At 34.0% G+C, this 71850-nt stretch overlaps 6 protein-coding genes and 5 non-coding genes across 12 annotated transcripts; 3 read left to right on the top strand and 8 right to left on the bottom strand.

Annotated features, from left to right (window-relative positions):
- Nucleotides 1-23372: 23372 nt before the first annotated feature.
- On the bottom strand, nucleotides 23373-26345 carry LOC148578329 (uncharacterized). Its single transcript, XM_088503009.1, has 6 exons — nucleotides 25973-26345; nucleotides 25620-25855; nucleotides 24945-25160; nucleotides 24749-24841; nucleotides 24530-24631; nucleotides 23373-23750 (listed from the first exon to the last, which is right to left on the bottom strand). Exons 1-6 carry the CDS (start codon nucleotides 26343-26345, stop codon nucleotides 23373-23375), a joined length of 1398 nt encoding a protein of 465 aa, XP_088359135.1.
- Nucleotides 26346-29100: 2755 nt separating this feature from the next.
- Nucleotides 29101-30750, bottom strand: LOC148578328 (uncharacterized). Its single transcript, XM_088500420.1, has 4 exons — nucleotides 30541-30750; nucleotides 30351-30452; nucleotides 30133-30226; nucleotides 29101-29354 (listed from the first exon to the last, which is right to left on the bottom strand). Exons 1-4 carry the CDS (start codon nucleotides 30697-30699, stop codon nucleotides 29101-29103), a joined length of 609 nt encoding a protein of 202 aa, XP_088356546.1. The 5' UTR covers nucleotides 30700-30750.
- A 228-nt stretch (nucleotides 30751-30978) lies between these two features.
- LOC107611469 (uncharacterized) lies at nucleotides 30979-34514 on the bottom strand. Its single transcript, XM_016313389.2, has 4 exons — nucleotides 32311-34514; nucleotides 31917-32228; nucleotides 31722-31827; nucleotides 30979-31653 (listed from the first exon to the last, which is right to left on the bottom strand). Exons 1-4 carry the CDS (start codon nucleotides 34512-34514, stop codon nucleotides 30979-30981), a joined length of 3297 nt encoding a protein of 1098 aa, XP_016168875.2.
- A 6158-nt stretch (nucleotides 34515-40672) lies between these two features.
- Nucleotides 40673-42322, top strand: LOC107610490 (uncharacterized). The gene is made up of 2 exons (XM_016312542.1): nucleotides 40673-40934; nucleotides 40980-42322. Exons 1-2 carry the CDS (start codon nucleotides 40673-40675, stop codon nucleotides 42320-42322), a joined length of 1605 nt encoding a protein of 534 aa, XP_016168028.1.
- Nucleotides 42323-50719: 8397 nt separating this feature from the next.
- Nucleotides 50720-50793, bottom strand: TRNAI-AAU (transfer RNA isoleucine (anticodon AAU)). The gene has a single exon. It is a non-coding gene; the product is annotated as a tRNA-Ile (tRNA).
- Nucleotides 50794-52091: 1298 nt separating this feature from the next.
- LOC148578327 (small nucleolar RNA snoR122) lies at nucleotides 52092-52171 on the bottom strand. Its single transcript, XR_015904392.1, has one exon. It is a non-coding gene; the product is annotated as a small nucleolar RNA snoR122 (small nucleolar RNA).
- Nucleotides 52172-52493: 322 nt separating this feature from the next.
- On the bottom strand, nucleotides 52494-52580 carry LOC148578326 (small nucleolar RNA R44/J54/Z268 family). The gene has a single exon (XR_015904388.1). It is a non-coding gene; the product is annotated as a small nucleolar RNA R44/J54/Z268 family (small nucleolar RNA).
- Nucleotides 52581-52840: 260 nt separating this feature from the next.
- Nucleotides 52841-52913, bottom strand: LOC148578325 (small nucleolar RNA Z267). Its single transcript, XR_015904375.1, has one exon. It is a non-coding gene; the product is annotated as a small nucleolar RNA Z267 (small nucleolar RNA).
- A 9251-nt stretch (nucleotides 52914-62164) lies between these two features.
- TRNAA-AGC (transfer RNA alanine (anticodon AGC)) lies at nucleotides 62165-62237 on the top strand. The gene has a single exon. It is a non-coding gene; the product is annotated as a tRNA-Ala (tRNA).
- Nucleotides 62238-63500: 1263 nt separating this feature from the next.
- Nucleotides 63501-65965, top strand: LOC107633040 (expansin-A15). The gene is made up of 3 exons (XM_016336677.3): nucleotides 63501-63713; nucleotides 64848-65160; nucleotides 65302-65965. Exons 1-3 carry the CDS (start codon nucleotides 63575-63577, stop codon nucleotides 65606-65608), a joined length of 759 nt encoding a protein of 252 aa, XP_016192163.1. The 5' UTR covers nucleotides 63501-63574; the 3' UTR covers nucleotides 65609-65965.
- A 483-nt stretch (nucleotides 65966-66448) lies between these two features.
- Nucleotides 66449-71482, bottom strand: LOC107633054 (agamous-like MADS-box protein AGL65). Of its 2 annotated transcripts, none has more exons than XM_088501712.1 (12): nucleotides 70998-71482; nucleotides 70684-70869; nucleotides 69339-69398; nucleotides 69226-69244; nucleotides 69030-69094; nucleotides 68934-68949; nucleotides 68780-68841; nucleotides 68076-68172; nucleotides 67871-67918; nucleotides 67660-67787; nucleotides 67000-67405; nucleotides 66449-66877 (listed from the first exon to the last, which is right to left on the bottom strand). In XM_088501712.1, the coding sequence occupies exons 2-12, from the start codon at nucleotides 70866-70868 to the stop codon at nucleotides 66875-66877; spliced, it is 1089 nt and encodes a 362-aa protein (XP_088357838.1). In that variant the 5' UTR covers nucleotide 70869; nucleotides 70998-71482; the 3' UTR covers nucleotides 66449-66874. The 2 variants fall into 2 exon arrangements, with proteins under 2 accessions (XP_088357838.1, XP_088357839.1); XM_088501713.1 differs by having other exon boundaries at nucleotides 67660-67781.
- Between the last annotated feature and the right edge of the window lie 368 nt (nucleotides 71483-71850).

Raw genomic sequence — 71850 nt, 5'->3', positions numbered from 1 at the left:
TGGGTTTGCTAGCATATATTATGTTCCTATATGTTCTATGGAAATCTGTTTTTCTTGAATTTTCTCCTTGACAACTAAGAACTTGATGTCTATATGCTTCGATTTTGTCAAGCTCTTATTGTTATTGGAGTATAAAACTGTTGACTTGTTGTCACAGAATATCTTTAATGGCTTTTCAATGTCATCTACTATATAAAGCTCAGTGACAAAGTTTCGCAACCATATGCTATGTTTGGATGCCTCAAAGCAAGCAACATATTCTACCTCCATTGTTGAGGAAGCTACAAGAGTCTCTTTATTAGACTTCCATGCAATAGCTCCTCCAGCCAAAATGAAGATACAGCCTGAAGTAGAGCACCTATTGTCTTGGCATCCCACAAATCGGAATCAGAATACCCAATGATCTCCAAATTTTTTTATCTTCGATAAGTAAGCATGTAATCCTTTGTTCTCTTCAGATAACGCATTACGCGTTTAACAGCTATCCAATAATCCATGCCCGGATTGTGCAAGTATCTACCCAATACTCCCACTATAAATGATATATCGGGACGTGTGCAGACTTGAGCATAAATTAAGCTCTCTAGTGCTAATGCATAAGGTTTATCATGCATTGCTGTCCTCTCAAGATCATTTTTAGGGCATTGCTTGAGACTGAACTTGTCTCCTTTAGCTACGGGTGTGTCCATCAGTCTACAACTTTCCATGCCATATCTACTTAAAATCTTTTCGATATAGTTCTTTTGTGATAATCCAAGAATACCTTGAGAACGATCTCTTAGGGTGTGTTTGGTTTTGCGTTAGAAGGAAGAGAAGCACGTTTGAGTGCATTGAACGCTTCCTCTTTTTGTTTGGATGCTTTTTTTTTTCTTTAAACGCCAATGTGATTTTACGTTCTTAACGTGCATTTATAAGAAGTTAAAAATTGTAGCTTCTGCGTTTAGATAATCATGTTAGAATTGAATTTATTTTGCTTTATCAATTTTACCCTTTACTTCCTTGCTTGTAGTCCTTTAGTATTCAAATATTTTAAACATATAATTATATTTTTTTATTAAATTTTTACTTTTTATTTTATATAAAAAAAATATTTTTATTTGACTTTGTTAAAATTTGTAAGTGTAATTCTTGTATATTAATTTATTATTATAATTTTGTTATAATATAAATTATTGATCCCACTAAAAAGAACAAAATAAATAAAAAACTAATTATAACTAAGAATAAAGTCATGAATAATTAAAATTTATAGTTTAAAATAGTATTAAATAAAAGAGTACAGAGAGTATTAAAAAAATTATAAATAATATAATTTAATAAAGTATATTTGGATATATTTTTCATATATTATTTTTTATTTTGATATAAAAATATATTTTGTCAATTTTTATATATTATTTTTATTTTAGTAAGTAAATATTAATTTTATTATAAAATTAATTAATAATATTTATTTAAATATCTAAATTAAAATGATAGAATAATATAAAAAATTTATTTAACTTGATATCTATTTTAGTAATTTTTTATCTAAAAGTAATTTTGAATAGTGTAATCCAAACAATATTTACTTTACTATAATCCATTTTGATATAAAGATTACCAAACATAAATCACTTTAACACAAACTTACTTTTCATCAAAATCAAGTTTGCAAAATCAATTTTATGCAAACTCCCGTTTACAAACTGAAATCCAAACACACACTTAGTATCTCGATTCCTAATATAAAAGAGGCATCACCAAGGTCTTTTATTTCGAATTTGTTCGATAGAAATTTCTTAGTTTCATGAAATAAGCCTATATCGTTACTAGCAAGTAGAATGTCATCAACATATAAGACCAAAAGGATGTATTTATTCCCACTGAACTTGCGGTATACACACTCATCTATGATATTCATCTCAAAACCGTATGAGGTAATGACTTGATGAAACTTGTGATACCATTGACGGAAATCTTGTTTGAGACCATAGACGGATTTCTTTAACTTACAAATCATAGATTTTGAATCACCTGATACAAAATTTTCTGGTTGTACCATATACATCGTTTTATCAATGTCACCATTGAGAAACACTATCTTTACATCCATCTGATGTAGCTCCAAGTCAAAATGAGCTACTAGTGTCATTATGGTTCTAAAAGAATCTTTCGATGATATTGGAGAGAAAGTCTCTTTATAGTCTATGCCCTCTTTTTGAGTAAAGCCTTTAGCGACTAGACGAGGTTTATATCTCTCGACATTACCCTTAGAATCTCTTTTGGTTGTAAATATCCATTTACAACCAATTGGTTTCACACCTTCAGGTAATTCTACGAGATGCCAAACGTCATTATCTTTCATAGACTTCATCTCTTCTTTCATGGCATTGATCCACTTTTCAAAGTTAGAACTTTGCATGGCTTGAGGAAAATTGATTGGGTCATTTTCTGTCAAACCAATGCCATCCTCATGTTCTTGGAGATAGACTACATATTCATCTGAAATTGCATTTCTCCTTTCTCTTATGGATCTCCTTAATGGCACTTCTTGAGGTTGTTGAGCTTGCTGTATGAGTTGGGATTGAGGAGGATTCTCATTATTTTTCGGTACTGTAGTAGTATCTTGAGCAACAACAATATTCTCATTGTTCTCTTGTACTGTAACTGGATCTACAATAGGATTCTCATTATGCTCTTGTACTATAACTGTATCTTGAACAATAATAGGCACAAGGTCCTAATCATTGTTAGTTACAGAATCCTCATCAAAAGTAACATTCCTAATATTTCCTTCCCCCAAACTCAACATCCTCAAGAAATCTCACATTTCCCGTTTCAAAAATAGATCTTGATGCAGAATTGTCAAATTTGTACCCCCGTGAATGCTCAGCGTAACCAACAAAGTAGCAACTAATTGTCCTTGAGTCCAATTTTCTTTCATGCGGCCTATAAGGTCGCGCCTCAGCTAGACATCCCCAAATATGCAAATGCTTTATACTAGGCATTTTTTCAGTCCAAATTTCATATGGAGTTTTGTTAACTGCTTTGCTTGGCACCCTATTAAGGATGTACATTGCGGTCTTTAAGGCTTCTCTCCAGAGTGATTCAGGTAAGGAAGAATGACTAATCATACTTCTGACCATGTCCTTAAGAGTTCGGTTCTTTCGCTCTGCAACACCATTCATCCTAGGTTTACCTGGCATGGTGTATTGCGGAACAATACCACACTCCTCTAGGAAAAGAGCAAAAGGTCCGGGACGTTGCTCACCTGAACCATCATATCTTCCGTAGTATTCACAACCACGATCAGATTTGACAGCTTTAATTTTTTTTCTAAGTTGAAGTTGAACTTTGAAAGACTTGAAAACATCCAAGGATTGGGACTTTTCATGAATTAAATATAGATGCCCATAACGAGAGTAATCATCTATGAACGTAATAAAGTACCGTTGTCCATTCCAAGAGACAGTAGGAAATGGGCCACATATATCGGTATGTATCAGTTCTAAGACATCTTTAGCTCTATCTGCACCTAATTTCATTTCATTTGTCCTTTTCCCCTTTATGCACTCAATGCAGACTTCAAAGTCCGCCAAATTTAGGGGTCCAAGAATTCCATCCGACACGAGTGACAAACCCCAATTTGACGGTTTGTTTTGCATTGGATTTAGAGTATTTTGATAACCTTTTGTCACATTTAGCCTAGGAATTAGCATGGTTTTGTTATCTCTCCCCTAATTGTGCTTAAGTGTAAAAACATGCTTTTTAAACCTTGTTTTGATGAATTCTAGTTTCTGTTTGATTCCATAAGATGCCTTGATGTGTTTGCTAGTAATCTCAGGTTGAAATAGGCTAGGCATGGATCAAAGGAAGCAAGGAAGAAAGCATGCAAGTGGAGAGAAGCACAAAAAGTCAAAGAAGCAAAGTCAGCCGTGCACGCGTACGCGCACAAGGCGCTCGCGCGCACATTGCGAAACAGGCCAAGGACGCGCACGCGTACCATGCGCGCACGCGCCGATGATGGCACATGACCTCATTAATGCAACACGTGCCTGGCGATTTGAGAGGTTTTCTGAACCCATTTTGGCGCCAAATTGCTAAGGGAAAGGAATAAAAGGATGAAGGATTAAGGGGAAGGCATCACTTAAGGACTTTTCATATTTTTCACACTTTAGAAGTTAGTTACCAGTTAGTTTAGTTTAGCTTTGTAGTTAGAGTTTTAGAGAGAGAAGCTCTCACTTCTCTCTAGAATTAGGATTAGGTTTAGTTCTTAGGTCTAGATTTAGATTCATGTTCTTCTACCTCTACCTTCAATTGATGATTGCTACACTTTAATTCTTCTCTCTATCCCTATTCTCTTGTTGTAATTTCTCTTATTTTGTTTCTAGGTTTTGTAATTGAGATACTTTTGTTCTCTTTATTTTCTTTCAATAATGCAATTTGAGGTAATTCATGATAATTGTGATTTCCTTGATTGTTGTTGTTAATTCCTTTCAATAATTGTTGTTAGATTTCATTCTTGTTGTTGATTTACTATGTTCTTCTTTTATGCTTACCAAGTGTTTGATAAAATGCTTGTTTGGATTTTAGAGTAGGTTTTGCTCCTCTTGGCCTAGGTAAAGTAATTAGTGACTCTTGAGTTATCTAATTCCTTTGTTGATTGATAATTGGAGAGGTTGCTAATTGGTTTGGAGTGCACTAAAGCTAGTCTTTCCTTGGGAGTTGGCTAGGACTTGTGGCTCAAGTCAATTCATCCACTTGACTTTCCTTTAATTAGTAAGGGTTAACTAAGTGGTAGCAATGAACAATTCTCATCACAATTGAGAAGGATAACTAGGATAGGACTTCTAATTTTCATACCTTGCCAAGAGCCTTTTATAGTTGTTAGTTTATTTTCATTGGCATTTACTTTTCATGCTTCTTATCCAAAACCCCAAAATAACTCATAACCAATAACAAGACACTCTATTGTAATTCCTAGGGAGAACGACCCGAGGTCCAATACTTCGGTTTATAAATCTTAGGGGTTTGTACTAGTGACAAACAACTTTTTGTATGAAAGGATTAGTGATTGGTTTAGAAACTATACTTGCAACGAGATTTCATTTGTGAAATTCTAAACCGTCAAAAATCCAATCGTCAACGAGCCTCTGAATTCTCTGTTTAGAGATGTGACCTAGGCGTTTGTGCCATAATGATGCCGATTTCTCATTTAGTTTTCGTTTTGTACCCGTTTGCAGTATTTTATTATTATAGGAATTTAAGTCAAGCCTATATAGATTATCCACCAAATGACCAGAGTAAATATTATTCGAATTATAGAAGAGACTGGCTTTATTGTCTCCGAACGAACAAAAATAACCTGATTTGTCCAAACGAGAAACAAAAACCAAATTTTGTGTAAATGATGGTACATAAAATGTCTCTAATAAATCCAAGTAAAATCTACTCGTGGAACATAATCTAAAGGTTCTTATAGCTTCGACTGCAACTATATTGCCGTCTGCCACATAGATGTAACTTTCAGCATCACTTGGCGGTCGGCTCCACAGGCAACCCTGCATAGTAACACTTACATGAGTAGTAGCAGCAGAATCTACCCACCAAGTATCAACAGGTACATAACTTAAACTAGTCTCAGAACAAACGAAAGTAAAAATTATACCCTTCTTTATACGTCAGGTGGCATATTTGGTACAATCCTTCTTCATGTGTCCCACCTTCTTACAAAAGAAACAAGTTGAAATTTGATCCTGTTTCTTAGCCTTTTTCTGCTGAGAAGGCACATCTATAGTAGTATCACGCTTTCTTTTATACTGAGAAGATGAAGCCATGTGAGCACTTTCAGTCTTATCTTGATGTAGCCTCTCTTCTTCTTGCACACAGTGAGATATATAAGCTCATTTAAGGACCAAGTGTCCTTCAGAGTGTTATAACTCACTTTGAATTGCCCAAAGTGTGCAGGAAGGAAAATCAAAATAAAATGCACGAGTAAATCTTCAGACAACTCTAACTTTAGTGCTTTCAATTTTGAAGCAAGATGAGACATTTCCATAATGTACTAAAAGACTACTTGCCTCTGCCTTTTCATTCTTAGTAAAGAATTTTTCAACATCCTTTAGGAACTGTTTGGCATCTTTATCCTCAGTAATTGAGCCCCGAAACGCCTCAGGAATTGAGCGTTTCATGATCATAATGCTCATTCGATTGAATCTCTCCCACTTCTCTATTTTAACCTCATTGAGGTTTTCCGGAGTGGAAGTGGGTTTCTCCTCTCAAAGAGCTACATCTAGATCCATACAACTGAGGACAATCTCTATAGTATCCTTCCAAACTTTAAAATTTGAACCATTTAGCATAGAAATACTGCTAATTTGTGCAGAAACATTGGTAGTTAAAGTCATAGTATCTGGATTAGAACAAAAAATATGCAGTAAATATTAGTTAAATAATGGAAAAAAATCCAGATTGAGATATCTAAAACAACATTAATTTTCAATATTTAGATAGAAAAATTAACTGTAAGTGATACTCTCATTGCAGTAATCAAATATTGTCAAAATCCCTGTCACACATTAAGCCTTTCTTTGGACCGACTTAATGCACACATGGAAACTTAAACTTTGCAACCTATTTATTATCGTATATATTTTCTATTAATTGGCCAAACAATAACCTTCCTTTGGGCCGATTATTGACCGCATAATTAATAAAAAATAAACAAAAGTGTGCAATGCTTATTATTTGGCCAAACAATAAACTTCCTTTGGGCTAACCAATATTTGCATGAATTACATATCACCATATCCCTAATGTTTTAAATAAATCAATTTTTACAAAAGAGGCTACTTTGGCAATATAATATTTAATCAATTTATTCCAAAACCAAAATTTTATAAAATGGGTGGGTATAATAATCCAAATTGTTATTAGTTTCCTTATGTAACAATTAAATAATATTTTTTATTACTCAATTTTTTTTATTATTATTAATATGTACACATAACTTGGCCAAATATAAATATCCTTTTGGATCAATTAATATTCGCATAAGTGACATATACATATTAATCCTTATATTCTAAAAGGATAATCAATTGATTTTATACCAAATTAATAGCATACACAATTAAATTTGAGACAATTATAATTTAATAATATTTTATAAATATTTTAAAATACTTTTTATACAAAAAAAAAATAACTCTACCAAATCGGTCTCATATATATAGGTATACTTTAATGCATAACCAAATAATGATAATATATATAAATATTTATACATAATAATACACATGTATATGCATATGAAAAACTACAATCCACGCCGTTAGCATTGAAAAAAAAGGTTGATCTTTGTGTTCGTCCAACAGTAGCAAATACATGTGACATACACACATAATAAAATATATGTGTGACACCAATGAACAGAATTATAGTCGACTGTTCTTAATTCATAATTTTGTCAATATTCAATGTAGGTAGCGCATACATATACATGTATCAATCCAAAAATAATAATAAAATTGAATATTTCGATGATTAAATTATGGATGACTCTGATACAACTTGTTGGAATAAATAATTTTATTAACCTAGATCATCCATATTATTGAATCACCAAAAATATATCATAATGCAGAAGCGTACCTTTACTCATAGGAATCAGAAATTGACGAAAGGATTTGGATCTTGTGGTTCTTTCGATCTTCCTCAACCAAAGCCTTCTGTATCCTAAGCGGCTGAATTATGACTCTTCTGATGGAGAAAGAACGACAAATGCGGCTTTGGTATATTGGGAACCGAAATCCTAAAGGTCTATTTATATTTGAATATGACACCTATTAAACCCTAAAGCCCAAATAAAATAGTATCTAAAGTCCAAAAGATAATATATCTAAAATTCAAAAGATAATTATCTAAAAAATAAAAGATAATCTGATTTTATTCTCATTTAATTCCAAATCAAAAGTAATAATGACTTATTCAATTTAGAATTTATAACAATAAATAAGATTATCATTATATAAATTATTTAATTTAAAATAATATAATTTGTAATTATAATTAATATATGTATTACCTATAAACAAATTAAAAAATTAAAATAATTTCCTAACATTTACGACACACAAACATATTATATATTGACTTATTTATATATATGTATAAGTTAAACAAGCTAAGTGTGTAGAATATTCTGATTAAAGAGATAATCGCCGTGAAAGTTTTCTAATTGTAACTAGTGTTCTCAAAATTATTATTCTCCAATTCGTATAATAATGTTTGAAATAATTTTTTTAAAGAATTTTAATTTAACATATTCACAGTATAAATAAATTTTATATATATATTTAATTACATATTGTTATATTCAAAAAGATAATTACTTTTTATGCAATAATCACTTATTTTTTTACGCACTTATTATAAGTTTTACATTTTTCAAAGATAAGGTCTCTATAAGTATAAGACTTCTCTTATCTATAAACTAATTTTTGGAGTTGAGTTAGGCTAGCTCATTTAATCTCAATTTTAAAGTATTAAAATCTATTTAATCCAGTATTATATTGAGTCATCTACCTGCAAATGTCACACTCTAGACAAATATTCTTAGATGTGAAGGAGATAAGATGTATTATAAATTTCAGATTTTTTTAAGAAAAAAGTTTTTAGATGATTTCTAAATGTAAATCATTCTTTATCTTATAAAGTAATTTTTAGAATTGAATTATGTCTACCAAATCTCAACTCTTATAGTTGTCTTATTATTTCAATTTTTTCTATTATAGTATAGAAATATAGACTTAAAACTATTCAATCACATATTCACTACTAATGGTTATTAGTGGCTAAAAGAAAGTGGGTTGAATCTTGGCCTTCGTTATTGCAAAAATCATTTTTGTATCATTAACAAAATTTTAAGAGATATTTTTAGTTTTGTCTCCTGTTGAGTAAAGAGTCTCCCATTTTTGTCTCCTAAAATAGAAATAGAGTAGAGAAGAAGAAGTGACACACAGATATATCCTGGTTCAGATCTAATACTTGAGCTCTGATACTAAATGATAAAGAAATAAAAGATAAACAAGAAGATAAAGATTCAAACTGAATAAAAAAAAGATACATTGAAATTGAATAGAAATAAAAAGGATAGATTGAAATTGAGTACAAAGAGAATCACTATGCTTTCTACCCAATTTTTTGACGCAGCAAGAAAGGGACTCATTAACCTAACTTGTCAACGCCATAGTTTAGAAATTGAATCGAAGGGACTCCTCAACCTTCTACTCAATTTCCCGATGCAATAAGAGAGGGACTCCTCAACCTCAATTGACCACACCATGGTTTCATCACGAAACAAAAAAAAGGGTTTTCAAACCTCTAAATCATTTTATATTATGACTACCCTAGTTTATGAGGTATTTATAACCTCTTATTACGTTAAAATATAGAAAATCTTAAGCCCACAAATATAATGCCCAATTTAGTAATTAAATAAACAAAATCAAAATAGATCAAATTAAAACATTCTAAAAATATAAACTAATATCTTCTAAATAACACTTGAAATCTTCATATCACAAACATTTGAAGCACGTATCACTATATCTTAGTGCTCTAGTTGTTAAATAGATTATTCTTACCCATTAAACCTCGAAACTAGTGGTATGCTAAATTTTTTTGAGATCTTACATAAGTGATGGTAATTACATTATCCTCTATTAATTGTCTAACAAACTCATGTCTCAAATTTATATTTCTATACTTTCCATTTTAAACCTTATTATATGCTTAAGATATGGCTAATTCACTATCATAGAAAATTAAAATGGTTGTTGACTGCTGTGGTCACATTTTTATCTCATCATATAACAAATTTCTGAGCCATTACGCTTATTTATTTGTGTCTATAAAGTTACAAATTCAGCCTTCATAGTAGAATGTAAAATATATATTTATTTTTTTAATGTCCCACTACTTGTTGCTCCACCATTCAGCCTTCATAATAGAATGTAAAATATATATTTATTTTTTTGATGTCCCACTTGTTGCTCCACCACCTACGGTAAAAATCCATCCTGAAGCGGATTTATTGTCACTAAGACTTGTAATCCAACTTGTGTCGGAATAACCTTTCAAAACTGGAGGATGATCACTACAATGTAATCCTAAGTTTATAATTTTCTTGAAATAACTAAGAACTCTTGTTATAACTTTCCAATATTGGTTGTTAGATTTTTCTGTAAATCTTGATAATTTACACACAACAAATGCTATTTTATGCCTTGTACAATTTATTGCATACATTAAAATTTGTATAGCAATAACATATTCTAATTATACTATAGGCCTTTTCATGTTTTCTTCTAATTTAAAATTAAGATTATAAGGTGTATTAGATTCTTTAATTGTGAGATGATCAAACTTTTTAATATAATGAAATTGACTTAAAGTAAAGCTAATTTCATTCTTATGCACCTTTATGCCTAATATTGTATCAATTTCTTTTAAATTCTTCATTTTGAATTTAAAAGTTAGATGCTCTTTTGTTATATGAGTTCCTTCTAAATTTGTTCAAATAATTAACATATCATCAACATACAGACAAATGATTACTCCATAATCCTTAATAAATTTAAAATAAATATATTTATCCACATATTATGTGAGAAGTCATTTGATAATACTACTGAATCAAATTTCTCAAACCATTATTTAGACACTTATTTAAGTCATACAATAACTTTATTAATTTACAAATTTTATTTTCATTTTTGGGTGGCACATGGTCTTTCGGTTGTTCTATATAAATTTTTTTATTAAGATCTCAATTTTAAAAAATAATATTAGTATCTGTTTGATGGACGTAAAACTTAAATGGAGGCTAATATTATAAGAGTTTTAATAGAAGTCATTCTTATTATAGGTGTATAGGTATTAAAATAGTCTAGACCTTTTTTTTTATCTAAACTCTTTGGTCATTAACCTTACTTTAAAAATTTATAATGAACCATCAGTATTATACTTTTTTCGAAATACTCAATTACATCCTATAGGCTTTGATCCTAGAGGCAAATCAACTAAAATTCAAAATATTATTTGATAATATTGAATTCATTTCATCATTTGTTACTTCTTTTAAAAAAGCAGAATCTCTAGAAACTATGGCTTCTTTGAAGGTTTAACGATCATTTTCAATGTTTATCCCAATAGGAATTTTGTTTTTCATAGAATCCCTAGTTCCTTCTACCAAAAAACTGGTAGCTTGAAAAGAAATAAAATTTAGATCCAAGTCCTTTTCTTTTTTTACTTTCAAGCTCTTCCTTGACTCGATCAATTATTTATCTCTTAAATATTTATTATTTTGATAATTTATTTCTTGTGAAATATTAGTATCATTTTGAGATATTCTAAGTTAGAAGTTAAATCATTGATAAAATTTACTTTCAATAAATTCTACCTCTCTTGATTCAACAACTACATTAGACACTAAATTTAATGTTCTATGTTTTAAAATTTTTAGCATATCCTATTAAAGTTTTTTTTTATGGCTCTTGGCCCTAATTTTATTCTCTTTTGATTAGAAACTCAATAAAAAATTAAATACCCCCACATTTTTAAATAATTCAAATTAAATTTTCTTTCTTTTTATATTTTATAAGAAAAAAATTTTCTATGTCTTGACAGTATCCTATTATAGGTATGACATTCTGTCAATAATGTTTCACCCCACAAATTATAAGACAATTTTGTATTTAGCAATATTGAACTAATTATATCCACTAGGGTACGATTTTTTTTTTTCGCCAAACCATTTTTATTGCGAAGTATAAGGAGTAGAAGATTCATGTACAATACCATAAAATTCATAAAAATTATCAAATTCATTAAAAAAATATTCTCCACCTCTATTACTAAAAAAGTTTTATTTTCTTATCATGCATATTCTCTATTTTTATTTTATATTTTTTAAATATTTTAAAAATTTATTTTTATTTTAAAATAAATACACATATATAAATTTAGAACAATCATTAATAAAAATTATAAAATATTTTTTTCTTCTAGTAATATTATCATTCGATTCACAAATATTACTATGAATTAGTTCTAATAAATATCTATTTCTTTTAACTTTAGAAAATGATTTCTTAATAAAATTTAGATTGTATTAAATATCATATTTTTTATTAAAATCTTTGTTATTAAAATTAGTATAGTTATTTTTATGCATATATTCATATGATTTGTAATTTAAGTGTACTAATATATTATGTCATAAATCACAAGAATCAACAACATACAATGAAATATTTACTTTATTATCAATACTAAATTTGAACATGCCTTTAGTATAATATCCTTTTTGATAAGAAAAGAAAAAGAACGAAGTTAAAAGGAATAAGAAAAGATACAGTGGAAACACATATTCTACTAGACCTCTAAGAAATATGTTCTTAGCAACCTAGGTCATTAGAAGAATATTTTTTACTAAACCTTTAAAAAATCTGTCATTGACAATCTAGATCAGAGGATTGAAAATTGAAAAAACTAACACTAAAGAATTATCTTAGGTTAGATGCTTCAAATTTCTTCATGCAACAAATAAAGTAAATCATTCACCTTACTTAATTACACATAGAAAAGCATGCATATTAGCACTCAAAATATTTATCAAAAAGTGTATAAATCGTTTCATAAAAAATGTTTAAATAAACCCCTAAAAAATTAGCCTAAAAGTGTGTCAAATATTCTTATATATGATTCTAAAATTAAAAGATATGATAATTATTTAAATTAAAAGATCTTAAAAAAGTATGATAACTAATTTAAATCATATTTGATCTTATTAAATTAGAACATATTTGATTTAAATTTAAAAAATCTATAAATACTACTAAATAAATCAAAACCAAATCAAATCTTTTAAAATCCTAACAACAAATCAAAACTAAATCATTTCGAATTCAATACTAATTTTATGCCTCCTAATGAATTTCAAACAAATTCTTAGGCTTTTTGATGTCCTCATTTAGTCCAACAGACTTTATGATTACTATCATTTTAACACCATTATTTTTTAGACAAACTCTTAGTCTCTTTAATGTCCAAAACTGAAATAGTATAATTTTTTTAGTATTCAGATCCTTAAATAAGATAATATTAACATTATGTCATTTAGCTTTAAAATGTCAAAAATACCCTCTTGAGCATGCATCACTTTTTTTATGAATACATCATTCTTAAAAACAAGATAATTTTATCGAATTTTATTACAACTTTAAATTATTTCTTACATAAGAGACTAACAGAAACTAATTTTTTTCTCAAATCTAGAATATGAAGTAAATTTATTAAATTTAATTTTTTTCAGATGTAAAGTTTAATTCCACAATTCCTTGACCACAAATTTTGGTTGAATTGTCATTGCCCATAAATAATTCTTTGTTGTTTACTTCTTCATATGGTTTGAATTGGTTGCGATCATTACAAACATAAATAGTAACCCCGAAATCTAACTATCATTCAAGTGATTTTTTTTGTATTGCCATATTAAATTCTATAATCATGCCAATATGCATATTTTGTACTTTTTCAGCAACCGTAGCAACTGGTATTTTTTTTTTCTACTAAGTTGGCCTTTAGTACTTTCTTTTTTAAAAGTCTATATTCTTTGATGTGATGTTCTTTTTGTGACAATGATAACACTCTCTTTGTCTCTTCTTATCTTGCTTTGGATCCTTTGAGAACTTTCTTTTCTTTTTATTATTTTTGTATTCACCAATATGATTCACTTTAGAACTTTGAGAATGATACACTGTATCACGTTTTCAAATTTTCTCTTCTATAAACATATGCTTTAGTAATTTCTCAATTGTAAAGTTCTCACTAAGATGTAAAAGTTTCTTCCAGTAATCAATCCAAGATGAAGACAATTTTAAAATTGCTCTAGCTTATAATGATTTAGGAATCACTACTTGTAGATCATGAAGTCTACTTACAAGAATTTGTAATTATTGAATTTGATACATAACATGTATAGTATAAATGATAATAAATTCAAAATATTTCAACATAATGAATTTATCTGTTTCTTGTCACTTAGTATTATACTTTTTTTCACAGACTTCCAATCTCCAATGGTGATCGAATTGACATGTAGAAATCATAGAGTTGGTTAGATAAAATATTGAGAATATGACTTCGACATGTAAAAGTATCTTCATCACATTTTTTTCGATAATTGAGCAATCTTTTCCTTTTCTTTCGGTGGAATATTTTCAGTGGTATCGGCAATTGGTGTAGTTTTTGGGTCAATTACATATGCAAAATTGATAGTCGTAAGAAAAAACATCATTTTGTCCTTCCAATAGTCGAAGTTCGTTCTATCAAAACGATCTAACTTGATAAACTCTTGATTCATGACCTTAAATGTGGTATTTTGATTTTGAGCAATTTTTAAAAAATATTTTCTTAAAAATGTTGAAAAAATAATATGAAATAGATGACAAAATTTATATTTGTTGTAATTTCAAAGTATAATTAGATCATTTTTTTATATAAATATTTATTTTTATATTTAGTTGCTATAAGATTATGACAATACTCTTCTAAAATATATTGAAAGTTTGAAACCTATCATTTCTTGATTAGCAATTTGAAAAAATTATTTAACACTCTCTTTGAACTTAAAAATGGAAAAGACTTAGTAATTTGGAAGTTTCTAATTGATATACATTTTTTTCATGATATATATATATATAATGCATGAAGCTACATTTACATAAGTCACGTACCATATATGAATGATTATGACTTAACTTTTAGTTACTTTGCGAATAGTTCAAACACCAAGACAACCGTTTAGCACTTATGGTTTTTCAAAATCAAACGATACAAAAACATTATTCAAGTATTACCGCTTGAAGAATGTAAAATACTAAAAATTAAACGACTAATAAACAACCGTTTTACTTGATTAATATTAATAATAATATTAATTCACCAAATTTATAAATATTCTTTATCAACTCCTTAAGGAACTCTAAATGAGTTTTTTTTTTTAATTTTAAAAAAAGAAGAGTTTCATTTACATCTTTGAAGATAAAATAATTTTCAAATCTATTTGGTAACACACAGATGAAATTGACTACTTGATGTCATTATTAAGATCCGATTTGGTAATTTTTTCTTAAAATAATTTATTAAAATTTATTTTTTTAATGATATTTGTTTAGATTGTAACCTATGAAATATAAACACTTCTCTGATTTGCTGCGTCCGTGTGTCGGATATATTTTAGACACAATACTCATCGAGACTCGTTGTGTATCTTCTATGTCCAATAGTGTCTTAATAAAAAATAAAAAAATCTTTTCCAAACACGTTTAGACACACCTAAATGCCATCACATGTCAGCGTGTCCAGCCTTATTTTTAACATATATTCTTGAAATGAGTTTAGAAATAGTATATAGTATTAATCATTAAAATAAAAATATTTTAAATACTTTATATAATTAAAAAAGATATTAAAAACAATTTAAAAATTAATTTATATTTAAATATCAATAAAATACCAAAATATCATTATAATTTATCTAAAAAGGATTTGGATCTTCTAAAGTTTGAATTTCACTTTAGAGAGTAAAGTGTGATCTCTCACCATTGATTTCATAGGTAGGACTAATAATAAATATGAAAGAGAAACTATTTAAGGATAGAAGATCACACTTTATTCTCTAAAGTGAAATTCAAACTTTAGAGGATCCAAATCCATCTAAAAAATACTTTATATTTTATATATATGTCGTATCCTCGTGTCTTATAAAAATTTTAAATTCGCATATCTGCATATCCTATGTCGTGTCATGTTCTTTATCGATATCATGTCCGTGTATCATAAATTATAACTTTAAGCCAAAACAACTATCTTGGAAATTCAAAACAAAATTGTTTTTCAATAAATATGCATCCCACCAATTATTTTTGGTAACATTATTTTTTAAATTTAAAATAATTTAGATATATATAATAAAAAGAAAAAATAAATATAAATATTTATTAATATATAAAATTATATATTATATTTTTTAATTTTAATAAATAAAAAATAATTTTAAAATATACGTCTTTATATATTTTTTAAAAATTATAAACAGAAATAAAAACATTTATTACCGTACACAAAATGAAATTTTTGTAATTTTAAAAATAGAAACTATCTAAACTAAAAATGTTACCAAATTGGGTATAAGTATGCATTAGTATTTTTACTCGTCTAGAAACGGGTACATATTCATAATTCATTTGACATTTTATTAAATTTAAAGCAAAAATAACAAAGAAAATGACTATACATCACAATAATTTCACAAATTCATTCAATAATAATAAGATAAAAAAAAATTAAATTAGTCTAAATCAGATGCATCAATGTTAGATTAGATGGGCGTTGAATAAAAAGTGATTTGACATTTAAATCAAAGCACGTATAGATAAAGCATCTTCCTAATATGGAAACTTATAGTAATATCTATCTGTTACGACTGAACACGCGTAGCAGCAATTTTATTCGTCTGGGAAACCTAATTCCTGTATCAAGCCAGATGCAAATCACCTGTGTTTGTGAAGAGATTTTTGAAAATAACAAAAAGGGTTTACAAATTTTATTATTTTTAAATAAGGGTTTTAGAGTTTTTTTTTTTTTAATCCTCTAAACTTCTCTAATTTCCTTGTTTTCAAAATTTTCAAATTGGAGAATTTTTACCCAATTTTAATTTAGTTTACGTTTTTTATTAATAAAATTATTATAATAATATTATAACTTATATAATTGCAATAAGTTATTTTCTTAAAACATCATATAAATATATAATAAACATTGCAATTTGTTCATTATTTATTTTAAAGTCATGAGTATAAACGAATAAACAATTTTAAGTCTTCTCACCGTTTCTTCATTGTCTTTAAATTTCAATTTATTTTTCTGGCAACTCACAAAACACGCCTAAAAGTAAAGACCTTATTGCAAAAGTAGCACTCCATTTTATTAAAATATAAGTAAAAAAGTAGTGCAAATTAATATTACTATTTAATTATATACTTCCTTTTTTTAATAAATTATACTTAATAAATCCTAAATACCTGCTTAGTTAAAGTATTATGTCAATATAGTAGGTGTGTTTATTAGAATATTACTACTATACGGGAAAAAACAATTTAAAAATTTCATCATAAGCACTCCATAACTATCTTATACTAAAATTTCTTTAGGAGAAGGTTAAGTAGTATGTTACTATTAATTATGATGTAAGTAATAATCCATTCATTTTAAAATAATAGTCATCACTCATCATCTTAAAATAAACTAATTTATTTCTCATTTGAAATAATTTCTTATGTTATTTTCTTATTTTCAAACGAATATTGTCCCTAAATTAAAACCCTAAACTAAACTTAGATACAAAAGGTGAATCAGACAAAAATCAGCAATCCAAGTTATTTGAGACCAAAAGAAATGCGAAGTTCTGGAATAGATACAATTAACATAATAATAATAATAATAATAATAATAATAATAATAATAATAATAATAATAATAATAATAATTAATAACTAATTATTTCTCTATTTAAAAATTAAAAAAAAAGTAGAGAAATGTTATAAATTTCTCCTTTGACAAAATAAGTTGACAGTGCCGCCACTCTTGGTCATGAATCATGATGGCACAGCGCCGCTTGGGGATCTAATATTGGTTAAGATTAGATCACATTAGTTTATGATTATTGACTTTGATTGTGATTAATCAAACGCTAATCCGTATTTTTGACCGTTCGTTCGATTAGAAACTGCAGGTGCATGTGTGGGCCCTGTTTCACCTGTTCCGACATGAGGGAAGTAAAGACACACAAGACACAACACAACCATGTGGAACAATCCTATTTCTACATTACTTCTTTTGATATTTTATGATTTTTTTTTTTAAGATAAGAGTGAGATTCGTATATGTGATTTCTAGATAAGTATAAAGAAACTATGTCATTTGAGTTATAATTCGTTCACAATATTTATGATCTTTAGTTTGGATATTTAGGTAAAAAATTATTATTATCTTTATGTAAAGTTATTAATCGTAAAGAATTAAATGATTTGATATATGTATATTTTTTGAGTATTTATTAATAATATTTCAATTAGAATATGTGTGTATGGTTATTATTTTAGAAATTTTTTATTTTAGTAAATATATAATAAATATATTAAAAATTTAAATTTTATATATTTTTTAAAAAGTTTTATGACAATATATTAGTTAATTTTTTATTTTATTTTTTATATATATTATATTATATTATATTAAAGGTTATTGAAAATTAAATGTCTCGTAACTTCTAATAGAAAAAATAATTGCTATATTTTTATTAAGTATTCTTAAACCAGTCGTTAACAAAATTTTATATTCAAAGCATTGAATCTTCATGTGGTGGATAGATGGAGTTAGGCAAGTGTCATATGGAGTAATATTGTAATAAGCACATTTGAACAAATCATTGAACTGCCCAACATTGAGATTTGCGGTATATAGTTATCATAGAAATGATTTCCGAAGATCATTTCATTACGATAAACAATTTATTTTTAGGTTTAAATATATATGATGAAAATGAAAAAAATGCATTGAAAATTGAAAATTTTGGTTTTGCAGAAAAAATATTTTTATATCTAACATATGATGCAGGGACACTAACACGGATACAGGACACGATACGATACGAGATATGCCGACACACGAATTTTAAAATTTTATAAGACACGGGGACACGCATACATATAAAATATAAATTATTTTTTAGATAAATCATAATGATATTTTGATATTTTATTGATATTAAAATATAAATTAATTTTTGTAATTATTTTTAATGTCTTATTTTAATTATATCAAGTATTTAAAATATTTTTTGTTTTAATAAATAATAATATATACTATATCTAAATTTATTTCAAAAATATATGTTAAGAATAAGACCGATGCTGACATGTGATGGTATTAGGTATGTTCATGCATGTCTGAAGAATAATTTTTTACTTTATTAAGACACGGTTGAACACAACAAACACGTGTGTCGGACAAATATCGGTGAGTGTCGTGTCCGAAATGTGTCCGACACACAGACACGACAACTCATAAACATCTTTCATCACGAACGTGAAATGTTACACTAATAATTCTAATATATAATGAAAATTAAACTTGTTAAGAAACTAAATTATAAATTAATGCAACTTGAATAAATTCAACAATTTATTAGAACATGAAGTTAAAGCTAATAAGGAAAATAAATTTGATGAGATCCTAATTTGGAACAAGTGAAATATACCCGCATGAATTAGTCTATTAGTAAATAGCAGATAGAGAAATACTAAAAAAGGATAAAGAATATCCAATTGGTATGAGTGTGTGTTGTCTCCTTCATCAAGTGGCACCTGTTAGCTTTAAACTCCTTTAACATCACTATATATATCTATATCACAGATTCGCAGCATAGCAATTGATAATTATATTGCCACTATGATCATGACCCCTTAATAATATACTTCAGTTTTCTTTTCATATTGTTCAATAATGGAAACTTTAGAGAAAAGACACCAAGCAGATAGAGCTTTCGAAAGTGCTAGAGAGACTAACGTTTCCAATGGAGCAGGGACTTATACGTCATATGAAAGGACCAAAAAACGGATGACTGAAAATAAAATACCTCTCAGAATACCCTTCATCATCAATCTATGGAATTATTTGGGGCAAAAATGTGTTCTTCTTTTCTTCTCTATTAAGAAATATTATGTCACAATTTAATAATAATTTTACTAATATATTTTTTAAGGACACATTTTAAATATACTACCAAAAATTATCAATTAAATTTTCATTGTGTTGAATAGGTTAAAAATTTAAATTTTTTTTTTGGAATAAATATTCAAATTGGTTTTAATTAAGGAATTTTAGATTGGATATTTTAGTTTGCAACAATTTTTATTCACTAGAAGTATTTGAGAATTATTTTTATCAGATAAATTAATCGTTTCGTCATTTTCATCAATTAAATTTTTTAATGTGCGTGTTAAACAAATAAAATAAATTAATCCCCATCAAAACAATGACAGGACTAATATATCCGACATGAATAATTTTTTCGGAGTTACAGGAAATAAAAATTTATTAAAGACTAAAACGTTTGAATTAAATTTTTTTGAAGACTAATTTGCATTGTGTGTCTATTTTTTTATTATTATACGAAAATATATCTTTATCTTTATTATACCATATAGTTAAATTGTAATACTAATAATGTTATTAGTGCAAATAAATAATTCTATTATAAATAAATTACTATCTCTGATTACTCATTAAATATTAAAAGAAATATTCAAAGTCAGCAAAATTTTGTTATTTTTAGTCTAATAATCTAATAACATATTTTTAGTAGATATTTTTATACGTTAATAATTAATTGTTAGCCAAAAATAATAAATTTTACTAATTTTCTAACCTTTCTCAAATATTAATTTGACAAAATTATATATATATATATATATATATATATATATATATATATATATATATATATATATATATATATTTCAAATTTACTACTAGAAATAATAAACCATACTATCATACATGCTGAAAATCCGTTATTAGTCAAAGATGGATACCGGAACAATGCAATGAGTTCCCCAGAGAAGGACACAGATAAAATTATACTTGATTCAAAGAGCCACGTAGGTAAAAATTATATTATATTATTATAGAAAACTTGCATTTTAATTTGCTGATCCTCCTATATATTTTGTCATTTTCACCCAAAAGTAGGATCTGCCTATATATATAGCCTATAGTAAATTCACTAAATTGATTGGTTTAAAGACATAGGTGGTTAGGCACAGTACATTAATTACTGATTAGCATGCAATATCTCATTTTTGTATTTTAATAATGTATTAATTAGTTTCAGTTCACCTCTCTCTCTCCACTTGTTACATGCACTACAGTAAATTGCGGGCAGAATATGCCACAATTTCTGTTTGGTGTTCGTCACCATTAGAACGAACCAATTGTCTTTTTATGTCTTAACAACTCGAATTATTGGATGATTCATGTCACCTAGCTAGGGGGATTAATTAATCGAACACTAAATTATTTAATAACATGTGAAGTCTAGAATAATTGTTGCATTGTATCTAGCTTACTTTAGATTATCTTGAAGATTATATGTAGGTTACATTATATTGGTTAAGGGTTGGGTTATTGTGGGACTCGTGAACATGATGAAATGAAAGGGACAAGGACCTAAAGGGTATTTCACAGAAATCGCTAGTATTGGTGTTTTTTTTTTCCCCCTTTTTTGTGGCACCTAATCTTAAAATCGTAGGGAGATTGGTGTGATGATGATTCATTGGTTTCCAGCACAACCGCAACTGACAATTGACATTAATATATAATATACAATATATTCTAAACGAATAACATGCATATGAAAAGAGTGGTCCAAACAAATTATATAGTTTATTACAGATATGATGTTTTTCTAAAGTTTGTTTCTTTTTATCCCTTTCCATTGTAAACTCGGCAATAAAATGCTATGTATATGCGTAGCATTGTGACACCAATAATTGAGAAGTAGCTAGCACTGGCCTTAGTAGCGTAGCAAATGCTTGAAATTAATACATGAAGGCATCTTGGATTCGATCAAATTCAAGATGTTACTTAAAATAATTTAGTTTGCGGACTACTTGAAGCTAATAGTTTTGATTGAGATATTATTTATAAATAAGCAAGTTCAAGCTTGAGTTATTAGGGCTACAGAGTAAGGGCAAGGCCAACCCAACCTAGCTTCGACTCTCAACTAAGTATCTTGTAGTACACAATAGAAGCTGCCAATAAGGTCATTATAGACCGTAAAAAGAGTAAATTATAATTTTTATCCATGAAAGTAAAAAAAAAAGTCTGAAAATTGAACCAATCACTAAATTAATAGAGTTAAAAATTAAAAAAATTTAAAAATTCAACCAATGTTTAATCAGAATTGAATCAGATATAATAAAATAATATATTTATGCATAAAATATATATATATATATATATATATATATATATATTTAAAAAAAAGTGATTTTTTATATTTTTCTATTTTTAACCAATTAACCTTTAAAAAATCCTACTAGTTTAATCGGTTAACCAATTTTTTGATTAATTTTTTCAATTTTTTGACTGATTTTTTTAATTTTTTGACCAGTTCATCATCAATAAATTTTTACTAGAATCAAACTTGTCTGATGAGCAAATTTTGATTAATCTAGATAAACTGACCGATTTGTTATGGTTTTCAAAACACTGCAAAAAACTAATAAATTTAACTATCAATAAATGAAATTAGTTTTATATCTATAAAAAATAAATAAGATTATCATTTCTATGTAGAGAAGAAAATGGAGCTTTTACTTGAAAAAAGCCCACATAAAAGATATAACTTGAGAAGAGAAGAAAAACAATAAGGAAGATGGGGTTGTTTGGAATTTCTAAAAATGTAAAATGAAGAACTTTCATTATAAAAATTATCAAGATAGGAGGTCACTGTCCCCTTGCCATGCATGTACCACTACAGCACAGGCGGGGCTTAGAGGCGCTTTTTTATCCTTTTAGCGGCGGTTTAAAACCGCCACAAAATAGATTTCCGGCGGCTATGGTGACCGCCCTGGTTATGAGCGCTGGGACTGAGTTCAGCGGCGGTTTCCAGCAACCGCTGGTATAACCGCCGCTAAATACGTACTTCGCGGCATCTGTTAAAAAACCGCCGCAAAATAAACATTCTACGATTCTCTACTTTATTTATCAGCGGTTTAAAAACCGCCGCGAATCAATTCAGTTTCCTCTAAATCAATGTATTTTGCGGCTTTCGTACAACCGCCGCAGTATAGGTCCGGTTTGTCTCCATGTTTATAGGCGGTTGCGAACCGCCGCAATCCACCATACAAGTGCCATATATTTTTAGTCTTTCTGGCGTTTTAAAAACCGCCGCCAAGTTAAGGAAAAAATAAAAAAAAAAAACGCAGAATTTGGGTTTTTATTTATGAAATTACGTAAAATTTTCTTAAATATTATAATAAATTTGTTTCCTTGGATCTCTAATTATTTTAAGAGTGACTGTATTGACGGATAGAATCTAAACTTGTGACAAAACCAGAAAAATATCCAAAAACCAAAATGTATTTATCAAAATATCAACAAAATAGATCTCTTGCTAAGAGTTACCTAGTCTACTTCAAAAAAAGTATGCATCCATCCAAAACAATTTAAATCCTAAACTACTATTTTCTACTGCATCATTCCACTGAACACATCTCTGCAGCAATCTCTGGTGGCAGCTCCTCACCCTGTCGTTGAAAAAGATAAATCAAAGCACTCTCCATTACCTTTATCCTTTTCTTGTCTGCTGCTGCTTCATCTTCCATCGCCTTCCTTTTCAACTTCTCGGCTTCCAGTTCTGTCTGTAGTTCATTCAGCTTCCTTTGCGTCTCCTCTTCTAGGACTCTGTTTACTGATGGTTGCAAATTTGTACCAAAGAGTTGACTGGGAGTCGGTCCAATACCCATTCCACGCACTCTACCCGGTTTCTCTCTTCCGAAAACCTGAGCAAGGGAATCATTTTGAGACAAGACTCTAGAAGTTTCATCTTGTTGCTCAATCTCCAGAAGTCTTTCCTACAGACATAAAACAACAATATAGATCCGATTCATGTACATTCAACTTAACTAAAACTTAAACTGAGTTTATATTTGAGGCATACGATAAGCATAAGCATGCATAGGGATATACATCTGAAGTGAGAGCAGAGAATAATTTTGAATGGATTGGATTCCAGTTCTGTCACAAAATCAATTTGAGGAACCACAAGACACCCAAGTACGCTATAGATTTCATTATTCAGATCTCCCTGGATTCCAAGACTTATACTGTTCTTTCTCTATTACTAAACTTGGATTCCAACCTTCTACTGTTCTCTCTCTATTACTAAACTTATGCATATTACACGCTCTCAGAATATCGCTCATTTAAGTAAATGTATAAATACATAAGTAAATAAATAAAATGGGCAGAGAAATAATTCAATACTAGTTACAGCATGTAATTTTGATAATTTCTCCTAATCATGTGTTACATATATATTTTGAAACAAATAATTAGAGCTGTTAAAACATCATTATTCATAACACACTTATCAAAAGTTCTGCCCAAATAAAGAACCTTTTTGAAAATTCAGATATTTTGTAAATTAATTGAATCTATCAAATGTAACAAGTGTACTTCATGATGTATAAGCGTTGGACCCAAAAGCTTATTTGTAAAGATCGAATGAAAAGAAACCCACAACCTATTTTCAGCTCAGCACACAAGGAATAGGCAACTAAGAAGCAGCAATGAACTATGGATGCATTAGAAATCATAAATGTAATGACTAAACATACTAAGTTGTACTTACACCAATTTCTCTCGCCTCATCATTAATATAAGAGCCATCCCTTCTTTTGTGAACCTTGACCCACAACTCTCCTCTACTGACTATCCTTCCTTCTTGTTCTGACTGAAATAACAAAGTTTAATCCATCACCGAAGACCACGCAATCAGGGAGAATAAAAAATTAAACAGGGATTATGCAGAGCAGTACAATACTGAACAGTGAATAAAAAAGTACACTACCTCTTCTTCCCTCCGTCGAGCCAGGCTTTTTGAACCGCCAGTATGGGTATACAGCTGTTTTTTTCGATTTAACGCATTTTTCCTGCACTTCTCCTATTGGTCCATAAGAGATAAACGGGGATTAGAAACTGTTTTAAAAAAGACACAATGCAAAGGTGATTGTACTATGTTATACCAATATAAAAACTATTTTTACCTTCGTCTCAGGTTTAGCGCGATAATCAAGGTACCATCTCCAGTGATCTCGATCAATTCCTGGCGGATGGTTCTCGATATTTTCTTCAGTCGACAGTGTTGGCTCGTAGTAATCATCATACAATCTCAGCCTTGTATCTTTCCAGGACTTCCCCATACTTTTCAAGATATTTTTTTTTATAACCCCGTCACTATCTTCATCAAACTCAAAGATTTGCTGCATAAATGACACGATTTGTTAAAAATATTTGTTGTAACACTCCCTGGTCAAGGAGCAGGTAAAGGTAGCCATCCATTACAAAAACATCTTTTAGCAATAAAGAATAAATCGAAGAAGCTGCACCAACCGACCAGAACCCAAAAAAATGGAGTAAAAGATGTTTATTGACTCAAATATAATATTGATTAAAAAAATGCACAAAGGGATTGAAAATTGTATAATGTCATTAACAGAAATCCACAAGCTAACAAATTAAAAAGGAAAAATTCCAACTCATATCTTAAGAGTACACAGAAGTTTGTGAATAAAATCGGTATATTCATGAACCACTTTATATCCAAACACTTTGTGTTATATTTAAGTTACTTTTAATTTAAGAATAAATTACTATTCCTAAAATAATCAATTCTAATCATGAATAAGCAGATGTAACTTAGATCGGATATAAACTCTTACCTTAACACATTCGAAATAAACTTTTTCTTTAGTGGTAACGTGACGCCAACTTTCCTCGCAGATAGGAAATTTACCGTAGTCAGATCCAAGCATACCGAGAACGCCACTCAACAGGCCAGCTTCGTCTCCAACTGCCTGCTTTTCATTGTTGAACCTAAGCACGATCCTTCTACCATTGGGCCGTTCCATAGCCTCCCTCACACTCAGTTTAGCCGGCTTGATTGTGCCATTGGAATCTACAAGCCAATTATAAACCTTTATATATGTCTCCATTGTAGACCGTTTGCACGAAGAAAATTAAATAACACATACTATAGCGCAAATTGAAGATGGTAAATCAAAAAGAAAGTTACCGATGGTCTTAACAGTCCAATACTCTGTTGTCTTCCGTCCTTTGCGACTCTGAGCTTTAGAAGCAACAAAGCTGTCGTCAACTTCTTGATCAATAGAATCCACTTCTTGAGCATTGGCGTCCAAGTTTAAGTGTCCCGGCTCCGAGTTTTGACTGCTATAAGTGCGCGTCTGTGGAGCAGGCCTTGGTTCACTGCGCGGTGGACGGAACGGGCGTACGGTTGTATGAACACTACCACAGCTTGCTTGGGGAATTTCAGAGTCATCTTGGTGGAGAGCCGAAGTCGGAGACGGAACCGAAGCCGGTGCCTTTTGAGACTGCTGGCATGCTGGTCCTGATTTAGCCTTTTTGGTAAATCGGCCTTTCCTAGCCATCTTATATACATAATAACATGATGCAGGCCAAAAATCGAAACATTAACTCCAGCAACATAGTTTGCAGGTAAATTTTGTTTATATATACTATAACCCACAAAATTAACTTGTATACAACGCTATGAGTTACTCAGCACAAGACATGGTTATAAGCTCAGATACTCTACTTGTTTTTTATAAGCGAGATTCATAATTACAGGAGCAAATTTAGAACCTTAAGGCCAAAAAGAAGTTATAACACCAAATGAAACCAAAATAAACAAATGAAGTAACGTGTTCTCAGGGGGAAGGTACAAGACATAACACGCCTACTGTGCAGACCATGATCTATGTATATACCACGATATGCTTAAATCAAATGCACATGGAATGATCACAGCCATTGGTGCTTCGCGAGTGCTGTATATCTTTATGTAAAAATGAAGAACCTTTTTTTTCGCATTTTTCCTTATGAAGTTATGATAATTTCATTACTATAAGAAATTAAGTTTCGTTAGTTTAATAATTAGTTCATTAATTTATCTTAAAAAATGTTAGATACCGATTTTAATTTTGTGTATATAAAAACTGGTTAAAAAACAAAATTTTGAACTATAGCGATGTGTTCTTAATCTCCCAAATCCCTACCCTTCATCTTTTCTTTTCAGTTAGATTAAACTCCCAAGCATACCCTAAGAGAATATTAACACAGTAAAGAAAAGCCATCACAGTATCAACACATAGATGGAATAATGATATGAAAAATTCCTAAACTGTAGCACTACTCATGAAAATACCAGCAATGTAAAAGGGGTTAAGATTTAAAATACACTCATGAGAATCAAATTCATTCAATGCCTCCCAGAACACCTAATGCAATCACATTAGAACATCACAAATGGCCATTGGAAGAAACAGGGGTGGTTACCAGAACAAAGAGGGCGGGCCTAACAGCCTTTCCAAACCCACGACTACGAAAATAATAGGGAGAGCGACGTTACCTGCAGGTTCTGGAAGCTGAAAAAACAAGGATACAAAAGAGCAGTTCTCCTCGACGACAACAAATACAGGCCAGATCAGGGAGCTATGGTTGCGCGGGTTATGAAGTGTTTGAGAAGTGAGTAGAAGTGGTAGGGCGCAGGAGATGAGGATTTTGAAATTAGGTTGAAATAGGTCCAAAACTTGTTTCCCCAAGTTACTATTGCCTAAATAAAACGAAACTGAGACGCGGGAGTGATAAAAGTGGGAGAAAACTGATATATTAAAAATTCAATGGTACATAAATTTAGAACTTATTCTTTAATTTTACAAAAACAATAATAATAATAATAATAATAATAATAATAATAATAATAATAAGTGGCAGATTCTAAAATCTTATAAAGAGGGGACCGAAATGATAAAATTGGAAGTATCATATTAAAATTCAAAGTTAAAAAAAATGTTGCTTTTAATAATATTATTTTAAACTAAATTTAATTTTAAAGGAATCATTTCTATCAGTTTTTTAAAAAAAAAAATTCTAAATTTTATCCAAATTATAAAAGATACAAGTCATAAAACGTAAATAATATAACTTTGTTTCTCCATTACGTTTAATATATGTATTTAAGATAAATTAAAAAATATAAAATAGATGATAAATTTATATTAATAAATAATTCACTTAATATATTTTGATTTTAATATTATAAAAAATAAACTTTAATCTAATATATTATGTATATAATTTCTTACATTCATTTAGAAATTATTATAAAAACTAAAGTATCTTTATATAATAATAAATAGAAGAATTACAAAAAAAAAAAATTGATAGAACAGTAGCAAATAAATTTAAAACTCATGAAATGGGATTTGAACTCATGCTTTTTGGAGTATAAATTGTCTTCATTTTAACCATTGAATTAGAAGCTATATTATAAAAATTTACTAAACATTATATTGATAATCTTTTATGTTTTTATTAGCGGGCCATTGACCACTATCACATTCTCATTCATTTTATTAAGAGTTATCAATATATTACTTGATCAGTCAATGTGTCATTGAATAGTGTTTTAGTGGAAACAATTGATTATCAACTTGGAGAACCAGTTCTATCATAATTGGAATTGATGGGGGAACATGCTAGAATGGTCATGACTATAGCATCACATCTAATAGTGAAGAAGTGTTTCTAAAAATATACAAACATTATATTAAATTTGGCATAGCATAGGTTTTTTTTTTATTTTTCGTAATTGAGGATGGCATCTTAGCGTATATTATTTAATTTGATTAATGGATATGAATAAAGCTGTTCTAGTTTTGCTATGTGATCAGATGTTTATTATATTTATATATATAAGCCCTTCAAAAGACTTTGCAGTCCCTTTGGGAAAATATATAAAATCAAAATGACAAATGACTCTAAAGAAGGCTTAAATATGAAAATCAGATGACAGTAATCATGAATTCAGCATATTGCATATGGCCTAATATAGGAATGAATTATCCACTAAATTTCTACCTAAGAAAAACAAAAAAACACAGTAAATTAAAACCACTACCAGTGATGGATGTATTAGTCTAGATAAATCAACTATAGTTCATTCATAATAATATAACTGGCATTAATAATAAGAAGCTAGTAGACTAGTGGCTTTCTATGTAGCATAATAACAATCCAAGGTAATACAGAAAATAGTTATAAAGTCAAGATAAAGTTCAACCACCACGTCCTGGCTACCCTGTACAACCTAGACCGCAATTCTTCAGACTAACCAACATATTCTCAAGGGTTCAAGTATCTAGTAGCCCACACAGCCAAGTGCCATGCATTCCTCTTCTCAGGAGACATTCCACTATAAGGATCTTCATTCTCTTCTGGCGTCAAATTCAGATCATATGATAGAGTGGAAGCCTTGGGTCCATCAGCATCCTCGCCATCAGATCTATCGGAAGGGACAACATCCTCTCCATCCAATGAATCTGGAACCACCTCCCCCGGTGCTTCAGACTCCTTCTGAATATTCTCACGAGACATTCCTGATAGTTGCAAGGTAGCCAAGCAAGCCCGGATTAAGAGGATTAAGTGTGTGAATTGCGTGATAAAAAATCTTAACATCTAAGTCAATTGCTTCTTTAGTCAGCCAACAATGGGATAACTAGTTAGTGAAGACACAAGAGTATTGATAGGAAGAAAATAAGACACAACTAATAAGCAAAAAGAACGTGTTAACCCAATTTTCAAATTGATCCGGAAAAAGATCAAACCAGACAAATCAGAACAGGATGTTCTGCACAGATTGGAACTGAGGTAAAACACAATAATATGAGTAACAGCTAATGTACTGCTATGAATTATTTGCCATTTTGGGTTTATGACAAGGGTCAATGCCACTATTATCTCAGGTGAGTTCCTTAGGGTGTATCTATTGGTTGAAATCATGAAAAGGAAGGGAAGACAGTGAGGGGACTAGGAGAGTGAAATTAAGCAGAATTTATTCATGAAACCATTCATTTTCTCCCTTCCCTTCCCTTCCAACATCTTAACTCTCAGAGGAACACTTAGGAAGTTATTTATTTCAAATAAGACCAACATGTGATAAAATTTTCGTATGCAACCTAACTAGGCCGTAAAATATTATGGTTTACATCAAATTAGTTATCATGAATGTAGACATATATATATATATACATACATATATAAGTCTGAATTCATATATGTGTTAATATTTATTTTAAGTGATTGAAATAGTTAAACTCATAGTGGATTAAACATATTCAGATCATATAAATATCTTAAAGGCCGAGTCTTTCTTACTGTCCCATAGTCGATCAAGGCCATGTACTATGAGGTTGAATTCCTCCCGTGCCGCAATTTCCAGTTCAACAACAAGGGAGTTTTCATGCCGTGACTGCAAACATACACAAGTGATTCTAATTTATCACAGCAGCAAAATTGAAATTAGAATTGAATTAAGTAGTTCGAGAACTTTCATGTACGCTATTTAAATACTTTTGTAAATCATGAACATTTACCTTCACCTCGTCGAGTATTTCCTGTGAGCACCACGTATCCGTACTTGTTATAAACTGAAACCCAAATTTTGCCCGGTACATACGGTCCCATTGATTCAATTCCTAAAATGTAAGCATAATCAACTGAATTGGATTTCATACACGAACATGAAAAAGAAATCGGTTAGAAAGTGGGCAGCAACATTCAAACCTTCATCATTGAACCCGGCGCATGACCAATGGCTTGAGTGAGGTGTCTGCGACCAGAAAAGGCATCCAGCCATGATTGTATACTGGACTCATTGAACCACAACTTCCTTGCAAATGATGTTGCGTCATCCAGGGAATAGAATGGGGACGCCTCTATCATCTTCTCTCCGAAACAGCGGCTGCTGCAAATGAGATAGAAGTCTCGGCACTCCAATTTTCCTGATAGGCCAAAGACATAGAACCATTAGAAGAAGGACACCAAAAAAATGTGAGTGTAAGAAGACTTGAAGGAGAAGTTACAGCAATGTGAAGATCCAGTTAAATCTAAGAGCTTTGTACTAGTAGATAAGTTATAAAAAAATCGACAATAAGTCGATATATTCGTCCCTTCTTTAGTATATTAAAATATGAGCTACATGATTGATGGACATCTAGTGTTTTAGGAATCGGCGGCCTCATCACAATCTTCAACCCCGTCATTAGTGGATTCCTCTAAATCGCCGTCTCTTGTCAGCCGCAGGCCTTCGACATCAAACTCAGGCATCGTAGTCATACAAGCCTGGGGGTGAAGGTCGACCTCACAATGTTCAAAATCCTCGCCCATGTCAAACAAATCTCGTGGCTTCACATGGAATACTACACTCCATCCGTTGTCCACCTCATCCTCCACGTAGAACACAAGACGCGCCTCAGATGCCAGGATGTACGGCTCATCGTCTTCTCGATCACCGGTGTGAATCGAAGTGGCAAAATTGATGCAGGTGTGGCCCAACACGTCGTGTCGGATGCCTCTGCCCGACGTGGTGTCTGCCCAAAGACACTTGAACAACACAACAGTGAATTGACCACTGTAATTCAGTTCGATGATGTCCAATAATCTTCCGTAGTACGAGACACCGCCAACAGCAACATTGGCATCCCGTTTACTTGCATAACTTCTAGTGTCTGAAGTGACATAGACACCGCTATTCTGTGTTTTCATTCCTTCCTCCCTCGACATGGTTCTGAATTTAAATCCATTGACGTTGTAGGCCTGATAGCGTCTGGCCTGATCAAGGGGACCGCATGCAAGCCACTGCAACTCGTTCGAATGACTGGTGCTTCCAAATGGGACCTGGCATTGAACCATTAGAGCCAAGTAATCATCAAAGGGTATTAGGATCCTGAGATAGTAAGGATTACCTGATGCCTGAACCAGTTCGGAAATTCTCTGTGCACAACACTATCTATGTGAGACTGGGACCTGGTTCTAGTTCGCAGTTTTCTCTTTGTGATAGCTCTGTACTCACTATGCATACAGTAATTTTAATCAAGTTCAATACTATCACATCCATATTGGCTGACGGTATAAATTTAAAACTCAGGCTCTGTACTTACTCCAAGAATTTCTCAACAGCACCGCAGTTGACAAGTACATGACGGTGTGCTTGAAACTTTTCTATTGCGGTTAGAGTAAAAAATGAAGATGCCCCAACCGCCTTTCCGACATCTGGGATCATGCTGGCAATCTCGCTCGGCAGATCATCACTCGGCCGATCGTCAACACGCGTTGGTCGGTTGATCCTAGTCTCGACATCATCTAGGTATCTTGAACAGAATGTGAGAATCTCCTCGGATAAGTAACCCTCTGCAATCGATCCTTCAGGTTGTGCCCTATTACGCACATACTGTTTGAGACGACATAGGTACCTTCGGAAGGCAACAACATATAAGTTACTATATGATAGCTATCCCATTAAAACAGAACGCGCAAGTTTAAGTAGATCTTTACCTCTCGATTGGGTACATCCACCGGTAATGCACTGGGCCACCAATACGTACCTCGTCGACTAAATGAACCGTTAGATGAACCATGACTGTGAAGAAGGAAGGTGGAAATATCATCTCCATGTGGCATAGAGTATTGACCACACGATCCTGAAGGAGAGGAAGTTGTTGAGGATCTATGGATTTACTGCATATTAGTCGGAAAAAGGTTGATAACTCAGCCAGGACGACGGCCACTGTGGTGGGCAATACATGTTTTGACGCAATTGGCAATAGATGTTCCATCAGAATGTGGCAGTCATGACTCTTCAACCCGTGTAACTTGCGATGTTTTAAATCAATGCAGCGAGAGATGTTGCTAGAGTACCCGTCAGGAAAGACCACATTCTTGATAATCCTAAGAAAGACATCCTTCTGTGGATTGGACATGGTAAAGACTGCAGCGGGATACTTTCCACCTTCAAGTGGCCACATATCTTGCCTGATTCCCATCAATTGGAGATCTTTTCGAGCTTTTAGGTGGTCTTTGGATCTACCGCTCTCGTTCAACATGGTGTAAACAATATTGTCGCATACATTCTTCTCTATGTGCATCACGTCAAGGTTGTGACGTAATTCGTTGTTCTCCCAGTAGGGCAGATCAAAGAATATACTCCTCTTTTTCCAGGGAGACTCATCTTGCATCACGGTTTGCTGTCCGCGCCTTCTTTTGCCGCCCACCGCTTGCACCTTGCCCTGTGAGACGGGCACACCTTCCAATTGTCTCAGGACATCCCTGCCAGTCAATTTGGTAGGTGGGGATCTATCCTCTACCTTGCCATCAAATCTACTCAGGTCCTGTCTATACCTGTGATCGCAATGCAGGAAGCGACGATGACCCATATAACACCATTTCTGACTGAAGGTGAGTCGCTTAGTCTCGGCGTCCAAATTGCACGTGGGGCAAGCTCTCCCGCCGTACGTATTCCAGCCAGATAAATTGCCCAAGCCAGGAAAATCACTGATAGTCCACATCAACGCAGCACGCATCTTGAATGTTTTCTTCTCACTGGCGTCGTAGGTATCAACACCGGCCCACAACTGCTTCAACTCATCGATCAGGGGCTGTAGGTACACGTCTATGTCATTGCCAGGCATTTTAGGACCGGGAATAATCATAGAGAGAATAAAGTTGGTTTGTTTCATGCAAATCCATGGGGGTAAGTTGTATGGAATAAGAATCACTGGCCATATTGAGTACTTTGAACTGAGGTTTCCATAAGGATTGAAGCCATCACTGGCCAGGGCTAAGCGAACACTGCGCGGATCACATGAAAAGTCAGTATATCTCATGTCAAATGCTTTCCAACCCTCGCCGTCTCTGGGATGCCTCAGGAAACCGTCAGAGTTGGTTCCTCTCTTGTGCCACAACATGTCTACTGATGTCTTGCTAGACATGAATAATCGCTGCAACCGTGGAATCAGAGGAAAGTAGCGGAGAATCTTCGCCGGCAGAGGTTTCCCATTCTTCTTGACAACGGCGTTGATCCTTACTATGGAACTCTTCCGGGTCTTTTGTTTCCACCTGGATGCTCCACAATGTTTGCATCTAGACAGGTCTTGATCGGAGCCCCGATATAGCATGCAGTCATTTGGACATGCATCTATCTTCTTATACTCAATACCGAGCTTTCTTATGATCCTCTTGGCATCGTGCAACGTCTTTGGAATCGCTGCATGCTCAAAGGCATCCCCCAGTAGCTCTAGAATCAAACTGAAAGCCTTGTCACTCACTCCGCACATGCACTTGATATGGTAGAGCCTCACCAAGAAAGAGAGTTTCGAGAATCTTGAGCATCCCGGATACAATTCCTGCTCGCCATCCTCCAGCAAGTCGTGAAAGGCACGAGTCTCGCGGCTAGGTTCGTCAGATATGTACGGCAACCCCTCCGCAACGTCTTCGACGTGACCCCTCATCGAGTCTTCATCGTCACTCTGCAGTCCCGGCAAGTTGAATGCATCGTGGACCATGTCACGAATTTGATCGCCTGAATTTACAGTGGGTTCTAATTCTTCCCTACCGCTACGTCTCTCGTCTACTATCCTCTCACCGTGATGTAACCAGAAGGTATAGTTAGGGGGAAAGGGTTTCATCAGAAGATGATCGTAGGCGTCCTCTCTAGTTTGAAAAAATCGGAACCCACACAAAGGGCATGGACAATGTATCATCCCATCGGATGATGAATTGGCAAATGCGAAGTCAAGGAATCTATTCAGACCATCCCTATACTCTACACTACCTCGTGACTTTGTAATCCAGCTCTTGTCAATGTCTAAATAAATGAAATAGCACAGATAACTAAATGAATAGTAAAAAATTACATTAAACTAAAAAAAGAGGAAAAAGATGGGGTGCGTGTCAAGAAGACCAGTAACAGTTTATCGCAATTAAGATGGGAGAATACCATATGTAATAGACTAGACAATATATTGCTTTCAAAACTATGTAGCAAGCGACGGAATAACTCAAAATGAAAACAGCATTAAAATTACTTGCATCCCAGATAACATGTAGCTCACGAAAAGTATTGGGGAGGAGGCTTACTCATTGCAAAATTCTGTGCTTTCTTAAAAGAATACTTCTATAAAGAATTGCTGGTTCCAAGCCCAAAAAATGAAAAGATAAAGAAAAGGGTCCTTAAAAATTGAAAAAGAAAACAGGAAAAACTGTTAAAATTAAAAAAATAATCAAAAAATATAACTAAACAATCATAATGTACAGAGAATAAAATCTTCAAAATATCTTGAAAAATGGAAAACATAACAGGAATGATAGACAGATTTAAAAGACAACAAAAAAAATATAAAAAAACAATTATAACAGATGTAGTAGCTTAGAATCTTAAAATTGTAGATATGTTATCTTAGATATGCTTCTAAGAAAAATACCAGGTGAACTACGACGAACTCCTTTCTAAAAAAATTACAATTGCGTCGATATATTACTTTTCATATATTCAAATTTAAAATGAAAATTTGTTACCATCTCCAATTAGTCTCAATTTTTCATGAACATAGATATACCTAAAATCTAATTTAACAGCATCTATATCCTACCCATGATAGAAAATATATAATCCAAATATGTCTACGTCAAGTATATAAAGATTTCTTTGATTAGATATTTTGAGTATTAGGAAAATAACTCATACAGCACAAGATTGATGAGAGAGGCCGTAAGCATCACAATTCAAATCATACTCCCAGTGTCCAGCATGAAAGAATTCGCTAATAATATACAACCTCCGAATTAAAAAAATGAAATTATAGTGGAGCAAGAATAATGACACAAATTAAAGAGGAAAAAGCCAAAAACACATAGCTTAAAATATCAGATTCAGTAAAAGACGACAAATAGTTGGTTCAGTGAAAAAAAAAATTATTAAACCCCACAATGTTACAAGACTCCCAGAGTGTAGCTTATAACACTTTGATAGTACTGATAAAAGGCAAACGTTGTGGTGTTGAGAGGTTGCCAATGCTGGGTATTGCTTATAACACATTCAAAATATTATCATATGCATCATGCCCAGTTCCTTCATATTATTTTCCTTTTCCTAACTAGGAGATTGATCAATTAAAATACTCACATAGGCAAGAGATGAATAGAAGAATGTTAATAAATCAAAATTGTCATACATAACCTTGATTAGATTGTCCTCTAAAAGCTTCTCTGCTGCAAGTAACTTTGCAATCCTTAACACCTGCGAAAACAGACACACACTTGGGTTACGACGTTGCTTCCTGCACCAGAATCTTCTTCGTGGAAGAGCCTATGTGCAATCTCACCTTCAAATCAATCTACATTGGAAGAGCACAATTTCAGAGAGATTGAAAATATTACCATTTTATTTACCTTAAAAGAATGAGGGTTTATATAATTTGTGTTTTGTTTTCTTCCTTTTTGAGTTTTCGTATGTGAATTTCAGGAAAATAGCTCTTCAGAGTTTAGCACTAGCTTCAGAGGTGATAATGAAAGGGGGTATGGTAATGTATTAAGAATTAATGTCACTTCTTTAGTTATATACATGACCATGATTTCCGTTATCTCCAATTATGCCACTTTAAAGATAGATGAGATTAATTACAATAGAGCTTCTAGATGAGAGATAGATGGCATTTCTCTACATTTATTCTTGAACAAAATAGATAAATCCCAAGAGCAGAGACATTGAGACATCAAAATCAAATCCAAAAGAGACTGGAAGAACAGATAGATGTATTTATCATTTATACAATTCAGATAATAGTACAGTTGGTATTTTTATGCATTTATTTTTGGTTCTTTTATCAAACCTTGAAATAAAAATATTATAATTTGGCATAGTTTAACTAAACAAATTGAAAAATAAAAAATGAAACATGCTTCATAACCAATAGGTACAGAAGAAATTGCAGATGAGAATAGAGGCTCAAGGAAAGTATTTGCATGATGTGTTAGAGAAAGCTCAGAGGACACTTTCCATGAAAGGTTCAGGTAGTGACCTAGAACCATCTTTTTACTCAATTGACCGAATTCAACTTTGTCTTGTCCAGTTTCATGGAAAACATGAACAACAAAGATAGCAAACAAAGTCTTAATAAAACTATTGTAGTCTTAATTTCATATAGGATACTAGCATCTAAAGTCTAAAGTAGTATTTATTTATTATGTTTATCTAAATTGAGATACTGAATCTTATTATTTAAAATTTAATTAAACTAATCCAATTTAGTTGATGTTTTATGAAAGAAATAAGATGATTATAACAAAGTCTTTGATTTTTCTTCCATGATTCAAATCCAAAACTTGAAAAATCAATAGATCAAAGTGACTACCAATTGGATGATGAACGTGTGCTCCTTAAACTGTTCTACATCGAAATGACCTAAGTCAATCTAGATTAATTAAACTTTACTATTATTTAATTAATTTAATGACAGTTAAATAAAAAGAAAAAAAAAGAATCTACTCGCCTCGAGATCCTAATTTGTGAACATTGAGGTATAATCTAACAAGGTAACATCTTACAATTCCTAGCACATAATCAGAATTTTTCTTTCCATATGATGAAGCAAGAGTTAAATACAAAATAAATACTATTTTTGTGAACAGATGATTAAAGATTCGGTCCTTTATGTTGGAAATTCTTCAACAAGAATCACATGACATATGCTCATCTTCACAAGTTAATTAGTGTTTTTTCTGGGAAGTTGTAGCTAACAAATAAAATGTGTAACTCTTCTAAATCATGATGTTAATTACAAAGATGTATGGATTGAATTGGCTTAATGTAGATCCCAAAAAATATTCTGTCAACAGTGAATAGTTGTTATTGATAGTAGTTTCGTGAGAGAGATCACGTTTGATGTAAAGGAATTATAAAATATTTTACACAAGATACATGATTTTCACTGAAATGGCATTTTTTAAATTTTAAAGTATTTACAAAAAGCTCACTTAGCCAAACATCTCAACATTATATTCACAACCGAAGATGCACCATGTTCATAGACATGAGTTATGCTTTTTCTCTAATAATGTCAACAACATTAATTCCAAAGCCAAAATCTTTGACACCAAATATTCCCTCAATTCTCCAAAATACTCTAACATAGTCTCAAAACAGAGAAATCCCAATAGCAGCAGGCATTGAGACATCAAATTGAAGTCCAAAGAATTTTGAAGAACAGCTAGATGTACTTATCACGTATAAGATTCAGATAATAGTATACTTGGTATTTTTATCAAACCTTAGAAAAAAATGGTACAATTTGGCATAGTTTAACAGAAAAAATTAAAAAATAAAACTAAAAAATGCTTCATAACCAATAGGTACAGGAGAAATTTCAGATGAGAATAGATGCTCAAGGAAAGTATTTGCAAGCTGTGGTAGAGAAAGCTCAGAGGTCACTTTCCATGGAAGGTTCAGGCAAAAATCTAGAAGCATCAAGAGCTCAATTGTAGGAATTCAACTCTAATTTTTCCAATTTCAAGGAAAACATAAACAACAAAGGTAACAAACATGGAAGGTTCAATTCAGTTTGACTTAACCAGCAAAAGAAGCTATGATCTTGTATCTGCAAGTGGTGGTGGATATGAAATTGAATCCAAATTCCTGTCATAAAGGCTATGATCATTTTGAACTATCATATGTTTTTTTTCTCTTTTATATTGTTTAACTAAAGTTACATATTAGGAATAAAGTTTATCTGATTCACTGCACAATATCTTTAATGATCTTAACGTCATGATAAAATCTTCATGAAAAACGAAACATTTATATTTATGATTGTACATGAGAGATAGATTAGATTAATTAAAACCAATCAAGTCTCATCACTTGAGACAGGAACAAAATAACAGACCGCAATTCATTCTTGCTAATCAACACACCCGTTTCAAGTAGTTAAGGTATGACAGAAACAGGATGGCGAACTAACCAGGGAACGGGAGAGGCCGCGATAGCTCAGGATGGCGCACAGTGGAGGGTGGCTCAACAGTTTCGTGCACGGCGGGCAGAGTACCCACGATCGGCAGCACCTTCGCGGTGGAGCAGCGACGGCAGCAGAATTCGCGCGCTACCAAGGACTCTAAGAGGGTTCTGCTTAATCTGGGGAAGAATGAATTAGACTTTATAGGAGAAATTAAAAAGGGGGAAAAGGAGAAATTGTTAACAAATCCTTCACAACCTTGTTTTGGAATAGCAGCAATGAGTGTGCTTCGCGGGCTACCGAGTACTCTTCGCGGGTTTTCTGCAAATTTGGGGGGAACCAACTCAGGTTTATAAGAAAAAAAGAGGGCAAAACAAAATTGATTTTAGATTGGATCCTCACCTGGCGGCGTTTTTGATAGAGTCGCCGCTGATGATCAGGCAAGCGAAGGAGTTCTGCTTCCCCAGCATGTTTTGCGGCGGCGAGGTGTGTGGCCTCCAGATCTTCGCCGCTATTTACCGTGCCTGGCATAGTCCTGGCGGCGTTTTTGATGGAGTCGCCGCTGATGATTGTGGCACGCGAAGGAGTTCTGCTTTCCCCAGCAAACTTTGCGGCGGCAAGATGTGTGGCCTCCAAATTTTTGCCGGTATTTACCGTGCCTAGCGTAGTGTACCATGCTTTCCCGGTCTGTTTTTTGTGTTTTGCCTATAAATAAAGTTATGGGTAATTTACTTTAATAAACCAAGTCCATTTTAATATTACACAAATTTTTTAAATTATAAAAGGCTATTTGAATGTCCCAAATTACATTTCTCTTAAATACGTACTAAATCAAATTCGTGGGATTCGAATTGCATGCAAATGAATTTCACGTATAAATCGAATCTAATGACTTCAAATTAAACAACCATACTAAATCGATACAAATGGATTCGATTTATATATGCTAGTAAATCGAATCCACTCCATTCGATTTATTCTTATACGTAGTTTTTTAGGTAAATCGAAGTCATTAGACTCGATTTAGTATGTATGACACTATATGATTAAATCGAATGCACTTAATTCGATTTATACATTACTGACATTTATAAATACGAGCTCAAAGTGAATTTTTCGCCATAGTGAGATTCACAATGGCTAATTATGAGAGTTTTGTAGCACTTGTGCACTATAGAGGGTCAATTAAGAAAAAAATGCGATCAGATATTAAGTTTATTGATAAGGACCCGCTGAGTATTTTTCTCAAACTTTCGACGAGTTTTACCAAATTTAAGAATACTATACTCTAGAAACTAGGTCTGCTTGGCGTCAAACGGGTAGAGAAGTTGTTCTATAGAATCCCGATATCCGTGTTACACGATGATGTGAAGTATGATTCATTTGTTATTAGCAGTGATGAGGATTTGCAAGTTCTGCACTATTGTCGTGGTCAGTTTTTCGAGGTGAAGACTCCGGAACTGTTGGCAAAGCTTGTGGATGTCGTATCTAGTTCTGGAGGTTCGAATCGGAATCCTCAATTCTCAGGACATCTAGCCTGCTCTAGTTCTATGCCTGTTGGTGCCTCGTCAGTTGCGCTGGTCGTTACACCCAAGGTAGTTTTAGTTGCTTCTCCTTCCTTTGCATTTAATCTGAACCATAGTGGTGATGCCGTAGTTAGTGAGATTGGACCATCAGGGGAGGTAGCATTTGCGATGCCCGGTTCTCCTGCAGTGGTCCCGGTCTTCGAAGAGGTTGGAGTACCCGATGGGGTTGAGGATGCACTGCATGATGATGATGATGTGAAGCCCGCCACAATAGCGGATGATAGTGACGATGACACACCACGGCCGACTCTAGTTATGGGTAGAGGAGCATCTAGTTCGGGTACTAATTAGTACCCCCCACACTTTTCAGCTTTGGACTTGGATGCCATGGTACCTCAAGGGGATCCGAGAGTACCTGTTGGCTTCGGGACTAGAGAGACACAGAATATAGGTGTTGTATCAGAATTTCAAGTTGGTCAGCAGTTTCAAGATAAAGAAGAAGTCGTGTTAAGCGTGAAGACTTATAGCATTTGCTGTGGGGTTGAGTACAAGGTATTTGAATCCGATAATTTCAAGTACTATGGCAAGTGCAAGGAGTTCGGCAGTGGGTGCATATGGCTCATTCAGGTTAGCCTCCAGCAGCGTAGAGGTATTTGAGAGGTAAAACGATACAATGGTCCTCACACCTGTCTAGCCACATCGATATCTAGTGAGCACAGGAAGCTTGATTATCATGTTATATCGGCCTTCATACTTCCCATGATTAGAGCTGATGCCACCGTCTCGATTAAGGTACTACAGAATGCCACGGATGCACACTTCGAGTTCAGGAGGGTTTGGATGGCTAAACAGAAAGCCGTGGCCCAGATTTATGGAGATTGGAAGGAGTCATACAATGACTTGCCACGATGGGTATTGGGTGTTCAGATCACGATGCCAGGTAGTGTTGCGGTGTTAAAGACGAGTCCTGTGCGAGTTAGTGGACAATTGGATGACTCTTCAGCTTATTGGACATTCCCACCGTGTATTGAGACATTCCGTCATTACAAGCCGTTGGTAAGTATGGACGGTACCCACCTGTATGGAAAATGCGGCGGTACACTGTTGGTCACGATTGCGCAGGACGGAAACTCCAACATCATTCCTATTGCATTTGCACTTGAGGAGGGGGAGAATACAAAGTTGTGGTCATTCATTCTATTTCACCTGCGGCAACATGTGACACCTCATCCGGGTATACTCGTCATATCAGACAGGCACAACTGGATAAAGGTTGCATTGGAAGCTTCCGACGGTGGCTGGCTTCTGCTTACTGTATATAGGGCTTTTTGCATCCGACACGTGGCTGCGAATTTCACGCTGAGTTTCAAGGGCAAGGATGCACGGAGGTTATTAGTGAATGCTGCTTATGACAAGACCGAGGTCAAGTTTCACTACTGGTTTGACATTCTCCATGCTGAAGATCCTGCTATGCGCAACTGGACTAATCGGATTGACTATGCACATTGGACCCAACATCAGGACGAAGGTCAGAGATTTGAGCACATGACTACGAATATATCTAAGTGTGTGAACTCAATACTGAAGGGTCTGAGGAACCTTCCAGTCTGTGCGCTGGTGAAGGCCACTTATGGGAGATTGGCCGAGCTATTCATTCAGAAAGGCAGAGATGCCGAGGCACAGTTAGGAACAGAGCAGCAGTTTAGTCAGTATCTTATTAAGGTGATCGAAGCAAATCTAAATTCCTCAAGGTGTTTCACCGTGACTATGTACGACAGGGACAACTTAGAGTTTACTGTGGTAGAGATCACTCCGACAAGGAGTTTTTCACTAGGCACATACAAAGTATCCCTCACCGACCAGACATGTGATTGTGGCTATTTTCAGGCACTTCATTATCCATGTCGTTATGCCTTGGCTTGCTGTGCATATGCACGCCTGGCCTGGTTCACCTACGTCCACGAGGTGTATCGCCTTAGCTTTGTGTTTGATGTTTATCGCATGGGGTTCACACCTCCAGTTCTGGAGGGATTTTAGCCGCCGTACGATGGTCCGACCGTCATACCTGATCTGGCCAAGAAATGTGCGTCTGAGGGGCGCCCCAGGACTACCAAGGTCCGGACTACCATGGACGAGCCCAAGAGATGTGGGCTTTGTAGACAGCCCGGCCACATACGTAGGAGGTGTTCCCAGGGAGGATTTACCATCAGTTCTGCATCTGCCAGTAATGTGTAGGGTTTAGGATTTAGTTTTTTTATAATGTTGTTTTTCAATTCATCTTTCAGTTCATGTTATTTTGAATATGGATGCTTTATGTTAATTTTGGTTTATTTGATCAATCCGTTTCACCACATATGGACTCGCGTTTTACTAAAGATACAACGTATAATGTGAAGGTACTAAACATAACTAAAATTGAATACATAACATAACGTGGAATATATGTTCTACTAAAGGGTCTTAATATTTATTCACAACATAAGAAAACAACAAACTAAAATACATAACTACCCGACATACATAACTAAAACTGAATACACAACATGGAATACATAAAACATGATGCTAAATAGTCGCTACTCAATCCTAAGAGTAGATGCAATCCAGTGAAGCAGCGTCGAGGACGCCTGACCCACCAGACTCTCTGTGCCAGAGGGACCTCGTCCTCGTCACCGTTACCGTTTTCGTCACCGTCTCCGGCCTGGGGGACCTCCTCCGGTGTGCCAGCTTGTGTTGTGGATGGACCGGGCTGCGATGTACTAGGTCTTGCGAATGGAGATGGGGTGTCTCGTCCAATGCAAATGTGTCGTCCACATGTCCGGAAGGAAGCTCATTCAGGTCCACATCAACCCGAGTCTGGGATCCAACTACCGGAGACCTACGACTGGCCAACTCATCCTCTTGCATGATCATGATGATCTCATCAAGGAAATGTGACCAACCAAACTCCACGCCAAGGCCCTGACTGCCCATTAACTCTGACAGCATCTGACCTGGGCTAATGTACATCTGATGCTCAGCCAGACTGTCACCAAATCCGCGACCAAGAACACCGCTGCCTGCGTTAGGTCCTCCACCCACTCCACCACAACTGTATACATGGCTCCCTCCTGCGTCACCTACAGCTCGCTGGCCCTCAATTCCCCTAAGATGACCATGACCAAAACCCCTGCTAAACTCACCTCCGCCACACCCACCACCTCTACCGTGGTGTCCCCATGAACCCCCTAAACCACCACCACCCCCGCTCCCACCACCGTTACCACCTCCTCCACCTCTATGATTGTCGTCGTCACCTCCGTCATCCGCGTTACCACCATCATCGTCCTCGCCACTACTGTCATCCTGCCTGCCTCTACCTTCGCATCGAGCTCCACCACGACCACGAACACGACCTATAGCTCCTCGCACTCTACGACCCCTCCCGCCTCGCCTACCACGACCCCTCCCCTCTATCCTATCGATGGCCTCCTCCAACCAAATCCATTCACGCTGGCTCGATCGTGTCCCTACATGCTGCCTTTGCGCAACCCGACGGTTGTCCAAAACATCTGGCATCTGGTCCATCGCAGGGACTCATCCAGGACCTCTCTGTATCACCTGCACTGGAATCGCATCTGCCCTGGGATCACCTAGGAGGAGCTCAAGCAACAAGAATCTCCTGCCGTATTGATACCACCAATCCAGGTACTCATGGGAAGGTCCTGGATCCGCAACCACGTCAAACTACAGCACATGCTGCACCCTATTGACCTAATAAAGTTGCCAACTCTATAGCGTATCAGGAAACCACGGATCTCTACCTCTCCCATCCTTCGACATTAGAAAATTTATGTTCAGGGCAGCACGAGGTCTACCCTGAACCCCACCACTACGGCAGCACCCGATCTACCAGATGCCACTTAATGACAATGAAATAGATCAACGCTGTTGTAGCCTTCCACAATGCCATATGTCGTGGCTCCAATATCTCGGGGTACACCACCTAAACAACATCTAGCAAGCTATACGGCATCCACAAGAACTGTTCATACGAGTATTTATCGTTAGTCACCATAACTAATAAAAGATGCAAACCCTAATTTAGTTATGAATAGATTGAGACCAAAAGATACTCACATCACCGGGTTGGAGTAAATCTATCCTAAGCCTCCAATGCGCAACAGAGGCCCCTTGTCGCTCAACGTGGGCTGATAATCAGACCATCTACCATGTTATTAAAAAGATGATGCATAATTAAAGGGAGAGTACCTGGACGCTAACGGCCAATGGAAGACATCAAATCCGTTTGGCTAGAAACTAGGGAACCTCTAGAAGATCCTCGACTGGAGGAGCTGCAGTAGACCGGACAACTTGACGATATTTTTGTTCACCACACGGCACATGCACTTGAATAGTCATGACAGTGCAGTAGACCCCCATCTATACTGACCCATGTCCTCTAGCCTAGCGACATAGGGTAGCCAACGAATGTGGAGGCAGGCGGGTACCTGACTTATCCTCGAACAGCTGTGTGGATAGAAGCATCATGATATAGGTACGGGATATTTCCTAACCGTCTCATCGTCTGCCTTCTGCGGCAGCTCACTAAATGTCTCCTGAAACCATGTACACTTCACTGTGAACTTGTCAATGCAGTTCACAGGAGGAAAAACACCCAACAGCTCCTCAAACCATACCTACGCCAAGCGACCCCCCTTGATATGTCACGCAAAGTCCGTAAGACATCCATTGACATACTGACCGTCGATCAGGTGCCCTAGATGGTATGCTACATCTTGGAGCGTGATCGTGCACTCCTCGAACAACATGTGAAAAGTATGCGTCTCAGGCCGCCATCTCACCCTGAATGCGCTGACCAATGGCTCGTCCAGTCGAAACCATGTCTCGTTCAGTATTGCAAGATGGAATAAACCAGCCATCTGCAAGTACAGAATGATCCTATCGTCCAATGGCATATCGTGTTGCCGTCTCATGCTGGTGATGCATCGATTGGCTGTACAACAATAGAAAATTCCTTATCACAATCGTCACAATACAATTTCCAATGCATGAAATTCTGAAAACGATAAACATTGCATGCTCTAACTTTAAAAAAAAGGGTTCACCAAAGCATATAGTCCCACACGTTTACACAGAGAATACAAAGGATTAAAAAACTGAAAAAATCTAACATATCCTACATTTCTAATCATAATTATCTAACTCAAAAAATTATAGTTTTAGAAAATATTTATATTAATTTTTTCAAAAAACTAAAAAAATTTATAGCTATCACTACTCATCAAGCAAGTCTCGTTGAATACAAGACTAATAACTTAAAAAATCTAACATATCCTACTATCCTAAACAACCTTCTTTGGTACCATTTCAAGTTATCAAAATCTAACCACCTAATAGCTTACTACTTCTAATATGCACATGTATTAACATCACTAGAATACTCTAACTAACTACCACACGATTTATGTTAACATTAATAGAACGACTAATCTATGTTTAAAAAAGAAAAATTTGTTCACTAACCTCGAGGTGGATGGTGCCAGCAATATGCACGACTCCATCTAGCCGATATAGACGATTTGCGTCATCCTCTATGTGTTCAGCTTCCAATATTCCAGGGCTGCTTTCCGATGATTTCGGATCTGGGTGGTGGGGTTGGATGTGGGATTTGTATGTTTTGTAGTTCGAATGAATGAAATTCGATTTGTATATATAATCATTTTTACCATAAATCGAATTCATTGGATTCGAATTGCTTGAGAGATGTTTCGCATGTAAATCGAATCTATGGGTTTAGATTTACCATGGGCTTCTCTTCACGTCTATAGATCGAATTGAATGGATTTAATTTACTAGCATATATAAATCGAATCCATTTGTATCGATTTAATATGGTTTTTTAATTCGAAGTCACTAGCTTCGATTTATACGTGAAATCTATTTGCATGCAATTCGAATTCCATGTCTTTGATTTAATACGTATTTGGGTAAATCAAATTTATTAAATTCGATTTATATAAAAATACAACTTGGGACATTCAGATGACCTTTTACATTTTGGGGGATCTGCGTAATATTGAAATGCTATTGGTTTATTAAAGTAAATTGCCCTAAAGTTATCGTCAAAATATTCTTGTCACAAAAAGATAATCTTTTGTAAACATTAAGTTAATTTTGTTTAGAATAATGTTATATGACTAATAAAATTTATTATTTTTAACTAATATTTTGCTAATTAAAATATTTTTATACTAAATTTTAATACTATAAAAATAAAAAATTAGTCTAAAATATTGAATAATATTGATAAAAAGTATTAGCTCATTAATATTTTTTTTTTATCTAAGATAGAACTTATTCATTCCTTATGAAAGCTTAATACATTAGAGTGGTACAATAGCATAAAATCATGCAAATGAGAGATACCCACATAAATAAAATATTGTCTAAAAATTAAACAATATTTCTCGTAGTAAACATTAATTTTCAGTTTGTCTCTCATACTCTTTCGTGAACTCGATGGCCGAGGAGAGAATGAAGTCAACTAGCGTTTCTTTCTCTTAGAAGATTAGGAGGTTCCAAATCTGTCAAAGTTTTTAAAAAAGGGTAGCTGCCAATCGAATGCTTTTCTTTTAAATGGATCGTCTTCTTGTCTCTAAAATCATGTTGAACCATCTTTGCCAAAGCTGTTCCGACCAATCTACACAAAGGTAGGGGCCCATTTCCATTTTACTCCACACCAATTTATTTTTTGGATATTCAATTGGGGCACACATCAACAATATAGTAGGAATTCTACTCTATTGAGGTGTGACCATGTGAGAAAACCTTTATGAAATACTTTTCAGAGAAAAACTCGGATCTTTGGAGGATAGCGAAGCTTCCATAATAAACTTCAAAATATTTTTTCTCTACACTGTATCGGCTACTGGTCTTCTGGTGGATAAAATTTATGGAATGCAATTCTATAACCTTAAGCTACCGTGTACTTGCCACTTCTCTCATCCTTCTAGGTTACTGCATCTTCCTCTTCTTCTGAAATTTGTGTTAGCAAAATTTTGTTTGCAATCTATGCTCCAAAATTATTTCTAATTAAATCTTCATTCTATTGTCTATTGTTAGTGATTAGTTGGATAATCCATTAAAAATCAAATTTTGTATTGCTCTACCTATTAGTTGATATAGGACCTATAAAATGAATAATCCATGAGTCTTCAAATATTCTAATTTAGTTGCCTATTTCAATCTGCCATTGTAGTCCATCTTTTAAGATTTTTTGCCATTCTAAAATGCTTCCTCAGGTCCAAGAGGGATTTTGACTTGGTGTTGCCCTTAGAAAAGAGGAATATCAAAAATACTTGCTCTTGTATAGTCTATTGATCAGAGAATCAGGTTTTGTCAGAGTCCTCCAGCTTTGTTTAACCAACATAGCTAAATTAAAAACTTAGATCCTTAAAACCCAACCTATCCGACTTTTTAGCGCGACACATAACATCCTAACTCACCCATTGTAATTTTCTCTCTAAGCAAACCCTTTTACCCCCCCTTCAAAAGTTTATGGTACTTTTTTGGATACCTTTTAGTAAGGTGTCAAGAAGTTTAAAACATCTAAGAGTATAAATAGGTACTACAGTTGTGATGAGCGGATATTTTATACGCTTTTTTGCATCACTTTCATATAGTTTTTAGTAGTATTTAGTTTTTATTAAGTTTTATAGGTTTTAGTGTTAAATTCATATTTTTGGATTCTACTATGAGTTTTTGTATTTTTAACAATTTCAGAAATTTTCTGGCTGAAATTGAGGAGCTGGAGCAGAAGTCTGATTCAGAGACAAAGAAAGCACTGTAGATGCTATCTGGATCTGACCTACCTGCATTCGGAAGAGTTTTTCTGGAGCTACAGAAGTCCAAATGGAGCACTCTCAACGGCTATGGAAAGCTGATTTCTAGAACTTTCCAACAATGTATAATAGTCTATACTTTGCTTCGAATTAGAAGGCCCAAAATTGGCGTTCAACGCCAGCCATCTGACCAATTCTGGCATCTAGCACCAGTAAGGGATTCCAAGCTGGAGTCTAACGCCCAAAAAGGTGCCAGGATTGGAGTTCAACACCCAAGGAAGCCTAAGAACATAGATTTCATCAAAGCTCAGCCCAAACACTCACAAAGTGGGCCCCAGAAGTGGATTTTAGCACTAGATAGACTGTTTTACCCTTACTGGTCACTAGTTTAGTATTTAAAGTAGAAGATTACTCTTTGTTAAACATCTTCAGCCCTATTTTCGTTTTTACTATTGTATTTTACTTTCAGTATGAGTTTCTAAACCTCCTAGGTTGAGGGGAGGAGCCTTGCTGAGTCCTATGAATTAATAAAAGTATTACTGTTTCTCTTCGATCTGTGTTTGATTAATTCTAAGATGTGTGTTCGTTCTTCATCACTATGAATGTGTTGAACTGGCATAAGGTTATCACATTCTACATAGGTTCAGAGTGTGTTTTTCATCGGACAATGATGAACCACCAGCTTGAATACACATCTCTCAGACGGCTAATCCACGACTTTGTTGGGGACTTCTCGAGACATCAGTTCAGCCGATTTACGGGGAGATTAGGGTCTCTGTGGTAGAGGCTAGAACCTAAGGTGCAATATCCTCCGATCCGGAATATTCAACATTGTCTGTGGCGTTTTGAGTAGGATCTTCGAGGAGAATGAAGTGCAGAAGCTTCACCCTCAATCAGAATGGATCCGCACTAAACCTAGGGTTCAGATCTGGAGGAGTATTGGCAGCTGCTCAAACCAGTGTCAATCACATACATCCTGCCATTGAAGAAATAACTCACAAGCAAAGGAAGTAGTAATACCATAGTTAATTTAGAAAGACAAAGCAACTCCAATCCTCAACTATATTCCTATCGCTCTTTTCACAGTTTACACAACTTCTGAGTTCTAATTACTCTTTTTTTTACTCCATTTAATTCCTTATTCCTGCATCCAAATATTTGATATAAAAAATAATTTATACTAAGTTAAATCAACTCCTTCTGATCTGCCTGACTAAGACCTGCAGGATAACCATAGATTGCTTCAAGCCACAATTCTCGTAAGATCGACCCTAACTCGCTCAGGTATTACTTAGACAACCCAATACACTTGTTAGTACTGCTGTACGAGAGTGTGGAGTTCGTACGCACCAAGTTGCCACAACCTTTTATCAGCACTTCTTTGTTACTGATTGATAATAGAAGTCTCTTTTATGCTTGTAACTTCTTCTCCACTTTATCCTTGATGTAATCAAAGTTTTCCTCTTCAAACTCAATTATTGCCAGTAAACCTAATATTTATTGTGGTTTTCAATATTTAAAATTTGTAGAATCTGTGCCAAAATATCCCGAATATGGTTTAGAGTATTTCTATTAAAAAAATTAATAATTTTAAAATATTTACAATTTGGCCGCTGATTTTACTATAATCATCCAAAACTCAAATATTAGTTTATTCTAGCCAAAACTGAAAACATATCTTATAAATATGTATATTTAGATTTTTTTTTCTATCGCTATAAACTAAAGCATGCCATGTTTTTACTGGGTTTGATTAACATAAAAAAAGATGCATATATCTAAAGGTTCACACTCAAATGCAGTATAAGAAGGTACATAACATACAGAATAAATAATAATAAAAAAATCCACAAAACAATATTTATTTTTTCTTCTGTATTTTTGCACATTTTTAATATGTATCAAAATAAGCACCATTTCTAAAGTCAAGGATAACATTAACAGAGTTATCAACCCAAGTTATACAAAAAGAAAGGAATATACAGGTGTGCAAGTGCAACTTTTTTTTACCCCTTCCCACCGTGTATAATCTTATATTTTAGCGGTTATTGTGTAGGGACATTTTATGATAATTATCCTATGCTAAAGTAATTTTCATATATATTGAGAAAATAACAGCAAAACTTAGATAAGACAAGATAAGAGTAATAAGGACTAGTGTAAGTATAACAAAGAGAAAAGTTCCATTGACTCCTAAGATTACTAACTTACATCAAGTCATTAATATTACTCTCCTAGTCTCCTAATTGTGAATGTTCTTCTTAGAAACTGAGAGACCTGAAATAGTTGTTAGAGTAATGTGTATCAAGTTATTAACAAGCCAATGCAATGATGAACTATACTGTTCAACAAAGACACGCGACAAACTTGAAAGATATGTTGTGTTGTCATATAAAGTTACAATGATTCAAAGGACACAAAAATTGCTTTCAATGATTCTCCAATGTTAGTTCACCAAATTCAAAAGTTAGAAGATATTCCCTTCCCACTGCTGAAAGTTAATGAATTTCAAGCTATTGTCAACATTTGAGGGCGAAGGGGGAGATAATGGAAAAGGAAAAAAAGATAAAGAAGATCAAAAATTAAAATTTGGCCCATGCAGGTCTCGAACCTGCGACCTTCGCGTTATTAGCACGACGCTCTAACCAACTGAGCTAATAGGCCATTTGTTGTTAATAAACGAGAATGTTTTATATAACACATAACAATGCAACGTTAAGAAGAATTCTTGCTATCAAATCAAACATATCATCTTATAGATTTATTCACAATTTCACATTCCCATGTATCTCAGTCATTTATGAGCAAAGGATTTATTTAACATTGTGGGTTTGTAACAATCTTTCTGTAAGAATTAGAGGGCACGTGGGGAACTAAAGCCAATTTACATGATCTTAATTGCTTTTCAAGGCTGTGTTATGTTGGACTTGTTCGTCCTGCCCTAACATTCTCCTTTCGTGTATATATGATCTCTTGCCATTGATTTTCTTTTTAAGTTACATTTGAAATCACATTTAACAAAATCATAGGAAAATTAATTGAAAAATTAAAATTTTAGCATAGCAAGAATGTAGTCCACATGCGATCAATGGCTAGAAAAAGTTCCAATGGCAATTTCAAAATAAAAAATAATTTATTACCCTAATCCGGCTGTTTAACTAATGTGTCACTCTTTCTTAAATTTATTACTAAATTGTCACAATTTTCAGATTATTTATTTATATGCCATGGTGTATGGCACAATGATAATTTTGGAGTTGAAAAAATGAACACTCTTCCATATGTTCTAATTTCCTATCCTCCACGATCAACACCAGACCTCTTCCGTCTCAGAGTCTCCGGTCAAGAGACTGCTATTATCACCTCTGCCACCACCACCAACACCACCCTCTTCCATCTATCCATCTCCCTCCACTCTCAATTTGTTATTTTTTACAATTATTTACTTTTTAAAGTTCTAGATGTGATATTAATTTTTACTTGTATTTTATGGTGATAGTTTGAGATAGTAGTAAGAGATATTGGAAAACCCGTGGTTGCGGTGATTGTTGTTGAGTTGAACAAGTGATCAATCATGTAAAGAACTAGTGAGCCAAGATTGTTGCAACAGATTACAAGCCTTCATTAATAACAAAATAGATTGGTTTATTTCATAAGATTCTTTTGGAGCCCAACTCTGGTCAGACTTCAACAAAAGCAATCTTCAAATCTCCGTTCTTAGTTACAATCATCAGGCTTGTATCACATTGAATAGCAGCTCCATCCATGGCTCTTTTGCTAGTCATCCTTGGCACCAAAATGCTCAGAAGAAACCAAACACCAAAATGATCTCCAACATGGTTAGAGAAAACAACAATGACTTCACCAAGGAAGAATAAATCAGATGAATGTAAGCAGGAGTGAGCTAACAACACATGCAAATAACAAAGATCAGTAAAAAGATTTAACTATATAAGATGGATGGCCTCAGAGGTAGTGACAATCTAAGATTTCATCAGATACATATATCTGATAATACGTGCAATAGAATACATCATTGGCCAAACCATTACACAAGTATAATTTGAAAATTGATTTAAAAGTTAAAACAATGGGTTCTTCAATAGAGTAAAAGCAATAACATACATATGTTGAAAAACAAAATAGATTTGAACATCAGGTTCATTGACAAATGAAAAGTCAACAGAAAATTACACATTAGGGAACAAAATAAATAAACACACATAGCCATAACCATATCCATAAGAAAATGAGTTATACACTGATAGTTACAAAGGATGCAATATTAAATCAAAATGCTTAATCCCTAAATAAAACAAAGGGCTAATACGAAAAATATAATAACAGATTGTAGATTTTATATGAACGCATCAGAGAGATTCCCATTTTAGACTAAGTCATCACTCTCCTTCGAGTGCTGATGTCCCTGTCTATTTGTCATCATTTGCGAATAGAAAGAAATACTGCATTTGCAAGCTTAAACATGGATTTTTCACACAATACCTCAGAGAAATAATTATAATTCAAGCAGAGAAATAATAAATGAAAAGAAAAAAAAAAACTTGAACTTCAATTCTTCACAAGTAGAATGCCAGTTTCAATTTTTAAAAATCCGTAACGCAGAATATGCATTGCTAAATAGATTAAAAAATAGAGCTTCCTATTCCGAGGTGTGGAAAAAGGGGGAAAAACAAAATAGTGAAAGAAAAAGCGGGTGCCTCAGATCAAAGTTGATATCATAGAATTAAATCTCGAAGTATATTTAACACCATCACTGGCACATGTCACGGGAACAAAATAATGTTGCGATCGAATAATAAACATTTGTTGTTAAATGTAAAACCACGATACTAGTGATCTTTTCCCCTGGTAATAAGGGGTGAAATTAGAGACGGAGATGAAGAATAAAAACAGGATTGAAAGAGAAACCAGTAATGAAGCTCAAGCAAAATCCTTGACGGCTTTTGGTTCTGCCCTACATCGTTAGGGATTTCAGATTCTCGGATTTATAGGAGAGAGAGAGAGAGAGAGAGAGAGAAATTAGGGTTTCAGAAGGGGGCGCGTTAAGTTGTTATGCAGCAGTTTCCTTTTGTTTTTCTTATCTTAGTAGGGAACTTGGGTTGGGTCCAAATGGCAATAGAAAATGAATCGTTAATTAACTAGGCCTGTCAACAACAATCAGCTTAATGGATAGCCCACATAAAAAAAGAACAACATGATGGAGGAAATTCTTTGGGCTCTGCCCCTTCCTTTTACTGAAAAATTTAAAGTGAGTTTGAGAAGTAAGAACTTCTTTTATTTGAACAAAAAACTGATCTTTTGAAAAAAAATCTTTATTTTAAACTCAATTTGATAGTTTAAAATGATTTTAGCATATTAGTGAAATCAAGTATGCTATGTATACATTAAAATTAGTCACTAAAATCAACTATTATTATAAATTACATGTTAAAATACAAGATACACATTAAATGTTACTTAACAAAATCGTTTAGCTGTAGTTTGTTAGTTAGTTTCAAGTAGTTAGCATAATTCAGCAAGTGGTAGAGTTAGTTAAAGCTAATTGAGATATTTATTAGAGTAGGTTATCAGGTTCAGTGGTTGCATAATTAGCTAGGTGTACACATGTGTATATAAGACAAATGAGCCTACAGTGAATGATGAGTTTTGCCATTTACTGATTTAGCTTCTATCTTTCAAATTTCTCTTCTCTGATCTCCCAATTTCACACACTCTCAAGCTACTCTTGCGGCACCTTCAACATGGTGCGGTGAGCGTAGACCCTAAGAGGGTAGCGTGTGTGACGAACAGAGGATTGAGGAATATGAGAGGTTGAATCTCTACACCTATTCTCTAATCTTGCAAATCGAACAAGATTGGACAGCAATGGCAGAACCGTATAATAACACATCTTCTGGTATTGATTTGCATGCATTGAGTAACGTGCTGAATCAAATTGCTTCGATCCAAGCACAAATCACATGAAATAGTCTCAGTTCGAATCAAGATTTGTCAAGTCCCTATTACCTGCATTCATCAGAAAGTACTAGTATTCCTCTCACTTCAGAAGCTCTAGACAGAAAGAACTACAGTTCTTGGAGTAGATCTATATTGTTAGCATTAAGTGCAAAGAACAAATTGAAGTTTATAGATGGTAGCCTAGCAAGACCAGAGAAAAATGATAGTCTATATGAATCTTGGCAAAGATGCAACACTTATGTGTTAGCATGGATCAATCTTTCATTGAGCTGTAGCATTCGTCAATTGGTGATATGGAATAGCATAGCAAGTGATCTATGGAATGAATTGAAGCGGTGGTACTACCATGGTGATAGATTTCGAGTGGCCGAGCTGTATAAGGAGTTATACACAATCAGACAAGGAGATATGGACGTCACAATATATTACACCAAGCTGAAGTCAATTTGGGAAGACATCAAGAACTTCAGATCAATCCCGTCATGTGAGTGTGGAACAAGATGTTTGTGCTCCTTGGGAATCATCAGGCAGTATAAGGTGGAGGATCAGGTAACACGATTCCTAAGAGGATTGAATGACCAATACTCATGCGTAAGGTCCCAAATCATGTTAATGGATCCACTCCCTGGCATCAACAATGTGTTTTCACTACTCACACAGCAAGAAAGGTAGAATCACAGCCTTGAACCTATCTCAGACCCAAAGTTGCTCGCATATTCTACTTTTAACTCAAACACTACAGTCTATAATCAAGGTAGAGGGAGAGGTAGAGGTAGAGGAGGTAGGTATCAAGCTAGTGCAAGGGGAGGGGGCAAAGGCAAACTACATTGCTTATATTGTGAAAAGTTGGGGTACACTGTTGAAACATGCTATAAGAAGCATGGCCTTCCACCACACTTAAGGCAAAAGTATGGTGGAGAAGCTGCTGTAAATGCCATGACCACATCAGACATTGAGATAGAAAATGAACAACTCAGTTCACAGTTGGGAGAGATTGAGAATGTCAATTTTGGATTTACTACAGAACAAAAAGAGGCTTTACTAGCTTTACTACACAAGCAGGAAGTAAAGAATATCCATAGTGCAAATCAAATTGTGACATTACCATAGTCACAACCTCATCAAGGTAATTTGGTACACATATTGCATTTTAAAACCAATGTGACAGATTTAAGGATTTCAAACAAAAAGTGCACTTCTTGGGTAATTGACACTGGGGCTACAAATCATGTGTCATATGCGCTTGAAGATTTTAAAACCTATTATCAAATAGATCCAATTCTTGTAAAATTGTCAAACGGTTCTTACACCACAAGAAATACAATTGGAACTATTGTTTTCTCTGAAAAATTGTATCTTGTCAATGCATTGTATATACCATCCTTCAATTTCAAGCTTATTTCAGTTTCAAAATTCATTGCATCCCTGCATTGCACTATGAGATTTTCTGAAAAATTGTGTGAGATTCAGGACTGCAACTCCAAGAGGATGATTGGCAAAGCTGAGGTTGCTGCAGGTCTTTATACACTGAATACAGATTAGTTAAACCTCACACAATCATGCATCACAAATATTCAAAAGTCATCCGATAATAACACCTGGCATCTTAGATTGGGACATCCATCCTTACGTAACATGAACACAATAAAAAGGAACTACAATTTCATTAATTGTAATAATGTTGATGTACCTTGTAACGCTTGTCATTTAGCAAAGCAAAGAAAACTCCCTTTTCTAGCAAGTAATAAAATTTCAGAACATTGTTTTGAACTAATTCATGTTGACATATGGGGTCCTCTCTCAACTCCCTCAATTGAGGGTCACAAATATTTTTTGACTATTGTCGATGATAAATCAAGGTATACTTGGGTTTATTTCATGAAAGCCAAATCAAAAGTCTTCATATTTGTTACAATCTTTTGTCAATTTGGCTAAAACTTAATTTGGTGAAACTGTTAAAGCAATTCGCAGTGACAATGGGCCAGAATTTATCATGTCTACATTCTATGCTTCAACTGGCATCATTCATCAAAGGACATGTGTTGAAACCCCTCAACAAAATAGAATTGTTGAGAGAAAATATCAACACATTCGTGCAGTAACTAGAGCCCTAATTTTTAGTCAAACTTGCCACATTGTTACTGGAATTATGTCATAAAACATGTAATTCACCTAATAAATGTCATTCCCTCTACATTCTTAGATAATTAAACACCTTATCAAGTTTTGTATTAAACCTTATCTTCAATTTCAGATTTGAAAGTGTTTGGATGTTTGGCATATGCCATCACTGTCTCTGCTGGTAGAAAGAAACTGGATCCCAAGGTAAGGAGGTGTGCCTTCTTGGGATTCAGGGAAGACACCAAAGGATTCGTGCTTTTAGAATGATTTCAAATCAAATGTTTCTTTCAAGAGATGTAAAATTTTATGAAAGTTTATTTTTCTTTCACACCTCATGCACACAACAACACTCATAAAAAATTACAAGTGATCAAACAACATTTGCAATACATGACCCATTCACTTATCATTTTGAGAGCCCTCCGATACAATTTACTTTTCCCCCAAATGCACAAGATAGCATCGTGCATTCACACACTCCCAGCAGCACAACACACCCGCACACACCAGCTACACCGGCTACCTCCACGTCAAACACTCCATCTCTCACACACACTATGGCTGAATCCACTTCAGCTAGCTCTAACACCACTGGCCATGCATCAGCATCTCATTTAGATAAGCAGGCTTCACATATCATTTCTCTTCGAAGATTCACCATAGAAAAGAAACAACCATCATACCTATCAGATTTTTAGTGTATGAGCATCTCTACAACTTCACTCAAAAAATATCCCATCTCACAGTTTTTATCCTACCATGCACTTTCACCATCACATAAGGCATTCTCTTTGGCCATCTCCACCGACAAAGAACCCAAGCACTATGAGGAAGCTGTATCTGATGCGAACTGGAGGAAAGCTATTGAAGAAGAATTAAATGCACTGCAGCATCTCCAAACTTGGCACTTTACAACTCTTCCACCACACAAGAAAGCTATTGGCTATAAGTGGATCTTCAAACTTAAACATAATCCAGATGGCACCATTGATAGGTACAAAGCCAAGTTAGTGGCAAAGCGATTCACACAAGTTCCGAGAATTAATTATCTGAACACTTTCAGTCCAGTCTTAAAGCTCAATACTCTACGAGTTGTCCTTGCTTTAGCTGCTGCAAAAGGTTGGTTTTTAAAGTAAATCGATGTTAATACAGCCTTCTTACATGGTGATTTGGAGGAAGAAGTTTATATGCAAGTTTTCCAAGGCTTGAATGTACCCCCAAAGTCTGTTTTCAAGTTAAACAAGTCCCTATATGGACTCAAACAAGTCAGCTGGCAGTGGAACAACAAGCTCAAGTCTGTTCTCCTTGAGCATGATTACTTGCAGTCGAAATCTGATCATAGCCTATTGATAAACCAATATTTTATGGTTTATCTTGTGCAAAATTGAGTGGATTTTATCCACTATTCTCACACTTATTCATAAAATTCGCATGTTTTACATTTTCCTTCCTAATTTTGTGCTGTGATTGAAAACATGCTTATTTGGCCTTAAATTTGCTATGTTTAATCCTCTCTTATTACCATCCGATGCCGTGATATGTGTGTTAAGTGATTTCAGGGTTTATAGGGCAGGAATGGCTTAGAGAATAGAAAGGAAGCATGCAAAAGTGGAAGGAATACAAAAAATTGAAAGAATTGCTAAGTTGTCAAGCCTGACCTCTTCATACTAAATCGATCATAACTTGAGCTACAGAGGTCCAAATGAGGCGGTTCTAGTTGCGTTGAAAAGCTAACATCCGGGGCTTCAAAATGATATGCAATTTGCCATAGTTGCCATGCAGTTAGGTGATGCGCACGTATGATGTACGCGTACGCGTGACACGCGCAGAAGACCATTGGCGCGTACGTGTGACGTACGCGTACGCGTGACGTGCGCCACGTGCAGAAATTGCAGAAAACGTTGAGGGCGATTTTGAGCTGATTTTTGGCCCAGAAAACACAGATTAGAGGCTGCAGGGTGGGGGAATCATTCATTCATTCACACAACTTTTCATTCACATAATTTTAGGTTTTAGATGTAGTTTTATAGAGAGAGATGCTCTCTCCTCTCTCTAGGTTTTAGGGTTCTTAGCTTTAATTTTTCTCAATTTCAGATTTCTATTTTACTTTAATTTAGTTTTCTTCTACTCTTATTAGTTCTAGAACTTTAGTTTATCTATTTCTCTTGTTGGCTTATTTATTTTCCCAATTTAATTTATGAACCCTTCATGTTAGATTCAATTTCCTATTTAATGCAATTTGAGGTATTTCATGTTTATTGCTTCTTGCTTTATTTGTTATTATTGATGCTTGCAATTATTGGTTGTTTAGATTTATTATCTCTTATTAATTTCTATGTTTTTATGTTATGCTTTTCAAGTGCTTGATAAAATGCTTGGTTGGATTTTAGTATAGATTTCTCTCCTTTTGGCTTTGGTTGAGTAATTGGAGACTCTTGAGTTATCAAACTCCTTTGTTGATTGATAATTGAAAGTTGCTAATTGATTTGGATCCCTCTAAAGCTAGTCTTTCCTTAAGAGTTGACTAGGACTTGAGGAATCAAATTGATTCATCCACTTGACTTTTCTTCATAGTTAGAGGTTAACTAAGTGGGAGCAATGGACAATTGATGTCACAATTGATGTCACACAATAAAAGACAAGTAAACTTGTAGGAAGATAGCTCATGAAAGCAGGGAACATAGAATCAAGCATTGAACCCTCACTGGAAGTGTATATGCACTCTAATCGCTCAAGTGTCTAGGGTTAATTCACTCTAATCTCCTCTAGTCATGCTTTCTAAAACTTTGTTCTTCATCTAACCAATCAACAAATATTTAATGTACAACTACAAACATCATGAGGTCTTTTCAAGGTTGTAATGGGGCTAAGATAAGGGTGAGGCTATAGGTATGGCCAAGTGAGCTATAATATGAATCTTTGACTAACCTAAGTTCTCACCTAACATACACACACTCTATATATATGAATTTATTCCTAACTATCCATAATCTCACTTTTATATATTTCACATACTCATGTATCAAGTTTTCCTTAATTTCACCATATATGCATTGATCTTTTATTAAACTTAATATTGGGGTAATTTTGTCCCCTATTTATTTATTTATATTGTAAATTTTTTTTTTAACATGAAAGAAAACATAACATATCAATGCATATGGTTTTTCTAGTCTCACATGAGTATGCACCCAAATTCCCAATATTTTTGTCAACACATTTTCATCAACCCAAGTTTTCACAATTTTCCACACTTAATTGATACACAATCTCTATCTTAAGCTAACCAAAGATTCAATTGGGGTAATTAATTATTTTTCCGCTTAAGGCTAGTGATGTGGTAATATAAAGAACAAATGGAGGTTAAAAGGCTCAAAGTGGAAAACAAGTAATTGAAATGGTAGGCTATTTGGGATAAGTGAGCTAATAACAATTAATGGCCTCAATCACATGTATGCATGCAAATACACTAAACAATGGACATATAGAATGGAACAAACCATAGATTGCAATCATAGAGAAGAAAACACACAAGAATAAAAATCATGGTTAAATAATGTAACCATATAATTAAACTCAAAATCTCACAGGTTGTATGTTCTTAGCTCAAAAACCATGTTCCAAATTAAAATCTTCAAACAAGTTTAACAAAAAAGTTTTAATTTAAATTAGTGAAATGCTATAAAAAGGGTCTTGAAAAAGAATTTATCACTCCAACCAAGTAGTGGTAGAAGAACATGCACAAAATCAACAAACATGCAATCAAACATGCAAATGTAACAACTAATTTATCAAGAAAAATTAAACATTGGTGTTGAAATAGGAAGGGCGAAAAAGGGAGATGCACGCCAAGCCGAGTAAACATCGACTCATAGACCTACATCCAGTCCGGAACGGTCGGCGAGTCGAGATTCAAGTAACAAACACTCTCATTAGCATCAGGGAGGGCGAGCTCATACTGACGCTCGACGTCGCCACCCCCGCATACCACCCCTTGGTCACGGAGCCTCTGAAGATCCGCATCCGTCATCCAAGACGGCACCCCCCAAACATCACTGGTCACCCAGGAATACCGAGAGGAGACGCCCCTGGCCGGAGCTATCGGAGCACCCACACCCTCATCCCTCCTTTTACTGCCAGACATACTTAAAACAGGAGGAGCACCACCATCAGCCCACTAAAGCTACAGGGCGAGAAACGGAAGAGAAAACGAAAAATACCACCATCTACCACAAGCTACGCCTACAAACAGTGGTGCTCACATCCCCAAAATAAACACCGCTAGCCCTATCCCAAACCCAAAAAGCAAAGGAAAAGAAACGACAACTCCAGCGCGTGCAAGCAAAATAAAAACAGAGATAATGAAAGCAAAGAAGAAGAACACCAACCTGAAAAAAACTAAAGTAGAAGTGAAAAATGAGGAGTTGAAGTAGGAAACGGCGCAGAGCGCGGAGCCAAAAATGCACCAGGGAAGAAAGAAGTAGAGGAAGCAGAGAAAATGCAGAAGTAAGTAAAAAGAATGAAGCAAATGAGGGAAAAGAGAAGGATGAAAAACAAAACAGTTGTGAGAGGCACCAAAACCGAAAAAACCCCAACGAACCAACAAAGGCGTAAGGACAAAAATGGAAAAACAAACCAAACATCCCTTCACAATAAATGCACCCACAAAAAGCGTAACTGACACAACTCCTCGGAAAGCACAACAGGCATAGGAATACGAAAGGGCCAAGCTAACACGCACTCTGGAAAATAACAACTCCAGAGGAACGCCCGCTCCCGCAGACCCATTTCGCTGGTCTCCCTCCAAACGACCTCCCGGACGCTAAACCCCGCCAGGGTAAGCACCAAACAAAGCCATAAACGGCAAAGCCCATGTCCTCCAGCGACGAAGACTGACCTCGCTTGCTCTCCCGCTGCGGGGGTAACTGTTACGGATCCAACACCTCCGGATCCCACACACCCAGAGCGGCCCCTAACCTGGCAACTCGGGTTCGGCCCGCTTCCTCCTTCTGGAAGGCCCAAATCGGCCCACTAGACTTTATCACCGACATTCAAGTCCAAATACCTCCCTTATCTTGGCCAAATAAGATAAGATAAGATAGCTACCATCACTTATATAAAGGGGAGTCCGAGGCCTTCTCAGGTACGTCACCCATTCCACTCACCTCATACCTCTTAGATCCATTCTAACTTGAGTGTCGGAGTGTCTTTGCAAGTACCACCCCCCGTTGCTCCAGCCAAACATTCCGGCGACCGTCTCGACTCACAAGTCTCCGATCCATTTCACAACCCGTACCAGACTTGTACAGTGTATATATATATATATATACAAGCTAAGAATAACTTTTATATCAGATAATATGTTCACTGTCATGAAGTACGTATGTGTCGAAGTATGATTGTTATGAGTTTTGTAAAAGTACGTACGAATATATTGCTAGATATTCTGATTAAGACAATATGTGTGTTTGTGTTGGATTGGAATACAACAAGAAGCACCGTTAAATGCAGTAAAGATATAATAGCCACATGTGCAAACAAGGATTGAATTGTTCTAGAGGCAAGTAAAGAAAAAGAAGTTGTACAGTGTTTGTGAATGTCTTCATTCGGAAGATCAGAATAATGATTGACTCACCAAACTTGAAACAGGGAAGATATCCTTCAAGAGTTGGAAGTGACGGTGGAAATAGATCTACATATTATGTTTAATATATGTTGATGAGTTCAATGGGAAATTCAAGTGGTTGCTTCTTTTTCTTTTTCCATGTTTTGTACCACATTCACATCGGTGCATAGCTGGATAGATATATGACCTGTCTTTGTTTCTGTTCATGTGCTGTCAACTATATATGAAATTATGAAGTATTGAAGTGTATGCGTACTAGCGTATTACATATGAAAAAATAATATTTTATTTTGGATTAATAATTAAAATGGGGATGTAGCTCAGATGGTAGAGCGCTCGCTTAGCATGCGAGAGGTACGGGGATCGATATCCCGCATCTCCATTCCATTAATTATTATAATTAACAAAAGAAGCGACTATTTTATATTTTTGTTCCATAATTTTTCGATTCAGAAATCAGAACCATACCATGACATGCTTCTTTGTTTTATATACCGAAAGGGAGCTATATATATATATATATGCACTATGCTCTAAGATCCAATGGAAACAAGAATATAATTGCCGTAAATATGGAAACAAGTGTTAGTTGCTGATGAGTAGTGAGTACTCATTAGAAGAAGAGAATCGAAAACGAAACAGGACTTTAAATTTTGCTGCAAAGGTACAAACTCAAACTACTACAATTAAATTTAAAATTACAAGTTTACAACTCATATGGTTCGGTTAAACTAGCTTAGTACGTAGTTGCCAATATTTTAATAATTTTCCCACATGAAACTACTAAGTACTGTATGCATGAGGTTTCATTTAGTTCAACTATCCGGGGTTTAATTATTTGTAGGTAATTTCAACTTAGTAAACTTCACGTTAGCATAAATTTAATGGAATGAAATGTAATAAATGAGAGTGGTCGTGATGGTCCTCTAATTTAACTTTTGTTGGTAGAGTTATTATCAATCAACCACCGCCTCACCCCACATGATTGAACTTGTTAGTAGAAGATTGGACCCAATTTGATTGATGTTCCAAATCAAAGCATGGTGGTAATACTATTTAAATTTGAAATAAGCTTGCTACCTGCCATGCAAAGTGTGTAGTATGTACTAGCTAGTATTGATTGAGAGTTGAGACTTGAGAGGAGCTAGCTGCTTGTGTTTTTCCTCGTGTCCACCTCTATAACTTCTAACGCAATATATATAATCATTTACTTGATTAATTTCATTCCTATGATTCTAAACCATGCAATCTATTTCACAATGGTGCATGCTTAAATATAGACTCAAGCGTTTCAGGAATAAAAGAAGGGGTTCAAATTCCACTCACTATGCATAGTTGGGTAACAAATTCACCAAATTTTGGTAACAATATTGTGTGGCGAGGGCGCTTTGCCCCTCTTGAGACAGTGACAGTTTTCACTACCACATACAAGAGCAAATTAAATTATGCACTCTTTAACTCAAAACAAAACAAAGAAAGAAAGAAAATGATGAAAACCACGTGGTTTAAGGAAAATTTGAGCTGTCTGGCTGTCTCAGCTTAGAAAAATAGAACATCAACACTTGGCAAGATGAGAGTCCCCACACTTGACACAGTTATTACTATTTGGCCACAATGCAGCATCTATTTATTCCACTACCTTTTGCATTCTTCTTCCATAGTTCCATTTATTCTTCACTCCATTAACTTTACATATTGTGATTAACTGCTGCATGAAAGATGGGATTTTTGGGAGTTGTGTTGATGGGGTTTATTTCATTAGTAGGAATAGGTGTTCATGGGAATGATGCTAATGGTAATAGTTGGTTGGATGCCCATGCAACCTTCTATGGAGGGGGTGATGCCTCTGCCACAATGGGTATGTACGTCTCCTATTTTTTTAATTTTTATTATGGTTATATGAGTTATAATATATATGACAAGGTTTAAGGTTGATTTGACTAATTAAATTGCTAGACAAATTATTCTTTCATTTCAATAATAAGAGAGGGGAATCACACCTACAATAAAAGATTTTCAAAATCAACTGAATTTTGAAATTTTTACAATGTAAAAGTGATTTCACAATATATTTCTAAATATACTCAATTCGAGGTATGTACTTTCTTTACTTCAATATCTAATATTATCATGAAACTACTTTTTATAAAAATTTAAGCAAATTAAAAAAATACATAAATAATTATATCTCTAATATATCTTTTACATAAGAATTTTGTTTAAATAATTTTTTTTCAATTTATGTGAATTTTATATAGACATTCTTTTACTTTTTTTTATTTGCTTTATATTTATTAATTTATTTTTGGATAATAAGAAACTAATTTTAAATTTTTTTGTCATATAAAATTTAATACTATATCATAAAACTACTTATCTTATAAATTTAAGTCGAGAGAAAAAAGCACTTGTATAAATATATCTTTAACAAATTACAAATATATTTTTAATCTTCTAGATAAATAACACTTTTTCTTTCACTTAATAATTGATGCTATTAGAAATTAAGTATGAGGAGTGTTAGCAAGCGACAGATTTTGTAATTTGTAGTCATTAATTAATTATCATTAATGTTTTAATAGTGTGAAATTACATCTAATGTATAAAATTACTCATTTTTTTACTGATTAAATCCTTACCAGATTTTAATAGAGAGAAAATCTAGGAGGCCAGCAGATTTTGTAGTTTTTAGCCATCAATAATGTTTCTAATGGTGTGAGATTGCATATAATGGTATAAAATCATTCAATTTCCTTTTGATGGTTAAGTGTTGGCCAGAATTTAACAAAAATGTTGTCCCTAGCACTCCTCTCTAATAAAAGTGCTGGCTCATGGACTTTCTCATTATTATATATATAGTCTGAACCATATCTTCAGTCATCCTTGAAATATTAGTTTTTCTCAATATTAAGCATTGGTCGCATGCAGAAAATTTAAAGTGTGAGAATAAGAACAAAATCTTGAATTTGTATTGTTTTGTGGTTGATTTTAGGTGGAGCTTGTGGATATGGAAACCTGATTAGGCAAGGATATGGGACTGAAACAGCCGCTTTGAGCAGTGCATTGTTCAACAATGGCATGAGCTGTGGGGCATGTTTTGAGGTGAAGTGTGTGAGTGATCAAAGCTGGTGCCTCCCTGGCTCAGTTGTGGTCACTGCCACCAATTTCTGTCCTCCAAACAATGCCCTCCCAAGCGATAACGGCGGTTGGTGCAACCCTCCCCTTCAACACTTTGATCTCTCTCAACCTGTCTTCCAACAAATTGCTCAATACAGAGCTGGCATAGTCTCTGTAGCTTATAGAAGGTAATTCTTTTTGCATAATCTATCATTTGTTGTTATTATATGATTGCAGAACAACGCCATGGTGATATTTTTCTTCAAAAGATTTTGTTAGAATTAATTAGTGTGTCAAGTAAATTTAGGTTCCTTTTGTGATAAGAGCAGGGTCCCATGCCAAAGGAAAGGAGGCATCAGATTCACCATCAATGGCCATTCTTACTTCAACCTAGTCCTAATCACCAATGTTGGGGGTGCGGGCGACGTTACCGCGGTTTCCATCAAAGGCTCAAGAACCGGTTGGCAACCAATGTCCAGGAACTGGGGTCAGAACTGGCAGAGCAATTCTTACCTCAATGGACAAAGCCTCTCCTTTAAGGTCACCGCCAGCGACGGCCGCACCGTTGTCTCCAGTGATGTTGCCCCTCCTGGTTGGTCCTTTGGCCAGACCTTCACAGGCCAACAATTCCCTTAGGAGACACAATAACATAGATCCTTATTTCTCATACAATTAGTACTATATTACCATTTATGGTTGATATTCAGTAGGATAAATTTATAATGCAGAGTAAAGCGAATATAGGAGTAAGTCATTAAGAGAAAATGGGAGGGGATTATTTTAAATTGTTCCTTATCATTTGGATTGTATTACAATAAGAGTTATGCGCTGCTTTCTAAAGGTAGTGGGCAGATTATCACCGGCCATTTTATCTTATTTTTTTGGTCTATTGGGAGGTTTAGTCAAGTTTGAAGCATGATTTTTGAGCTTAGCCAAGAATAACAAGAATAAAGATCAATAGAATATATATAATAAGAAGCATTTTTGCTGCAATGTTTATCTTAGCTAGTTATCAGCTTTAATTCCTTAACTAGTGTTCTGTGATAGATTATCTTTTCTTTGTTTCTGGATACACTGCATAAATTCTAGTTCTTGGTGCAGTTTGGCAGAAAAACATTGTTGTTTACCCTGATCTAAACAATAACTTGGTAATGGACTGGTTATGCTCTAAATATTGGACCTCAAACAAAGACAATATCTTATTTATTTTCAAATAAGGAAAGTAATCGTGATTTTGAAAAATAATCTTCTAAACTAATTATCAAACACAGTGCCTTTCTCTGATTAGCATAGGTATTTTTGCATACTACTTTAGCATACACTATAGACTATACCTTAATATATATCCACTATCACACAAGCATAATGTTTTCTAATAACAAAACAGGGTAAGTTTATTCTTCTTTCAGCATTTTGTGGTAGTTACTAATTACATATGTAAAATGCTTCTTAAGTCTTGAATGACATGAGTGAATGTTGCAAATAGATAATTGGATGTGTGCTCTAAAATCATACTCATGTCCTTTGGTTAGTAATGAACATTTGACTTCAAGAAGCAGTTTCCTAATACTAGTAGTTACAACTGCACTCATTACTCAATGTAAATCAATTTAATTTTTCTACAATATTTTACATTCATGGCTTGGATAACTGCATCAACTCCAAGAATCTAACAGTAAACAAAAAGTGAAAAATAACAGAAAATATTTGTATGTGGACAAACTGCATCCTATTAAGTCATACAGTATATACAGCTAACACAACCAACCCTTATGAAGTGCATTGACCCTCATAGTTGGAGATGCAACCTAATCTGGTTTCTGGAGTCCTTCAAAGTTAACATCATCAAAGGATAAAAATGTTAGAAGCCAATCAGTTAGTAGGGGTGGCAGAGTCAATCGATTACTGCAAAAAGAATGAAAAGAATAGAAATTAGTTTCAAGCCAATCCAAGCCATCTTGTTTATAATAAAACCGAAGAACAAAAGCCAAAACTGGAACATGGTGAAAATCAAAAGGACTGCATACCCTATGGTAGCCATTCTCGTTATACATGGCAACCCCACAGGGCCCAGGAGCAGAATTCCAGAACTGGTGTCCGTTTTCAAACAGTGATCTTGGCAAATCAAAGCCATTATGAACTTGGTAATCTGAAGTATTTAGTTTATCATGGCCATTCTCATTATACATTGTCGTGCGATGTTTCACTTCCTCATTATCTGGAGGAGGAGGAGGAGGAGGAGGGTATGCAAATTGCTCACAACGTTGTATATTTAAGCAAGCAGTGCCGTTCAACTCATTCAAGCCACTGCCTGCCTGACCTATGGTATTGACTTGGGGAGAGCTGTCAAGTTTGCCATTATTGGCAATGTAACTGGAATATCCAGGGAGCGAAACATCAGTTGAGCGCTCAGCTTCTCTATTGGTATTATCGCTGTATGTTATACAAACAATTCGTTAATTAGTTTGGCAAATAAAGCACAAGGCCATCCATACCAAATAAAAGGAAATATTTGATAAATCATAATTACAATAGAACATGATAATTAAGGAGAATATTTTAGATCATGTGAATAAATTGAAATGTAAAGCTTTCTTAGAAGGAATGTTATTCAATTTTGCTAGCACATAAGTTGCTCAACGCTCGGTAGAATTAAGAGTTCAAGCTTTATATAGCAGTTGACCCACCTATATTGCAGATATTTCGGTTCGCTCGGCAACATCAACTGATGGTTATCGTTATTCAAAAGCCAAGACAATGGTTGGTTTTCTTGCAGACCAGCCATCATCAAGGGTAAAGTCATTCCATCCTGTAACTACGAAGCAACAATATCCCAAATAAGATTTATCCCCAAAGAAAGGACATGGTATTCACATATGAACAGAGTACATTTTCTACCTGATTGGCACATTCAAGAGACATTATTTGGTGCTTTCCCAAATTTTCCTGCAGACAAAAATAATTTATAATATAAACTCCACTTCACAACTCATTTAACGTGAAAATGTTAGTCTAAGACGTGCATATATGCTAAAATATCAATATGTCAGAAATTTGAAGATGTCAAAATAATATGACTAGACCACATCAAACAAAATCTTACCTTCTGTAAACACACTCGATTAATTGATTCCCTGAGTGATTCTTCCATTTGCCTAAGGTGTTCTATGCTATTGATCTTGTCAATATTATTCCAATAGCTAAAAAATTGCAAATGTAAAATAAAATTAATATATGATGGCCTCAAACTTTCATCACCCAAGAGCATGCATGAGATTTATAGGGTTAGAAGAGGCTTTCGCAATCATGTTAAATGCTGGCAAATCGAAGGTCAAGGTAGAAGTATGGGGAAATTTAAACCACGGGAAATATTCAAATTATTAAGCAAGCTCTACCCAACTGCTAACAAAGAAAATCTGGGGCTTTCAAGAAAAGTCAACTAGTAAAGCAATATATTTTCAGTTCAAAATACTAAATAGTGGTCAAATTGTGACAAAATCTAAAGTATAAATCAACTTAATGATCTGTATAAAACGTGACATGATACAAATGGACTGTGGGTGGATTTATCTTAATCATTACTAAAAAGCTATTCAATACATAACACATCCATTTGTATGATTATTTATCAATTTATAATATTTTAGTCACCATATCACTTACTAGCATAACTAATCCACAGAAAAATGACTCAGGTCACAAATAACTAAGCCTAGGTCAAATCAACAATAATTCAGTTAGAGAGCAATAAGATAACATCAAGAAGAAAAAGAAATACTTTAACAACCAAAAGCTCCAAAGTTGCACCTCAGTCTCTGATGTACATCTGTTAGCTGCGTTTGTAGAAGCCTTACTTGATGAGTTAATTCCTGCATGTGGAACATTTTTGTTGTTTAACTTCCAACTTAAATTTTCTGAAGCTATTTTAATGATCATTGTGATGTTTATGAAGAAATTGTACCTCCACAGTTTGACTGCTGCAAGATGGAAAAGAAGCAAAGTCAGACCCATCAAAAGCTCTTAAAAAAGTGACAATTCAACTATCACAATAACTTACCTTGAACCCAAGAAATCTTGTATTTTTACATCGTGATCCAATTTCTTGAAGGTTTTCTTTAGTGCCTATATTTTAAACACAACCAGAATGTTCAGCATCACTAATAAAAGTTCAGAGGAAACACGAAATATGAACCTGATGCATCAAATGCACAATATATAGAAAAGACAAATGTGAGATGAAAAGAATGTCTTACTTCAAGACTTTCCAATTTCCTGCTCAAATAAAATGGCAAAAAGAAGATTAGTTCATATATAATCAAAAAATGAAATAGAAAAAACACAACCTCAGCAGAAAGTTTTGGCAAACCTTTTGGCCCTTTCTTGTGGGGTAAGTTGAGCAAATTTTGCAATGACTTCCTCAATATTACTGTAAATCATCATCAATATACCGTCATTAATAATGCAACAAGAATTTACTCTTTTTCATTTGAATGTTAAACATTATAAAGATGAATTTATAATAATATCCTCCGATAAACAAGATACTTACAAGCTGACATGTTCTATGTATATTAAAAGATCAATACACCGATTCCATTATTATAAAAACGAGGCTTTTCTTTTGTAAAAATAAAAACAAAGTAGCATCTTACACATATGAAAGTTCCTTAGTACCCAAGTGAAGAAAACAAGAAGAATGAGAAAAAATTGGCAGTTAAGTTAGTTAGAGAGTTGAAAATGAAATATAAAGCAGGACCAGCTGATGTAACAAATTGGACAGCTGGAATGGAAAAGTTAGTGTGGATTTTGTGAGAGAGAGAGAGAGAGAAAGAGAGATGAATTTTGTTATAGGAGAGAGGATTGAGAATGTATATAAGAGGGATGAAGGGAATCAATAGGAAAACAGAAAGGATTTGGACTGGGCAGGACCTTAGGAGAGTGGTAGCCTTTCTAATGCAACCTTGTTCTCTACTGTTCAGGATTTTGTTCTTTAAATAATACATCAGAGACTAGGAGGGTATCACCTTGATATCTTTCAGCTCCTCTGTTTCTTATACACACTCTCTTCTACTCTTTCTTCTATAATCCTATTCTTACACCTCTTATTCTTATTCTGTTGCTTCTGCCTAGTCTTACAACCACACATAAAAATATCAATATCTGTTCCAACTTCCAGGGTGGCTCTAGGCCTGGCTTGAAAGAATTTCAATTATAAATAGGAACATTAAATTTAGAAGTAGGGATTCTTCCATGTTCTTGGTATCTCAAAACTTCAAAGATGAACATCTATAAAGAATTCACCAGCTTGAAAAGAATTACAGTAACACGCGGATTTACTCGAATCTGGAAGCTAAAAAACTCATTGTTTCTACACTTCCTTTTCGTCCCTCATACAATATTCACTTCATTGATTATCATATAGAAGTTACAATTGAGCATGTGACATTAGTTTTTACCCGTGACGATACTTCCTTGTTCAAGAAATAATACCTAATATATTACGATATCTCATCATCCTCATAAAATATGATTTGCACCTATTGCAAATGCAAAGATTGTCTCTGATTCTTGAAACGATAAACTCCAAAATTATGAAAAAATGAATGCATATCACAGTACAGTTTCTGCTTTTTACTTCCTCTAGGAATAGATTTTGGATTCACTAGCAACAAATTCCATCTTAGAACGAATGTATCAATGATGATTATTACCTGCGCTCTCCTTGTAGCAATGTAGGCTTTCCTGTTGGAGAAAACATGAGAAGAACAATATCTATATCACATAGTATTGACAATTCCTTTGCTTTCTTCAAGATTCCGCTTTTCCGCTTTGAATAAGTCACTTGGCGATTGCTGGTGCTCTCCAATTTCTTTATCTTTAATTTAACTCTTCCCATCCTGCACATTTAGGAGGTAGGAGCAAACATATTTTCAAATCAATCATAAATCATAATCGATACAATACAATATGTAAATACGACAAATTTAAGATAACAGAATTTGATGTAGATAAGAGAAAAACGAACCTCGTTAAGGTAGTACTGAAGAAGATGCAGGGAGAAAAAAAAGAGAGGGAATTATTGAAATGTGGGAGGGTGGTGTGAGGTAACTGAAGAAATGAAGAGAGACAGAGGGAGAGACAGAGGGGGAGAGAGAGAGAGAGAGAAAGAGAGAAAGAAGAAGAAGGACGAGGAAGGGGCTGAGCTGTGATTTCGGTGGATACAAGTTTTGGAGAACCACCCAAACGTACAAGTTATATACTGTTTTCCAAAAAGTACGGTCAGATTCCACACACTGCTGCCAACCTCTGCAACAACAAACAATGACACCCTTCTTCTTCTAATCTCTATTCCCTACCAACAAACTATTTCCCCTTTTCTCTTTCATTCAGTTTCTAGGTAGTTTGCCACGTCTTCTTTTTGTATTAACAAATAACAACACACCTTTCATGTATCGTGCATCGGTCATGCCATTGCCATTCTTCTTTTTTTTCGTTCACCGAGTGTCTATGATGTCTTACTCCTGTTGAGTATGTAATGATTGGTGCGCTCATTTATCAACCATGCTTACAAGTTACAAGACAATAAAAAAGTAAACATTAATTCAAATGTAAATAATATAAGTCACATGTTGTGTAAATTAAGAAATTTTATCCAAGGATTTAATTTGTTAATTTATTATTTATCACCTATTTTAACAGAATAAATAATCAAGGTCATCTTTTAAATTTTGCGCATTCGTCAAATTGTTATTTTTAATTTTCACTCAATTAAAACAATTTTTTTAATTTTCTAATGTCATCCAAATTCATTTATAAATTATAATTAACTTTTTGTATAAACACTATTATTTTTTAAGGATTTTTTATTTTAATAAATA

This window comes from Arachis ipaensis, chromosome B1 (assembly GCF_059453495.1).
Source record: "Arachis ipaensis isolate K30076 ecotype BB chromosome B1, ASM5945349v1, whole genome shotgun sequence".
NCBI classification, from domain to species: Eukaryota; Viridiplantae; Streptophyta; class Magnoliopsida; order Fabales; family Fabaceae; genus Arachis; species Arachis ipaensis.
The sequence above is the reverse complement of the archived record's forward strand: the minus strand, read 5'-3'. Positions and strand labels throughout refer to the sequence as shown.

Excerpts from the sequence above, each read along its gene's own strand:
- LOC107633054 (XM_088501712.1), bottom strand. The coding sequence starts at position 70,868 with ATGGGAAGAGTTAAATTAAAGATAAAGAAATTGGAGAGCACCAGCAAT. Across the intron at positions 67,919-68,075 it reads ATCGAGTGTGTTTACAGAAG|GAAAATTTGGGAAAGCACCA; the intron begins GTAAGATTTTGT and ends TTTTGTCTGCAG. Across the intron at positions 67,406-67,659 it reads CCGAAATATCTGCAATATAG|CGATAATACCAATAGAGAAG; the intron begins GTGGGTCAACTG and ends TATAACATACAG.
- LOC107610490 (XM_016312542.1), top strand. The coding sequence starts at position 40,673 with ATGGTACCTCAAGGGGATCCGAGAGTACCTGTTGGCTTCGGGACTAGA. Across the intron at positions 40,935-40,979 it reads TAGCCTCCAGCAGCGTAGAG|CCACATCGATATCTAGTGAG; the intron begins GTATTTGAGAGG and ends ACACCTGTCTAG.
- LOC148578329 (XM_088503009.1), bottom strand. The coding sequence starts at position 26,345 with ATGGCTAGGAAAGGCCGATTTACCAAAAAGGCTAAATCAGGACCAGCA. Across the intron at positions 25,856-25,972 it reads TTGGACTGTTAAGACCATCG|ATTCCAATGGCACAATCAAG; the intron begins GTAACTTTCTTT and ends ATTGGCTTGTAG. Across the intron at positions 25,161-25,619 it reads TTTATTTCGAATGTGTTAAG|CAAATCTTTGAGTTTGATGA; the intron begins GTAAGAGTTTAT and ends TCATTTATGCAG.
- LOC107633040 (XM_016336677.3), top strand. The coding sequence starts at position 63,575 with ATGGGATTTTTGGGAGTTGTGTTGATGGGGTTTATTTCATTAGTAGGA. Across the intron at positions 63,714-64,847 it reads TGATGCCTCTGCCACAATGG|GTGGAGCTTGTGGATATGGA; the intron begins GTATGTACGTCT and ends GGTTGATTTTAG. Across the intron at positions 65,161-65,301 it reads GTCTCTGTAGCTTATAGAAG|GGTCCCATGCCAAAGGAAAG; the intron begins GTAATTCTTTTT and ends TGATAAGAGCAG.
- LOC107611469 (XM_016313389.2), bottom strand. The coding sequence starts at position 34,514 with ATGATACATTGTCCATGCCCTTTGTGTGGGTTCCGATTTTTTCAAACT. Across the intron at positions 32,229-32,310 it reads TGGATGTACCCAATCGAGAG|GTACCTATGTCGTCTCAAAC; the intron begins GTAAAGATCTAC and ends TGCCTTCCGAAG. Across the intron at positions 31,828-31,916 it reads GCTGTTGAGAAATTCTTGGA|TGAGTACAGAGCTATCACAA; the intron begins GTAAGTACAGAG and ends CTGTATGCATAG.
- LOC148578328 (XM_088500420.1), bottom strand. The coding sequence starts at position 30,699 with ATGATAGAGGCGTCCCCATTCTATTCCCTGGATGACGCAACATCATTT. Across the intron at positions 30,453-30,540 it reads CGCCGGGTTCAATGATGAAG|GAATTGAATCAATGGGACCG; the intron begins GTTTGAATGTTG and ends CTTACATTTTAG. Across the intron at positions 30,227-30,350 it reads AAATACTCGACGAGGTGAAG|TCACGGCATGAAAACTCCCT; the intron begins GTAAATGTTCAT and ends GTATGTTTGCAG.